Source organism: Triticum urartu, chromosome 7 (genome assembly GCF_003073215.2).
Source record: "Triticum urartu cultivar G1812 chromosome 7, Tu2.1, whole genome shotgun sequence".
Classification (NCBI taxonomy): domain Eukaryota; kingdom Viridiplantae; phylum Streptophyta; class Magnoliopsida; order Poales; family Poaceae; genus Triticum; species Triticum urartu.
The window spans coordinates 715,216,276-715,288,364 of NC_053028.1; the positions used below are offsets into that span (position 1 = coordinate 715,216,276).

The 72,089-nt window shown below is 45.2% G+C and overlaps 1 long non-coding RNA gene and 1 pseudogene across 1 annotated transcript; both read right to left on the reverse strand.

Annotated features, from left to right (window-relative positions):
• Window positions 1–26,700: 26,700 nt before the first annotated feature.
• On the reverse strand, window positions 26,701–30,236 carry LOC125525439 (annotated as a pseudogene).
• A 21,865-nt stretch (window positions 30,237–52,101) lies between these two features.
• LOC125524478 lies at window positions 52,102–52,595 on the reverse strand. The gene is made up of 3 exons (XR_007290766.1): window positions 52,583–52,595; window positions 52,469–52,500; window positions 52,102–52,377 (listed from the first exon to the last, which is right to left on the reverse strand). It is a non-coding gene; the product is annotated as an uncharacterized LOC125524478 (long non-coding RNA).
• Window positions 52,596–72,089: the final 19,494 nt, after the last annotated feature.

The following is a 72,089-nucleotide window of genomic DNA, read 5'->3' on the forward strand; positions in this document are numbered from 1 at the left end:
TTGCGTCAGTATTGACAATAACTACTCTGTTTCCTTCACAAAATATCTTTATCTCCATCAAGCTACGATATCCCTGCCTTATACTGTATCCACCCAAAATAAGAAGGAACTGGACAGTTGATGGACAGCAACAAATATAGCTTAAACAACCGACGCATTCAATAACGCCACGGACGCCACCCTACCAAGCTGCCATGTTCTCAACCTACATGTGATGAAATCTTCAGAGATTCCACCGCTGGAAGTACTCCCTACTTTATTCGACCAAAATGGTTTCTACTAAATGTATAGAAAGAAAAAGAGCAGTTATAAAAGGATTGACACGATACAGTGAATAGCTCGCGACAGCCCTTGGGCACTGAAAAACAACCAAAGTATCAGCAAACAAAGTAATAAACAAATACATGTTGCCTGAAACCTGGGTAGGACGAAAGCCTGGCTTCGAAACCGTTATGACAACCAAATTCATAATAGAAAGTCTTACCTCCAACATTTCAAAGCACCTGCCTATCATCAGTTCGATTTCAGCTGATGATGTGACACATCCTTTCTTGGTGCTGATTGCTGCGATTCTCTTTCCAAGGTTGACTAAACTACATATTGCTTGCAGCTATTAGACTCTGTTCTTACTTCCATTGAGATAATACTGGATTTCTGAAAGTGGAACGAGTACATATGTGGAAGTCAAAAAATAAAGCATGCAATCTACACCGTATGGTGCTAGGTGAACGAATATGTTTTTCATTAGAAAAAGGGTGAACAAATAAATTAACAATATTGTAAAAGGGAAATGAATGGAACCCATCACTTGTAGCTTATTTAATTCCACATATGTACAAAGCAGCCAATTCTAACTTATAGGTAGGGTAGTAGCATGTATTTCAGTCACGGAATCCTTTCCTGGAATCAGTTTGGTAACTAACCACACAACGTGCTCTCTAAATTCAGAAAGACACGCTGAGAACATTTAATAATCCCAGTAATGAATGACGGTAGCGCACAAACAAAAGGGCAGCAAGGAACGTGGTTCAGTAGCTACTCTGTCTGTTTTTTATACCGCATCTACAAAATAAGAGCTGTTAGAGTTGTGTCGAATATTATTGTACAAGGTAGGTTACAGTTGGACTTGGTTTTGGACTGTGTGTAGACAAGGTAGGAGTTGTGTCCTAATAGCACACCTGTATCCTAGGCCTCTCATATATATCGGGGATAGACACACGATGTAACCTATGACAACATAATAGCACGGGCACGCGGGGGAGCCGGCGGCGTGTGCCGGCGCCCGGCCTGCCGGCGTGCGGTATTGTGACGGTGTCACGGGGAGGAGCGCCCGTAGTCAGGCTCCGGGGATGTAGCCATGATGGTGAACCTCGTTAACAAATCTCGGTGTCGTGCTCGTGTGATTGCTTGGTCCTCGGTAAATCGACGGAACGCCTCGGATTTATTCTAACAAATGGTATCATGAGCAAGGTTACGATGAGGCTATGGATTGTTGATCTAGAGAAGGTCGTGGTTATGGAAAAGGTCAATGGCAGGCGGCGCGATTTGGCAGCAACGGATGTTGCGGGCAGTTTTCAAGTCGCGTAGAATTCTCGGCCAGTATAGCAACGGTGACAAGAATCGGAAGCAATCGGAAAGCAGGCGCAGTGCCAGATCGAATCAGCAAATCAGGGTCGGGCGGCAGCATCAATCGGCAACGTTCGGCCGCGTACAGCAGTAGATCGAAATCGAATCGATCTGGAGCTTGAGGCGGCGGCCGAGAGCGCACGTATCCGAACCAGGGTGCGAGTTGCAGCGGAAGCCACGCGGCATGGCACAGCCGATCTATTCGATCGATGGATGACAAGCAGTGCAAGGTGGCCAGCGGCCCATTGAGGGCAGGCAATCGACGAGCGCCGCGGAAGCCTAGTGGTCCAGGTCGGCATGGGCAGGCAAAACTCCAGGAGGATGGTGCGGTAGCAGGGCCAGATGCATGCGTAGCACGCAGCGATCGAGCGAGTCGATTGAATTGCTGGTTTAATCAGTGGTACAGCGTTGGATTTGTTGCTTGAAAAAAAGGTGACACAAGTTCCAAAGCAGGAAGCCACGATGGTGGTTTTGGCTTAGACTATTTTCAGCTTTATGCTAAGTGCACACGGATTGCTACCATGAGAATCGCTGGCAGGATGGAAGTGGAAGTGGATGTGCAGGCCAGCAGGTGTGCTGTTAAAATAGATGAGAAGCATGGAACATGCCGTGACAGGATCATGCAAACACAGGGCGTCAATCAATGCACAGATGTGCAGGGCGGAGACGACGCAGGATGGAGTATGGTTGCAGTCGAACATACACGGCTGGGTCGGACTGGACTGTCTGACGGATCGACGGGGATGTTGGTCAAAGTAGAAGATGGCGGTGATTTCAGCGACGACGACACAGGAGCGTGATGCTGATGGTGGCCGACTTCTGGGGCGTGTAAACACGTGGTGCAGGCCTGAGGGCTTGTGCGGCTTCGACAAGACTATGACGCAGGGTTGAATCAAGGTTGTGTACACATGAGAGCTTGAGGTCGACAGGGCGTGGAGGTCGCACGTACAACCACCATGGAGTCATGTTGAAGGTGGAGCTGGAGTCTGATGGACGACTTCACTCTGTGTTGATGGGGGGGGGGGGCTACGGCGTAAGAATTCGGAGAGTCGAAGCCTATTTCAGCGGGATAGCGAGAGACACATGGATCGGACTGGGTACCAATGGTCCGATGGAGGCGTGATACTCGGCATCGGTCGGTGATGATCGGTGATTCTCTGCAGTGGGGGTTGAGGCAGTGTGGGCTAGCTACCCGGGAGACTCGACCAGGACAGCAGAGGCTCGACGCAGTGATAGCGACGAGGCGTGCGGTAAGCACGGGACACAGCGGCAGGCCAAGGCACTGGTGGTCAGACATGTGGTCAGGCAAATTGTGCAGGGGGTGCTGAAGCAGTGTTGACGAGTACCGGGTTCAAGTTGGTGACTGGGTCTATCAGTGCCGGAAGATGGACAGGAGTTGCCCATGGAGAATCTGAGAAAGTGGCGGAAAGTCTGATATTGTCAAAAGCCGAGAGAGTACACAGCCGTATATTCTGTGGTGTTCGGTGCACATGGCAAAGTGCGGATGACAAGTACAGAAGGAGGTGGAGTGCTATAGCTGTGGGACATGTCAGAGACTATCCGGGAAAAAGGATGAGACAACTGTGAATTTGACTCAGGGTGACATAGGGCGACGGTGAAATTCCTTCAAGTTTCAGACAAACGGTTAAGAAAGAGCGATGATGTTCAGTTCAGGTAACTCTTATATGTAGCTTTCAATATGTGAGTTGTTCATTTTCACGCAGATAAGTTATCAGTGTGTGATGGTATTGAACGGATTCTCCGGAAATTGGGAGCACAAAGTAGAGTAATGAGGAACTTAGTTTTTGCTCGAGTGTTGACTGTGAAAGGGACGAGAAGGGACTACAGTTGCAGGTGGAGTCACGTGGAGTCTGGCAGTAGCAGCGATGCTCATGGCGTATCTCAAGTCCAATGTATATGGAGGTTCGATGCATGGATGAATTCAAGGTGGTGAAGAATATTCGCCAAGATGGAGTTTGTTAGAGTTGTGTCGAATATTATTGTACAAGGTAGGTTACAGTTAGACTTGGTTTTGGACTGTGTGTAGACAGGGTAGGAGTTGTGTCCTAATAGGACACCTGTATCCTAGGCCTGTCATATATATCGGAGGTAGACACACGATGTAACCTATGACAACATAATAGCACGGGCACGCGGGGGAGCCGGCGGCGTGTGCGCGTCCAGGCGGCCGGGGTGCGGTATTGTGACGGTGTCACGGGGAGGAGCGCCCGTAGTCAGGCCCCGGGGATGTAGCCATGATGGTGAACCTTATTAACAAATCTCGGTGTCGTGCTCGTGTGATTGCTTGGTCCTCGGCAGATCGACGGAACGTCTCGAATTTATTCTAACAAAAGCGAACTGAACAATTGATGGACGTCAACACCACCGCACAAAGTAAAAACAAAATTAGGTAAAAATATGGACGCCAAGAAATATAACTTGAACTCATCATGGCGATTCAGTAACTACTCTGTTTCCTTCAGAAAAATTATTTTGCTACCGACAAGATTCGATGCGCATTCTAGTTATATACTGTATATCTAACCAAAATAAGAAGGAACTGAACAATTGATGAACCGCAACAAACGTAGATTAATCAACGTAGACATTCAACACCCTGGAAGCATTCTTTGTTTTTTTATTACAGACGAAATTGTCTTGTACATGTAGAAAGAAAACAGATGAACTATAATGGCTCGACAGGGCACGATGTATAACCAACCAAACTGACAAAAAAATAAATAAATACATCGCCTGAAGCCTGGGTATGGCCAAAGTCATGGCCTCAAAATACTTATGAACACTAAATTCATAATTTTTTTTTAGAGGAAAAGGGCTCGAACGCCCCAGTTCCATTGCAACAATGAAACCACCGAATCTGTTATGTAAGGTTACAAGCACGCAGGGGAGAACAGCAAAGCCGCTGCCCCAGCAAAATGAAAAAGAAAAAGCCACATAGTCTACACTCCCAGTAGGAGCAGAATAAACATAACGCAGGGAAGATCCCCCTATTACAGGGCTACAAATGTTTCCAGGGAAGGCACGCCCACGTCTTCAGAGCGAAAAGCCACCTCCGCAGTAATGAGATCTTCTGCCGCACTGGTTCAGACCTAGCCAGGGTCTGGCCAGAGGAGAAGAGGTGGTGTTCGCGCCATATGCTCCATCTTTTTTACCAGGAGTCGACATCTCCTCTTGACTGCATCCGCACACCTGATCTCCCACAAAGTTAAAAAGGAAGCTGTTTTTTGCCACAAAACCTGCATACCAAGCCAGGGCACATCATTAAAACAAATATCGTTGCGATATCTCCAGAGAGCCCACAATATAGCCGTATGAAGCATAATGTCTGCAGCTTTGTTGTCATTACTCGCCCACCACTCCAGGAGCACGTCCGAGTTAAGCTCGACGTTGTTCCCCAGGGGACTAAATATCTCTCTCTAGAGTTCTCTCGCAACAACGCAATCAAAAAACAGATGATAAACCGATTCTGCTTCATTACAGAACAAGCAGGTAGGATCAGCTACATGCTGTCTCTTCAGAAGATTATCTCTGGTGAGTAATTTGTTTCTCACAATCAACCAGAGGAAGATCTGAATCCTCTGAGGAACATTAGCTATACAAATCGATATAATGTTATCTGGGGCCACACCTCTAAAATTCACAAAATTATAATAGGATTTAATAGTGTATATCCCCTTAGGCTCCAAATCCCAAATGATAGTTGTCGGTGTCAAAACTGGCGGATCTCGGGTAGGGGGTCCCGAACTGTGCGTCAAGGCCGGATGGTAACAGGAGGCAAGGGACACGATGTTTTTACCCAGGTTCGGGCCCTCTCGATGGAGGTAATACCCTACTCCTGCTTGATTAATATTGATGATATGGGTAGTACAAGAGTAGATCTACCACGAGATCAAGGAGGCTAAACCCTAGAAGCTAGCCTATGGTATGATTGTTGTGTATGGAGTTGATTGTCCTACGGACTACAACCCTCGGATTTATATAGACACCGGATAGGGTTAGGGTTACACAGAGTCGGTTACAATGGTAGGAGATCTTGAATATCCGCGTCGCCAAGCTTGCCTTCCACGCCAAGGAAAGTCCCATCCGGACACAGGACGAAGTTTTCAATCTTGTATCTTCATAGTCTAGGAGTCCGGCAGAAGGTATAGTCCGGCTACCCGAACACCCCCTAATCCAGGACTCCCTCAGTAGCCCCTGAACCAGGCTTCAATGACGACGAGTCCGGCGTGCAGATTGTCTTCGGCATTGCAAGGCGGGTTCTTCTCCAAATTCTGTGTACCTGTAGGAATAATGTACGATTTTTGTAATGTAGCGCTCCTCGGCTTCCATGCCCAATAATGGCTGTCCTCCACGTGTCAAACGAATGCGAAAAGCCGGGGCGTTTTTACATCCACACCCCTAGCCGTACAAACGAGCCGCCTATTTAACGGGATGGGGATTTAGATCCAAACCACATCTTCTCCTCTCCGCGAGTTATCATCAGAGCGCTCCCAGCAAAGGTCCATTCCAACATGGCCAGCCGTCGCAGCTCCTCCCCTCGCCCCTCCGGTCCTAAACCCGGGGACTGGGAGAGTTGCACCATCCCGCATAGCGAGTTAGTGTCGCTTCAGGCCAAGGGATTTCTCCCTCAGGCATACATGGTCCCGGTCCGAGCCGGTCTCGCCACCTACAATGGCGAAAAACAAGCGGAGAGCACCCCCAATCCTTCTAAAGGAGAGCGGGTGTGCCTCGTCCCCTATCTAATAAGGGGACTGGGATTTCCAATTCATCCATTTCTCCGCGGGCTCCTGGAGTTCTACGGCCTCCAGCTGCACAACCTCACGCCCGCTTCCGTATTGCATATTGCGGGTTTCGTTGCCCTTTGCGAGCTATTCTTAGGCGTTGAGACTCATCTCGCGCTGTGGAAGAGGTTATTCTGCCTGGTGCCCCGTTCCCAAGAGGGGTCTATATATCAAGTGGGCGGAGCCGAAGTATGGCGCATCGCCGGGACCGGATACCTATCCGGAACCCCAAAGAAGGCGTCCGAGGACTGGCCTTCGGAATGGTTTTACATAGATGACGTCCCGCTACCGGACCCTATCTGGGTCGGTCTCCCTGAGTTCAACAGTGCTCCATTGAAGAAACGCTTGAGCTGGCGTCCGCGGAGCTCTCAGAGAGAAAGCGACAGAGACGTCCTTTATCTGATGGGCCGGATAAGACTGTTGGCTCATTCCGGTGTTGGGGAACGTAGCAGAAATTCAAAATTTTCCTACGTGTCACCAAGATCTATCTATGGAGAGACCAGCAACGAGGGGAAGGAGAGTGCATCTACATACCCTTGTAGATCGCTAAGCGGAAGCGTTCAAGTGAACGGGGTTGATGGAGTCGTACTCGTCGTGATTCAAAAATCACCGATGATCAATTGCGCGCACGGCACCTCCGCGTTCAACACACGTTACGCCCGGAGACGTCTCCCATGCCTTGATCCAGCAAGGGGAGAGGAGAGGTTGATGGAGATCCAGCAGCACGACGGCGTGGTGGAAGTAGCGGGATTCCAACAGGGCTTCGCCAAGCGCTGCGGGAGGAGGGAGATGTGTCATGGGAGGGAGAGGGAGGCGCCAGGGCTTAGGTGTTGCTGCCCTCCCTTCCCCCCACTATATATAGGGCCAAGGGAGAGGGGGGGGGCGCAGCCTTGGCCCTTCCTCCAAGGAAGGGTGCGGCCAAGGGTGGGGAGGAGTCCATCCTCCCCAAGGCACCTCGGAGGTGCCTTCCCCCTTTAGGACTCTCCCCTTTTTTTCTCTCTTGGCGCATGGGCCTCTTGGGGCTGGTGCCCTTGGCCCATATAGGCCAAGGCACACCCCCTACAGCCCATGTGGCCCCCTCGGGGCAGGTGGCCCCACCCGGTGGACCCCCGGGACCCTTCCGGTGGTCCCGGTACAATACCGGTGACCCCGAAACTTGTCCCGATGGCCGAAATAGCACTTCCTATATATAATTCTTTACCTCCGCACCATTTCGGAACTCCTCGTGACGTCTAGGATCTCATCCGGGACTCCGAACAACTTTCAGGTTACCGCATACTAATATCTCTATAACCCTAGCGTCACCGAACCTTAAGTGTGTAGACCCTACGGGTTCGGGAGACATGCAGACATGACCGAGACGTTCTCCGGTCAATAACCAATAGCGGGATCTGGATACCCATGTTGGCTCCCACATGTTCCACGATGATCTCATCGGATGAACCACGATGTCAAGGACTTAATCAATCCCGTATACAATTCCCTTTGTCTAGCGGTATGTTACTTGCCCGAGATTCGATCGTCGGTATCCTTATACCTTGTTCAATCTCGTTACCGGCAAGTCTCTTTACTCGTTCCGTAACACATCATCCCGTGATCAACTCCTTGGTCACATTGCGCATATGATGATGTCCTACCGAGTGGGCCCAGAGATACCTCTCCGCTTACACGGAGTGACAAATCCCAGTCTCGATTCGTGCCAACCCAACAGACACTTTCGGAGATACCTGTAATGCACCTTTATAGTCACCCAGTTACGTTGTGACGTTTGATACACCCAAAGCACTCCTACGGTATCCGGGAGTTGCACAATCTCATGGTCTAAGGAAATGATACTTGACATTAGAAAAGCTATAGCATACGAACTACAATGATCTAGTGCTATGCTTAGGATTGGGTCTTGTCCATCACATCATTCTCCTAATGATGTGATCCCGTTATCAACGACATTCAATGTCCATGGTCAGGAAACCGTAACCATTTATTGATCAACGAGCTAGTCAACTAGAGGCTTACTAGGGACATGGTGTTGTCTATGTATCCACACATGTATCTGAGTTTCCTATCAATACAATTCTAGCATGGATAATAAACGATTATCATGAACAAGGAAATATAATAATAACCAATTTATTATTGCCTCTAGGGCATATTTCCAACAGTCTCCCACTTGCACTAGAGTCAATAATCTAGTTCACATCGCCATGTGATTAACACTCACAGGTCACATCGCCATGTGACTAACACCCAAGAGTTTACTAGAGTCAGTAGTCTAGTTCACATCACTATGTGATTAACACTCAATGAGTTTTAGGTTTGATCATGTTGCTTGTGAGAGAGGTTTTAGTCAACGGGTCTGAACCTTTCAGATCCGTGTGTGCTTTACAAATCTCTATGTCATCTCCTAGATGTAGCTACCACGTTCCATTTGGAGCTAATCCAAATAACTGTTCTGCTTGGAGCTATTCTAAATTGTTGCTCCATTATATGCATCCGGTATCTCTACTCAGAGCTATCCGGATAGGTGTTAAGCTTGCATCGACGTAACCCTTTACGACGAACTCTTTTACCACCTCCATAATCGAGAAAAATTCCTTAGTCCACTAGTTACTAAGGATAACTTTGACCGCTGTACTGTGATCCATTCTTGGATCACTCTTGTACCCCTTGACTGACTCATGGCAAGGCACACTTCAGGTGCGGTACACAACATAGCATACTGTAGAGCCTATGTCTTAAGCATAGGGGACGACCTTCGTCCTTTCTCTCTATTCTGCCGTGGTCAAGCTTTAAGTCTTAACTTCATACCTTACAACTCAGGCAAGAACTCCTTCTTTGACTGATCCATCTTGAACAACTTCAAGATCATGTCAAGGTATGTGCTCATTTGAAAGTACCATTAAGCGTTTTGATCTATCCTTATAGATCTTGATGCTCAATGTTCAAGTAGCTTAATCCAGGTTTTCCATTGAAAACACTTTCCAAATAACCCTATATGCTTTCCAGAAATTCTACATCATTTCTGATCAACAATATGTCAACAACATATACTCATCAGAAATTCTATAGTGCTCCCACTCACTTCTTTGGAAATACAAGTTTCTCATAAACTTTGTATAAACCCAAAATCTTTGATCATCTCATCAAAGCATACATTCCAACTCCGAGATGCTTACTCCAGTCCCTAGAAGGATTGCTGGAGCTTTGCATACTTATTAGCATCTTTCAGGATTGACAAAACCTTCCGGTTTGTATCACATACAACCTTTCCTCAAAAACCGTCGAGGAAACAATGTTTTGACATCCTATCTGCAAGATTTCATAAATAATGCAGTAATTGCTAATATAATTCCAACAGACTCTTAGCATCGCTACGAGTGAGAAAGTCTCATCGTAGTCAACTCTTTGAACTTGTCGGAAAACATCTTAACGACAAGTCGAGCTTTCTTAATGGTGACATTTACCATCATTGTCCGTCTTCCTTTTAAAATCCATATGTACCTAACAGCCTTACGACCATCAAGTAGTTCTTCCAAAGTCTACACTTTGTTTTCATATATGGATCCTCTCTCGGATTATATGGCCTCGAGCCATTTATCGGAATCCGGGCCCACCATCGCTTCTCCATAGCTCGTAGGTTCATTGTTGTCTAGCAACGTGACTTCCAAGACAGGATTACGTACCACTCTGAAGTAGTGCGCATCCTTGTCATCCCATGAGGTTTGGTAGTGACTTGATCTGAAGTTTCATGATCACCATCATAAGCTTCCACTTCAATTGGTGTAGGTGCCACAGGAACAACTTCATGTGCCCTGCCACACACTAGTTGAAGAGACGGTTCAATAACCTCATCAAGTCTCCACCATCCTCCCACTCAATTCTTTCGAGAGAAACCTTTCCTCGTGAAAGGACCCGATTCTAGAAACAATCCTTTATTGCTTTCGGATCTGAGACAGGAGGTATACCCAACTGTTTTTGGGTTGTCCTATGAAGATGCATTTATCCGCTTTGGGTTCGAGCTTATCGGCCTGAAACTTTTCCACATAAGCGTCGCAGCCCCAAACTTTTAAGAAATGACAGCTTAGGTTTCTCTAAACCATAGTTCATACGGTGTCACCTCATCGGAATTACGTGGTGCCCCTTTTTAAAGTGAATGTGGTTGTCTCTAATGCCTAACCCATAAACTATTGTGGTAATTCGATAAGAGACATCATGGTATGCATCATATCCAATAGGGTGCAGTTATGATGTTCGGACACACCATCACACTATGGTGCTCCAGGCTGTATTAGTTGTGGAACAATTTCCACAATGTCTTAATTTTGTGCCAAACTCGTAATTCAGATATTCATCTCTATGATCATATCATAGATATTTTATCCTCTTGTCACGACGATCTTTCAACTTCACCCTGAAATTACTTGGACCTTTCAATAATTCAGACTCGTGATTCATCAAGTAAATATACTCAACATCTACTCAAATCATCTGTGAAGTAAGAACATAACGACATCCACTACATGCCTCAGCACTCATTGGACTGCATACATCAAAATGTATTACTTCCAACAAGTTGCTTTCTAGTTCCATTTTACTGAAAACGAGGCTTTCAGTCATCTTGCCCATGTGGTATGATTTGCATGTCTCAAGTGATTCAAAATCAAGCGAGTACAAAATGGTCCATTTGCATGGAGTTTCTTCATGCATATATACCAATAGACATGGTTCGCATGTCCCAAACTTTTCAAAAATGAGTGAGCCCAAAGATCCATCAACATGGAGCTTCTTCATGCATTTTATACCGATATGACTTACGTGGCAGTGCCACAAGTAAGTGGTACTATCATTACTATCTTTTGGCATGAACATGTGTATCACTACGATCGAGATTCAATGACCATTCATTTTAGGTGCAAGACCATTGAAGATATTATTCAAATAAACAGAGTAACCATTATTCTCCTTAAATGAATAACCGTATTGTGATAGACATAATCCAATCATGTCTATGCTCAACGCAAACACCAAATAACAATTATTTAGGTTTTAATACCAATCTCGATGGTAGAGGGAGCTTGCGATGCTTGATCATATCAACATTGAGAACACTTCCAACATATATCGTCAGCTCACCTTTAGCTAGTCTCCGTTTATTCCGTAGCTTTTATTTCGAGTTACTAACACTTAGCAACCGAACCGGTATCTAATATCCTGGTGCTACTAGGAGTACTAGTAAAGTACACATCAACACAATGTATATCCAATATACTTCTATCGACCTTGCCAGCCTTCTCATCTACCAAGTATCTAGGGTAATTCTGCTCCAGTGGCTGTTCCCCTTATTACAGAAGCACTTAGTCTCGGGTTTGGGTTCAACCTTGGGTTTCTTCACTAGAGCAGCAGCTGAATTGCCGTTTTATGAAGTATCCCTTCGTGCCCTTGCCCTTCTTGAAACTAGTGGTTTCACCAACCATCAACAATTGATGCTCCTTCTTGATTTCTACTTTTGTGGTGTCAAACATCACGAACATCTCAAGGATTATCATATATGTCCCTGATATATTATAGTTCATCACGAAGCTCTAGCAGCTTGGTGGTAATGACTTCGGAGAAACATCACTATCTCATCTGGAAGATCAACTCCCACTTGATTCAAGCGATTGTTGTACTCAGACAATCTGAGCACAAGCTCAACAATTGAGCTTTTCTCCCTTAGTATGTAGGCTAGAAGAACCGTCGGAGGTCTTATACCTCTTGACGTGGGCACGAGCCTGAAATTCCAATTTCAGCCCTCAAAACATCTCATATGTTTCGTGACGTTTCAAAAACGTCTTTGGTGCCTCAACTCTAAACCGTTTAACTGAACTATCATGTAGTTATCAAAACGTGTATGTCAGATGTTCGCAACATCCACACACAACGTTCGAGGTTCAGCACACTGAGCGGTGCATTAAGGACATAAGCCTTCTAAGAAGCAATGAGGACAATCCTCAGTTTACGGACCTAGTCCGCATAATTGCTACTATCAACTTTCAACTAATTTTTCTCTAGGAACATATCTAAACAGTAGAACTGAAACGCGAGCTACGACATAATTTGCAAAATCCTTTTTGACTATGTTCAGGATAATTAAGTTCATCTTATGAACTCCCACTCAGATTAGACATCCCTCTAGTCATCTAAGTATTACACGATCCGAGTCGACTAGGCCATGTCCGATTAACACGTGAGACGGACTAGTCAACGTCGGTGAACATCTTCATGTTGATCGTATCTTCCATACGACTCGTGTTCGACCTTTCGGTCTCTGTGTTCCGAGGCCATGTCTTCACATGCTAGGCTCGTCAAGTTAACCCTAAGTGTTTTTGCATGTGTAAATCTTGCTTACACCCGTTGTATGTGAACGAAAGGATCTATCACACCCGATTAACACGTGATGCTTCGAAGCGACGAACTGTAGCAACGGTGCACAGTTAGGGGAGAACACTTCTTGAAATTTTAATGAGGGATCATCTTATTTACTACCGTCGTACTAAGTAAACAAGATGCATAACATGATAAACATCATATGCAATCAAATAGTGACATGATATGGCCAATATCATGTAGCTCCTTTGATCTCCATCTTGGGGCTCCATGATCATCTATTACAAGAACATGATCAATCTCATACATTACATATATCATTCATCACATCCTTTTGGCCATATCACATCACATAGCATACCCTGCAAAAACAAGTTAGACGTCCTCTAATTGTTGTTTGCATGTTTTACGTGGCTGCTATGGGTTTCTAGCAAGAACGTTTCTTACCTACGCAAAACCACAACGTGATATGCCAATTGCTATTTACCCTTCATAAGGACCCTTTTCATCGAATCCGATCCGACTAAAGTAGGAGAGACAGACACCCGCTAGCCACCTTATGCAACTAGTGCATGTCAGTCGGTGGAACCAGTCTCACGTAAGAATACGTGTAAGGTCGGTCCGGGCCGCTTCATCCCACGATGCCGCCGAATCAAGATAAGACTAGTAACGGCAAGCATATTGAACAAAATCAACGCCCACAACTACTTTGTGTTCTACTCGTGCATAGAATCTATGCAATAGACCTAGCTCATGATGCCACTGTTGGGGAACGTAGCAGAAATTCAAAATTTTCCTACGTGTCACCAAGATCTATCTATGGAGAGACCAGCAACGAGGGGAAGGAGAGTGCATCTACATACCCTTGTAGATCGCTAAGCGGAAGCGTTCAAGTGAACGGGGTTGATGGAGTCGTACTCGTCGTGATTCGAATCACCGATGATCAAGTGCCGAACGCACGGCACCTCCGCGTTCAACACACGTACAGCCCGGAGACGTCTCCCATGCCTTGATCCAGAAAGGGGAGAGGGAGAGGTTGATGGAGATCCAGCAGCACGACGGCATGGTGGAAGTAGCGGGATTCCAACAGGGCTTCGTTAAGCGCTGCGGGAGGAGGAAGATGTGTCACGGGAGGGAGAGGGAGGCGCCAGGCCTTAGATTGATTTGTTCCCCCTTTTCCCCACTATATATAGGGCCAAGGGAGAGGGGGAGGCGCAGCCCTTGCCCCTTCCTCCAAGGAAGGGTGCGGCCAAGGGTGGGGAGGAGTCCATCCTCCCCAAGGCACCTCGGAGGTGCCTTCCCCTTGTAGGACTCTCCCCTTTTTTTCTCTCTTGGCGCATGGGCCTCTTGGGGCTGGTGCCCTTGGCCCATATAGGCCAAGGCACACCCCCTACAGCCCATGTGGCCCCCGGGGCAGGTGGCCCCACCCGGTGGACCCCCGGGACCCTTCCGGTGGTCCCGGTACAATACCGGTGACCCTGAAACTTGTCCCGATGGCCGAAATAGCACTTCCTATATATAATTCTTTACCTCCGGACCATTCCGGAACTCCTCGTGACGTCCGGGATCTCATCCGGGACTCCGAACAACTTTCGGGTTACCGCATACTAATATCTCTACAACCCTAGCGTCACCGAACCTTAAGTGTGTAGACCCTACGGGTTCGGGAGACATGCAGACATGACCGAGACGTTCTCCGGTCAATAACCAACAGGGGGATCTGGATACCCATGATGGCTCCCACATGTTCCACGATGATCTCATCGGATGAACCACGATGTCAAGGACTTAATCAATCCCGTATACAATTCCCTTTGTCTAGCGGTATTGTACTTGCCCGAGATTCGATCGTCGGTATCTTTATACCTTGTTCAATCTCGTTACCGGCAAGTCTCTTTACTCGTTCCGTAACACATCATCCCGTGATCAACTCCTTGGTCACATTGCGCATATGATGATGTCCTACCGAGTGGGCCCAGAGATACCTCTCCGCTTCCACGGAGTGACAAATCCCAGTCTCGATTCGTGCCAACCCAACAGACACTTTCGAAGATACCTGTAATGCACCTTTATAGTCACCCAGTTACGTTGTGATGTTTGATACACCCAAAGCACTCCTACGGTATCCGGGAGTTGCACAATCTCATGGTCTAAGGAAATGATACTTGACATTAGAAAAGCTATAGCATATGAACTACACGATCTAGTGCTATGCTTAGGATTGGGTCTTGTCCATCACATCATTCTCCTAATGATGTGATCCCATTATCAACGACATTCAATGTCCATGGTCAGGAAACCGTAACCATCTATTGATCAACGAGCTAGTCAACTAGAGGCTTACTAGGGACATGGTGTTGTCTATGTATCCACACATGTATCTGAGTTTCCTATCAATACAATTATAGCATGGATAATAAACGATTATCATGAACAAGGAAATATAATAATAACCAATTTATTATTGCCTCTAGGGCATATTTCCAACATCCGGACTAACCATGATCGGAGTCATGGCCGTATGCATTATGCGGGGGGTGCAGTCGCTTTAGTATAGAGGCCACCCCATGTGGGATTTCAACGGGGAGGATGACGCCACGCGTTATGGTCGTAAGGGGCCGGCCTCAGCCGCCGCCCTAATAAAGATCTTGTCCTCTTTGTACAAGGGAGAAAAGGAGGAATTCCTCCGCGTCTACCCGCGGGCCGGATTTACTATGTACGATCCTCCGAGTTGGGTAAGTGAACAATTGCGCTTGCCCGTTTGTTGTATACTCCCACGGTTAGATATGTAGTCTGACGACTTCAATGCAGGAACTGCAAGAGGAGGTAAAGGATATAAGCAGCCCCCCCCCCCCCACAGCCCGAGGACCCAGAACGGTCCTTTGATCCGGACTCCGAAGAGGATCCGGATATATCGGTGGAGCTTATCGACGGCGTGTTCCATCAGCTAAGCAAGGACAATACCTTGGTAGCCATTACGGCTGATTACCCCGGGTTAATCCCGGCCTCCTAGGTGACGGAAACCGGAGCCTTATTCCCTTGAGAGAGATTCCATTCTCACGTATTCCGGCGTTTCTAATGACAACCGTGTTTTGCAGGGGAGATTTCCGAGGCGGGAGGCCGAACCTGCAGCGGCTGGTCAACAAGGGGCCGCAGGGCCCCGTGGGGCAAAAAGGAATGTAGTCCGGACTGAGTGCCGGCGCAAAGGTATAGCACACCCTCTGTTTCCCTGGTGTTATTCTGTCAGGGCATATTAACGTTCGTGCTATCTTCAGAACGAAGAGACCTCGCCGGACTATATCCGGAGAGGTTGCCAATTGCGCCTCCACCAGCCAGGCTCCAACGTCCGGCCAGGAAGCAGAGGCGAGCACAAGGCGCGCACCGGACGCTCCTCCGACAGAGGATGCGGACAGGCTGTCAGCCACAAATTCGGAAGTGGAGAGTGCCATGAACCATAGGCGTCGCCGGACAGTTCTACGCGACGCTTGTTTCTCCCAAGAGGCTTTAGATGCCTTTAATTCGGGAGATGCGTACCTCCGTGCCGCTCAAAATGGTTTAGCCAGAGCCACGGAGCAGTATGTAAAAGACATACGGGTAAGAAAATTTTGGTCAAATATATATGTACCAGTAGCCCCCGAGACTTGAAACAGTTAAAGTAACTGATTTAAGGATCATTTAATATGCAGGTTCTTACAGAGAAGAATACCGTACTGTCCCAGGAGCTGGAAAAGTGCAAGGCCCAACTAGAGGCCGCACTAGCCGCAGCAGGGGAGCCCAAAGAGACCCCCTCAGGTAAGATACACTTCGAAAGATTAGTATTGTGCGGTTTGGGTGCAAATCTGACAAATCATATTGCAGATGGCGCCGGACTCGATCCGGAAAAGCAACAACTCTTACGCCGGCTAAAGGCCGGTGAGAGTACGTTGACAAAGGTGAGGCGAGAGAAGAATGATCTTCAGGATGCCAACACCAAGCTGGACGTGGAACTTAAAGATGTTCGTGGCCAGCTGTCGGACTCCACGAAGGAGAATCAGCGGCTTCGACGCGGAATATTTAGTAAGTGCTTGAACGAACTTTGAAAAAAGAGTTCGGCGAGGAAGTCGACTAACAGAGTAATGTCTGTAGGTATGCTCACAGGTCGTCCTGCAGAGGAGATGCCCGGTTCTACGGGTGACCTTCTTCCCGAACTCCTGCGACTGCACGAGCGAATTCGGCAGGCGATGCGAGGCGTTGCCCAAGCCTTATGGCCTGCCCACTCCATGCCCGAAGGCCTTGGAGAGCTTGCGGAGAAGCTGAAGGGAGCTCGGCGGCGCTTCCGGTTGTGGAAGATATCGTCCTGTCGACAAGGCGCTAGGGAGGCCTGGGCCACGGTGAAGACCCGTTTTACGAAGTCTGACCCAAACCACATGGCCGAGGTCGGACCAGTGGGGCCTGATGGGAAGGAGATCCCTGTAAGCTTAGTATACGGCCAAGTGGAGTTGGCCGCGAAGTATTCCCAGCAGGACTGTAAATTAGACAGCCTGTTAGATGGTATAGAAGAGGAATACAATCAGTCAGAATGACTATGTAATTTTGAATTGACATGTGTAATGTCTTCTAGCCAGATTGTAGATCCTTTGTCGTTGCCGACCTTTTCGCTTCAACCTCGGGACCTGACGGTCCGGAGTGTGTCCGAATACCATAGCGGTTATATAAGAACCGGGGTATGCGTGGAGACCAGGCGTAGGGGTCATTAGTGCTTTATCAGACAAGTGCCCAACTAGTTATGTTATATTACATGGTTAGTAAGAAACATCTTCCAGAGAGAATAGTTCCGTTAGGGGTTCCTTTCGCTGGGGAGGCATGCCCTAAAGTGCATGTCCGGACTGCGTAAAAAGACGCAGAAAAAGCATCTGGGGGCGCATAAAATTAGTAAAAAGATCATCTTTTATTTCACCGACCGAATATTCCCTTAAGAACGCTAACTTTCGGCTTCACCCAGTCTGAGGTACACATCCGGCTGACCCGGCAGTAACAATCGCAGAGGTGCTCCCTTTACCGCCTAGCCGAACAATCGGGAACGTAGGGGTAAGCACAGGAGCCAGGCAACCCAGCTTGGCCAAAACTTATGTCATATCGATGCATATAATGATGAAGAAAAAGGTACATGCGGAAGTTTGACACATGTGTTGGGCGTGAAGCCCGTATAAATAAGCTTCTGTTAAAGAAGCCCCCAGGTTTAATGAGCGCGAGTGGCGGGTCACTTGATGAGCCTTTAAGGGCTATAAAAGAAAAAAAGGGGAAGGAGAGAAATATAAGACAAAAAAATGTAAAAAATGGACAGAGGAAGGAGACGAACACAGAGTCCGGCGCTAGGCATAGAATCTTTGAAGACGGGTGGCATTCCATGGGTTCGGTTCGAGTCGGTTATCCGACGCATCTCGCAGGCGGTACGCTCCACCAGTCAGGACTTGGTCGATTATGAATGGACCTTCCCACTTGGGCTTGAGTTTGTCCTTTTTCTTATCCGGCAGGCGTAGAACTAGTTCGCCAACATTGTAATTTTTGGCCCGTACTTCTCTGCTTTGATATCTTCGAGCCTGCTGTTGATAGAATGCGGAACGGGCTTTTGCCACGTCACGCTCCTCCTCCAAGGCGTCCAAGTTGTCCTGCCGATCGAGCTCGGCTTCTCTTTCTTCGTACATGCGCACTCGAGGTGAGTCATGAATTATGTCGCAGGGCAGAACTGCCTCTGCGCCGTACACCATAAAAAATGGTGTGTATCCGGTGGTGCGATTCGGCGTGGTCCGTAGCCCCCAGAGTACGGAGTCGAGCTCCTCTACCCAGTGCGTGTTAGATTCCTTGAGGGATCGCACTAATCTGGGTTTAATGCCGCTCATGATAAGACCATTTGCACGTTCGACCTGGCCGTTAGTTTGTGGGTGATAGACAGAAGCATAGTCGAGCTTGATGCCCATGTTTTTGCACCAGAGTTTTACCTCGTCGGTGGTGAAGTTTGTGCCGTTATCAGTAATGATGCTGTGGGGGACGCCGTAACGGTGTACAACCCCGGATATGAAGTCTATCACAGGTCCGGATTCGGCCGTTTTAACAGGCTTGGCTTCTATCCATTTGGTAAACTTGTCCACCATGACCAGTAAGTATTTTTTCTTATGGGTCCCCCCTCTAAGGGGTCCGACCATGTCAAGCCCCCAGACCGCAAAGGGTCAGGTGATGGGGATAGTTTGGAGTGCGGTGGGTGGCATATGGCTTTGGTTGGCAAAAAGTTGGCAACCAACGCATCGTTGGACTAGGTCCTGAGCGTCTGCCCGGGCCGTCGGCCAATAAAAGCCTGTACGGAAAGCCTTGCTAATAAGGGATCGAGCAGCAGCGTGATGACCACCGAGTCCGGCATGAATTTCAGCCAGAAGGTTCCGCCCTTCCTTTTCGGAGATGCACCTTTGAAGGACTCCGGTAGTGCTTTTCTTATAAAGCTCTCCCTCGTGGACTTTATAGGCTTTAGATCGCCGCACTATGCAGCGGGCCTCGTTTTGGTCCTCTGGGAGTTCCTGCCTAGTAAGGTAGGCTAGAAATGGTTCTGTCCACGGGGCGATAACCGCCATTATTACGTGGGCTGAAGGTGTAATTTCGTTGGCAGAACCTCCAATTATGTCAGGTTGTTCGGCGTCGAGTGGTGCGGTTGGGTTCGGACTGTTATCTGCGGGTTCCCCCTCCCATGCTACGGATGGCTTGAACAGTCTTTCCAAGAAGATGTTGGGGGGACCGCATCGCGTTTTGCGCCGATGCGTGCCAGGACATCCGCCGCCTGATTATTTTCCCGGGCAATGTGGTGAAATTCGAGCCCTTCGAACCGAGCTGACATTTTCAAGACGGCATTGCGGTAAGCTCCCATTTTTGGATCCTTGGCGTCGAAGTCGCCATTTATTTGGGATATCGCGAGGTTCGAGTCCCCGCGTACCTCTAGGCGTTGAATGCCCATGGATACTGCCATCCGGAGACCATGTAGAAGGGCCTCATATTCGGCTGCATTGTTGGAGTCCGTGTACATAATTTGAAGTACATATTGGACTGTGTCTCCTATGGGGGACGTCAAAACGACGCCAGCCCCCAGTCCGGCCAACATTTTGGAGCCGTCGAAATGCATGATCCAGTTTGAGTATGTGCCGTACTCTTTAGGGAGTTCGTCCTCCGTCCATTCTGCGACGAAGTCGGCCAAAACTTTTGATTTGATAGCTCGCCGTGGCTTGTAGGTTATATCGAACGGGAGGAGCTCAATGGCCCATTTTGCGATCCGGCCCGTTGCATCGCGGTTGTTGATAATGTCGTTGAGTGGTACTTCCGAGGATACTGTTATCGAACACTCTTGAAAGTAGTGTCGTAGCTTCCGGGATGCCATGAATACCGCGTATGCAATCTTTTGATAATGCGGGTACCATGATTTCCATGAAGTGAGGACAGTGGACACGTAGTAGACCGGCCTTTGAAGGGGGAATTTGTGTCCGTCCGTTTTCCGCTCGACGACGAGCACTGCGCTGACAACTTGATGTGTTGCCGCAATGTACAATAGCATTGGTTCGCCGGTGTTCGGCGCGGCCAGGACTGGGTTTGTTGACAATATGGCCTTTATTTCGTCGAGTCCGGCCGTGGCGGCATCCGTCCACTCGAAGTGTTCGGTGCGCCGAAGGAGGCGATAAAGGGGCAGTGCCTTTTCTCCCAAGCGAGAGATGAAGCGGCTTAGAGCCGCCACGCATCCGGTTAATTTTTGTATTTGTTTGAGGTCTTTTGGGATATCCAGTTGTGACAAAGCTCGAATTTTGGCCGGATTTTCTTCAATTCCTCTACCGGATACAATGAAGCCCAAGAGCTTTCCGGCTGGGACGCTGAAAACGCATTTTTCCGGGTTGAGCTTGATGTCGTATTTTCAGAGGTTATCGAATGTAAGCCTCAAGTCGTCTACTAGAGATTCGACATGTCTTGATTTGACGACCACATCATCCACGTACGCCTCCACTGTTTTGCCGATCTGGTTTGCCAGACATGTTTGAATCATGCGCTGATATGTTGCGCTGGCGTTTTTCAGCCCGAAGGGCATTGTGTTGAAGCAGAATGGGCCGTATGGTGTGATGAATGCCGTTGCGGCTTGGTCCGATTCTGCCATCTTGATTTGATGGTAATCGGAGTATGCATCGAGGAAACACAACGAATCGTGTCCTGCTGTGGCATCGATAATTTGATCGATACGGGGGAGGGGGAAGGGATCCTTAGGGCAAGCCTTGTTAAGGTCTTTAAAATTGACACACAGGCGCCAGGATTTGTCCTTCTTTGGTACCATCACCAGGTTTGCTAGCCAGTCCGGATGTTTTATGTCTCTGATGAATCCGGCCTCCAATAACTTGGCTAGCTCCTCTCCCATAGCGTGTCTCTTCGGTTCGGAAAAACGCCGAAGGGCTTGTTTGACAGGTTTGAATCCTTTTAGGATATTTAAGCTGTGTTCGGCCAGCCTGCGTGGGATTCCTGGCATGTCTGAAGGGTGCCAGGCGAAAATATCCCAGTTCTCTCGTAGGAACTCTCGCAGTGCGGCGTCTACATCAGGGTTCAGTCGTGCCCCGATGGAAGCTGTTTTATTGGGGTCCGTTGGATGGACCTGAAATTTGACTATTTCGTCCGCTGGCTTGAAGGATGTGGACTTGGATCTCTTATCGAGTATCACATCGTCCCTATTAACCGTGGAGCGCAGCGCAGTCAGTTCCTCAGCCGCTAAGGCTTCGGATAGTGCCTCAAGGGCCAATGCGGCCGTCTTGTTTTCGGCGCGGAGTGCTATGTCCGGATCACTAGCGAGAGTGATAATTCCGTTCGGCCCAGGCATCTTGAGCTTCATGTACCCGTAATGGGGTATTGCTTGGAAGATTGTAAATGCCTCCCGCCCTAGTATGGCGTGGTATCCGCTATTGAACGGGGCCACCTTGAACGTGACCTCTTCGGACCTGTAATTATCCGGCGTGCCGAACACCACATCTAGTGTGATTTTTCCTGTGCAGCGCGCTTCCCGACTGGGGATTATTCCTCTAAAGGTTGTGCTGCTTCGCTCGATGCGGTTCCAGTCTATTTCCATTTTTTGGGGGGTTTCCTCGTAAATGAGGTTTAATCCGCTCCCTCCATCCATGAGTACCTTGGTGAGGCGAAAGCCGTCCACTATTGGGCTGAGGACCAGTGCGGCTGGTGCTCGGGCTGTTCGGAATGTAGGTACATCGCTTGCATTGAAGGTAATAGCTTTGTCGCTCCATGGGTTTATCGTTGCTACTTGATAGACTTCGGCAAGGCTGCGGAGTGTTCTTTTTCGCATATTGTTTGATGCAAAAGTCTCAAAGAATGTGAGAACGGTACTGGTGTCCTCGGGGTGGCTTTCTGCGGCCTCCGAAATTAAGAGGTCCTCGCCAATTTTGGCCACCTGCCGGAGTATCCAACATGCTCTAAGGTTGTGAGTTGGTGTGGCGTCTTCTGTACTGTGGATTTTACAGGGTCCATCAAGCCACCTTTCCAGTACGGTTCCATGCCCTGTAGAGGGTTTTGGCTTTTTGATATTTAACCCGGGTGTCTTACTATGATGCACCCTCTTAGTTCAGACGGGATTGCTATTCAAGGCCGGATTATCCCAAAATTTTATTTCGGTTTTCCACGCGCTTTCCATCGCACAGTACTTTTGTAGTATGGACGCCAAGTCAGCGAAGCGTTTAATATCACGACGACTTATGGCGTTAAGTATTCCCTTGTCCGTGCAATTACTACAAAAGATTGAAATTGCGTCTCCCTCGCGGCAGTCCTTTATCCTGTTCATAACCAGGAGGAATCTGGCCCAGTAATGATGTACTGTTTCCTCGGGCTTTTGCCTGATTTGGGAAAGATCGCTTATGTTCAGGCGGGCGGGTGGCGTTGAATCTGAAACCTCACCCAATCTAAGATTCGGAGGCCGAAGAGCGTCCGAACTCTGAAGTTCGGACTCTTGGATGTTGTCCAATGAATCTAGCCCGTTGCCTGATTCTAAGATCAGGTCTTGAGTTACATCCTCCCCTCCGCGGGTATCCGACTTGGAGGGGTCGGGAATTCAGACGTAGCTAGTCCTTAAAATAGATGAAGGGTCGCCGCACCGCGCCTCTACCACGGCAACGTGGTGGGTGACTTGGGGAGAGTCAATTTCTCTTAGATCGGGTTTAAGCCCAACCTGGTCGTAATCCGTAGCGACCCCCAGGGCGGCGATCTGATCCAAGAGCTCATTTACAGACGAGAGCTCCATTGGATCTAGCTGCTCGACGAGCTCCGAGCTGACGTGTAGGTTGCTTTTGATGACCCGAGAGGTCACCGTTGGCGCAACAGCCGAACAGGCGGTCATGAGGAAACCACCTAGCCGGAGAGTTTAGCCGATAGCCAAGGCTCCCTTAGTAACGGCGCCGTATTTAAAGACGGGAGGAGGCGTCCTTCCTGATTGCGACGGCACAGAGGAACTCTCAATGAAAGCACCAATGTCGGTGTCAAAACCGGCGGATCTCGGGTAGGGGGTCCCGAACTGTGCGTCAAGGCCGGATGGTAACAGGAGGCAAGGGACACGATGTTTTTACCCATGTTCAGGCCCTCTCGATGGAGGTAATACCCTACTCCTGCTTGATTAATATTGATGATATGGGTAGTACAAGAGTAGATCTACCACGAGATCAAGGAGGCTAAACCCTAGAAGCTAGCCTATGGTATGATTGTTGTGTATGGAGTTGATTGTCCTACGGACTACAACCCTCCGGTTTATATAGACACCGGATAGGGTTAGGGTTACACAGAGTCGGTTACAATGGTAGGAGATCTTGAATATCCGCATCGCCAAGCTTGCCTTCCACGCCAAGGAAAGTCCCATCCGGACACGGGACGAAGTCTTCAATCTTGTATCTTCATAGTCCAGGAGTCCGGCTACCCGAACACCCCCTAATCCAGGACTCCCTCAATAGTGTCATCACAATCATTTAAGTTCAGATCCTTCACAACACAGAAAATCTCATTCCAAGCAGCAAGCATGTTTGGCGAAAAACATCTTCTGAAATTGATTTTCAGAGACACGCCATCCCACACCTCACTGATGGAAACATTAGTGGTATTGGCAATATTATACAACTCCCAATAACTAGTAGCAAGAGTAGCATTACCAGTCCACCTGTCCTCCCAAAACCTAACACCATTGCCATTACCCACCTTCCAGGAAAAGCAAACCTTTGCAGCTTTTATAGCCCAAAGAATGCCCTTCCAGAGGGGGGAAGCACCACTATCAGGGCAAGCAAAAATGTTAGGATTGCAAGTATTATATTTAGCGTCAATAATTTGCTTCCAGATTTTACCATCATCGTTGAAATATCTCTTAGCCCACGAAGCTAGCAGGCTGAGGTTCATATCAGCTATATTAGGGATGCCCAAACCACCAAACTGTTTTTTCAAGGCAATGTTACCCCAAGCAGCTAGGTGGTATTTATGATGGCCCTCATAATCATCCCAAAAGCAGTGAGCAAGTTGAGAGTTGATCATGCTAATAGCCCACTTGGGGAATTTAATAATCCCCATAAGATAGCAGGGAATACTAGAAAGACAAGACTGAACAAGGGTAAGACGTTTACCAGAGGAAAGTAATCTCCCTCTCCAGCCGGCTCCCTTCTTAATAATTTTATCCACAATGGGTTGTAAATCCTCTTTTCTAAGCTTTTTATAGTGAATAGGGGCTCCTAAATATTTAATAGGAACATTTCCAAGCTTACAGCCTAGGACCTGAGCAAATAAATTTGCTTCATCATGGTCAATGTTAATGGGGACTAAATCACACTTGTGAAAGTTGATCCTCATCCCAGACAACTATTCAAAACAAGACAGTAACCACTTATGATTTTTAGGAGAAGAAACATTATTACCAAAGAAGAGCAGAGTGTCATCTGCATACTGCATGCTAATGATGCCAGCAGGGTTTGTGACAGGAAAAAGCCCTTCAACTTTGTTATTAATAGAGGCTTTAATTAAAATCCTAGTAAAAACATCTGCAACTAGGTTGAATAGAAGAGGGGAGAATGGATCTCCTTGTCTGGCACCTTTGCCAGGGACAAAGAACTCACTGTTGTTGTCATTAACCCTGACACCAACAGAGCCTTTGAAGATGAGAGATCCTACTTTAGCCATCCACTTATGACTAAAACCCCTTCTATTCATCATATCCATAAGAAATTCCCTATTAACCATGTCATAAGCTTTCTCATAATCTAGCTTGAACACAAAGCCAGACTTCTTGCTAGAATGCACAGAATGGATAATTTCATGTGCAGCAATAATGCTTTCAACAATGAAACACCCTTTAATAAAGGCTGTCTGGTTAGGAGCTATTAGATCATTGCAAATGGGGCCAGACTTAGTTGTGGCACATTTTGCAAAGATTTTAAAACTACAGTTAATCATGGCAAGGGGTCTGAATTTCTCCATTCTAACTGCCTCAGCCTCTTTAGGAACCAAGGTTAGAAGGGAGAAATTTAGCCTATATAGGTCTAATTCCCCCTTCTCCCAATCCTGGAATAAAGCAAATAGGTTACCTTTAATAAGGTCCCAGAATTGCTGATAGAATAAAAAAGGAAACCCATCTGGGCCAGGTGCTCCTTCAGCATATGAGCTGAAAACAGCAACCTTAATTTCTTCCTCAGTAAAAGCAGCATCTAAGATATTGTTATGAGCTTCTGAAACTAATTCTTCCTCACTCCAAAAGTCATCTTTCAGAGTGATATCTATTTTATCTACAAAGCCAAATAAATTCTTATAGTAATTAACAGCAGTATTCATAATGCCTTCTGGGTCAGTGAAAATACCTTCATCATTTTCTAGCACCAGGATCTGTTTCTTGCTCCTTTTTCGACTTGCCACAGCTTTGAAATACCCAGTGTTAAGATCACCTTCCAAGACCTCCCTCTCCCTGGACCTCTGTCTGGCTTTGATCTCTTCTTTTTTCCAGATATCATTCAGTTCACCTGCAATTTTTTTCATCCTCAGCTTAGAGTTAGGTGAGAGAGGTTGAGACTCAGCCAAAATATCAAGGCAGTTATATTCTGCCACCAGGGCCTGTTTCTGCCTTTTTTGCTCTGCCTCAAAATTAGCACACCAGCCTTTAATGGCTTTCCTGGTATTTCTAATGTTAAACTGCCAAATATCAATGGCTTTGGTAAAATAGCATTTAGTGTTCCAAGCTTTATGGACTATCTCCCTAAAGCCATCAACTTCTAGGAACCATTTCTCATATCTAAAAGCTTTCTCTTTAGGGGAAGGAAAAGCACAAGTGTTCAACACCAGAGGGGTGTGATCACTACCAACCCTAGGAAGAGCTCTGAGCTGAACATCAGGGAAAGAAGTGGCCCAATTAGTGGACATGAAAACCTTATCTATAGTGGTCATAAGCAAAGAGTCTTGGTTATTTGCCCAGGTATATTTCCTTCCATTAATCTTCAGCTCAAGAAGACCAAATCTATTAATCCAGTCATTAAACAAGTCTGCCCAATGCTGGTTAATCAGACCAGTATTTTTCTCACTGGCCTTTCTAATCAGATTAAAATTCCCACCTACCAGAGTTGGACCAGTCCATCCAGTAAGAAGGTTGTGCAGTTCATTAATAAAATCCAGTTTAAACTGGTCATATGCAGTACCATAAACGAAGATCAGTCTCCAGGAGGACCCATCTTGTTTGTTTTGAAGCAAGCAAGAAACACTGTAAGTGTGTCTATCACAGCAAACAATGTCAAAGAGATCCCCCCTAATTCCTACCAGAATGCCTCCAGCAGTGTTATTAGCAGGGAGCCATTTCCAAGTATAACAGGATCTAGCATCAAAAGCTTCTAATTGAAGAGGGGTAAAATCTTCTTTCTTAGACTCAGAAATACTAATAAAATCAAGCATATGAGCTATAATGAGCTCTTTCAGTTTATTGCATTTGATGGGCCCATTTAGGCCTCTAATATTCCAAAATAGCCCAATCATTTAACTATAAAATCAAGTTTTTTCCTACTACTAGTGTTGGGTTTTTTGACCGCAATCCAGGGGGAATCTAGTTCTGAGTCCACATTCATATGTGGGCCATAATAAAAGTGGTTCCCTCGTAACACTCAGTAAGTACCACCTATCGTCGGCCGATGTTGGATTTCAACTGCTGATGTGTATCATCATTCTTCCTGTGTCTTGCTCTTGCAGCCCTAGAGCTGATGCTGGGTTCTGAAACTGAACAGTTGCAGCTTCTGACAATCACATGGCCTGCCAATACAGTCAGGGAAGGAAGAAACAAAGCATTCAATGTGCAGTTTACGTCTCTAGGTGAACAAATACGATGTAATTTTGATAAAGGGTAAACACATACATGAAAATGTAAAAAGAAACTGAATCCAATACATCACTTACAGCTTATTTAGTTGTATAGAACAGCCAACCCTTACCTGTAGCTATAGTAGGGGCAGTAGCAAGTCTTCTAGTCACCGACAGTAACTCTTTTGATGTGTCTAATCTTTGTAAGGTCATTGCTGCAATCATTTGGTGCCCTCTTTTGCCGTAGTTTCTCTATGAGCACTTCTGATGTATCATACAGCTGTAAGTCTTCAAGGATTGTAAGATGCTCAACACCATGAGGAAGAAACTTCAGTTCAGGACATGCCTGCAATAGGAATTCAGCAAGGCTTGCCATTGCACCCTCTTCTATTTCAACTTGGTTCAGCTGCGGTGCATCCCATATATTTAAAAACCGAAGTTTTGGAAAAGACCCTGTAGTGAAGTGCAGCTTCTTCCCTTCAAAAGCCTTCATAAGCGAAAGATGACATAAACCTCGTAGGCTCGTAGCACCAAAAGACTGGAAAACGATTCCTCATCAATTTTGGAGAATGCTAGCCGCAGCCGAGTGAGGCTATTAAGACGGGACCAAGATGCGATAACTTGAGGTATCAATCTCTTTTCGAGCTGCCCTTGTAAACCAACTATGTAAACATTTGGAGGTAAACAAAGTCCCTCCAGCTGCAGCACCTCCTTCTCACTAATAGCCGTGATTTCTAGATGCACAAGGTGTCTCATTTCTTTGATAGCATTTCTCAGGTCGGCAGAGTGTTTAGTTTCCACGTTGCAGACAGCAAATGTTTTTAGTTGTGTTAAAGCAGCCACACCTCCAAGAATTTTTGAGCTTGCTTCCACACATTGCAAAGCATGCAGGGAAGTCAAGTGCCTTATACTACTAGGCACCTTTACACCACTAAAAAGCATAACTTCTCCTTGTGGGCTAGCATAACTTGCAAACAGGTATCTCAACCTCTGAAGTTTTGCAATGTTGTTTGGTAAATATGACAGTGCACTGTTCACAGCATCCAGGACTTCTAAGTTTTGCAACCTTCCTATGTCTTCAGGTAGACTTTCAATATCAGTATATCTAAGGCCCAAATACCGTAGATTGAACAAGTTGAATACCTCAGTCGGCAACATCTTGATACGGGTACCTTGTAGATCCAGTGTTGAGAGCAGGTTCGAAGATTCTAGGATAGGCCTCAGCAATTCAATATTGATATATCTGTTAAAACCATGGATTGCACGGACATGTGTGGCATCAGATTCAATCAGTCGTTGAAGGTTTCCACTCTGGATTGATATGCGACGTGTGCGCTCTACAGATAGTGCTCGAGAGCCATCATACACTTCACCAAAGCATTCTTCACCTGCTTTATTGAGGGCAACAAGGCGTATGACATCATGCATTTGGCAACATTTCAACCGCCCAGTATAATTCCTCTCGACCACCTGTAGTAGGCTTCGGTTCACAAGTTCAGTCAAGTACCACTCTGCCACTTCCTCCAGAGTTTTGTTCTGCTTTTCCTTGATGAATCCAGCAGCAATCCAATGCCTCATTATTGTCCTCCTCTTGATGGAATAATCTTCTGGGAATAATGCACAATGTAAGAAACAATTCTTCAAATCATATGGAAGGTCCTCCAAGCTGATTTTTAGAATTGTCTCAACACGAGGCATCACATTTTTTACCAATTGGAGCTCCAGCTCATCATATACCTTTTTCCATTCTGCCCAAGTTTGACCTTTTCCAGATAGCAGGCTGCCTATGCATACTATAGCAATAGGCAACCCTTCACACCTTTTTACAAATTTCCAAGCCGAGCTCTGTAACTCCAGAGGACACTTTCTACCAGATCCCAAGAGTTAACTTCTTCAAGTGGTTCCAAATGAATTGAATGCTTATTGGTTGACAATGATGATACTTCATGCTTTATTGATGTAATAACAAGTCAGCCACTAGACGGAAAGACATTACTTATCTCTGACCAAACATCAGTAGTCCAAACATCATCTAGAATTAAGATGTATCTTTTACCTTGAAGGTACTCATAGATGCTCTCAGCTAGGCTTCTGATCTCGTTAGACACATCAACTGGTACGCCAAATTCTTTAGCTTCTTCAGCATGTCCTCAACATGATAACTCTCCGACACAGTTATCCATGCAGCGGCATCGAAGGATACTTTTACAGTTTTGTACACATGAGCAACCAAAGTTGTTTTCCCCACACCAGGCATGCCACACACAGTGGTAATCTTGCTTCTTTCCTCTTGTACATCACCTGTCAGCTATTGTATCAACTGCTGCTTGTGCTCAGCAATGCCTACAAGGTCCTCATCCCTTGTGAAATTGAGAACTTGGTTGGCATTAAGAGCATCATTTCTGCCGATATCTGGCACGGAGTAGTGCTCCTTCCTCTGTTTAGCTGCTTGAAGCCTGCCATTGATATCTTTCAGCTTGTGCACAAGTCGGCGCCAGGTCTTGACATGCTTGATCCTCTTCTTCATCCTGGCAGCAAACCCTCCATGCTTGTCCTACAACTTATAGGTGAACTGATCAACAACATCTTCGATCTCGAAAGCAAAGCCCCTGATCCTCTCGACAAAGAGGCCGGTTGTCTCATCGGTGTCCTTGAACCGCTATGCCCCTTTCAGATAAGCCTGCATACTCTCAAGCTCATCCCTGGCTTCATGGATCTCACCAAAGAGACCCTTGAGAGCAGAGGCTTCACTGCAAAGCAGCGATACGCCAGACGTTGCTGCCTCGCTCGCCAAGGCTGCGCCCAGCTTGCCAATCAACAAACCTACAACTGCTTCAGCCATGGCGCGATGGTGGGCTCTGAGTTACAATATGAATGTTGTTGCGCGTGTGTCTTGGGGGGTGGGGGTTGGGTGAGAGAGGGAGGTGCTGTAATGGCGGCCATGTGGTGAAGGTCGAATCTCATGCCACCCACCAACGCACGCTATGATGGAATAGATTCCACCCACTGGAGCAGTGCAAGATCAAGGAACAAATCCTCCAAATCCTCCAAGATAAGCCTGTAAAGATGGAGATAGCCCAGCTGTAAGGAGGAGAAAACATGGACCCAGAGTAGAGGATGGAAAGATGGAGCCATGGAGAAAAGAAGGGCCGAGAGACAACAAAAGCAGTGATGGTGCTGGGTGGAAAGAAGAAGAGATAAAGTTGGAAAGAGGAATAGGCATGAATTACTGTTACAGCAATGCTTTTGTCAGGAGACCATCATCAGTCATACATGTGTGTACCCCTTTAGCAGCCCATAGAGGATTCTCTTTTCTAAAACGTTGAAATGAAAAGAAGCAAGAAGCATGCAGAGTGCAAGTAGTATTCAAAAGCAGGGCAGACCAGAATACACAGTATAGGAGTACAAGGCATCCATTGGCTGTTGAACTTCCTGCTCATGAAGAAGGTTAAAGAAACACGCATCAGTCTAAGACAGGATGGAGTGGAGATGCCTCGCTCGCCTTTGTCTGAATGATGCCCGGTGTGGGATGTAAGTGGACAAGTCTCCAATTTCGGTGAGAGTTGAAACAATCATCAATTAGCAATTCCGTCAGGGTGAGTAATTGAGTAGGACAATTTTTTCTTTAAAAAAAAGACCACGCATATATTACCAGTAAAGTAACGCTAAAAGGAATCAGATTTACTGTAATTTACAGGTTGTTGATTGCTGCCAGAGGCGAGGAATGCATGCAGATGTGGTGGCCAGTAGCGAGGGAGAAGATAATGGGCTTTTTGGTTTGGGACCGTATGAAGTGTAAGTGACACACCTGAATCTTCTTTTCCACATTAGCTGCAATCCAAGACAAAATCTTATTCAAAGCTTGAATCTGAATGTGTGCACACAGAGGAGGCTGAGCAACTCAAAGTCCGCAAGACCATCGTCTCTTCTCTGACTGAAAAGAAAAGGACATCAGAGGAAGGCTATTAACTTTCTATTTGTAACGAATAAAGTATTATACATATAATTAAGCTATGCACGGTAATTCTGAAGCAAGAAAAGCTAAGCTGATTACTGAAGTAGTGTGAGAGGCAACAGAGCACTAATGGATTTGTAAAATGGTTGTGATTCGAGACTCCTGGACTAATCGCCAGCTTGAACAAATCGATCAATTTTCTTCCCCACAGGAAAAATTCCCCAGAAAGAGAAGGAGTATCACCGCACCAACCCTTGCAAACACCTGGGAGGCGCTGCCACTAAATTCCCCACCAGCCGATCAAGAAAATCCCACGTGTGCAGCGGATCTATCGGGGAGGATACCTGCGGCGACGGCAAGGGGGAGCGACGGGGAAGAGGGGGTCGCCGGGGGTGGCCGCGAGCAGGGGAACCGCCGCAGCGCGGCTCTCAGAATGGCGGCGGGGTGGGTTGCTTCGGCCTCCACTGAGCACGGTAAACTTTTTTTTTTTGAGGATAGAGAGAGCACGGTAAACCCTAGAAGGTTAGTTTCTTCTTCTTTTCTTACAGTTTCTTCAGAATTCTTCTTTTTTACAGTTACAAATCATACCATTACTGCTCCCTCCCTATTATGAAAAGCCGAAATTAGTTTTTCAACTTCCAAAAAATTGGAAAAATTGGGCATCTAAATACAATGAATTCTACTCCCTCCCTCCGTTTCTAAATATAAGACCTTTTAGATATTTCAATATGAACTACTCCCTCTGTAAAGAAAATATAAGAACGTTTCTATCACTACTTTAGTGATGTAAACACTCTTATAAAAGTTTACGAAGAGTGTACATACAGAGCAAAATAAGTGAAATTACACTGTAAAATATGCCTATAGGCATCCATATGTAGTCCATATTGAAATCTCTAAAAGGGCTTGTATTTAGAAACAAAGGGAGTACATTTGTATAAGCGTTTTGTTGACCTCACACATTGTTAGTAAAATTCAATAATATTTGTTGTGCCATAGCTGACATGATTATTCATTTCATCATGAAACATGTATAATGCATCCATGTGTAAGTTTGGATTTTGATCCTAAAATATGCATACTTTGAAATTTAATTTTCAAATTTTAAAAAGGATTTTTTCTGTGCACTCGTTATTAGGCAAAAGATTGGCAGCTAGTTCTCGATTAGAAATCAATGTTTCAATCACCTCGACATAATATCACTCGAATAAAAGTTTGTCGGTTCGAGCATAAAGGCCAAATCATTTTCGTGGAAAGGAGGACACATTTCTGCTAATCCCTCCGTTCCTAAATATAAGGCCTTTTAGAGATTCTAATATGAACTACATACGGAGCACAATGAGTGAATCTACACTCTAAAATATGTCATTCGTATGAAGTTTGTATTGAAATCTCTAAAAAGTCCTATATTTAAAAATGGAGTGAGTATATATATGCTAGTTCCATTGGAGTACCATCTGTGCACCAAAGAAGGTCGGGGGCCTCGGTATTTTTTTTAGAGAAGGAGAATGATCCCCGGCCTCTGCATCTGGGAGCGGGGGCCTTGATATTTTTTTTAAAAAAGGAGGATGAGCCCCGGCCTCTGCATCTGGGAGCGGGGGCCTTGGTATAGTGAATACCAAACATATGAACTGGTGCTTCATGACTAAGTGGGCTTGGAAAATGCTTACGGGTCAAAGGGATTGTGTTGGATATTATCCAACACAAATACCTACGTCACGCTCCCGTCTCAACGGCTTCTTGTTGGAACGGCTCCCAGTTTTAGACACCTTCTGTGCGTGGGGGTCGTACACTCTATTGGTAATGGCATGTCAACTGTCTTCTGGTTATACGTTTGGCTAGGTCAAGCCCCGCTTGCCACAACTTTTCCCATGTGGTGGTTTCTGAGAATTGGAGGAATGGACAGTGCTGTCTGCAATTCCACGTTCTATTGGACCACTAGAGGTTGCGGAATGGGATCAGTTATCAAATTTATTATGAACATCTGCACCCATAGAGGAGCCCGACACTTTCCGCTGGAAGCTTGAGCAGCCTAGTCAGTTTACAACTAGCTCCTTATACCGCGCCTTGCATAACGGCGCAACTCCTTTTCAAGCAATGGATATTTGAAAGGCGTGAATTCCAACAAAAATTGAAATTTTCTTTTGGTAGCTAGTGAGAGACAGGTTGCTGACCGGTGTACAAGTCCAAACGCGTCACGGCCCAAGGGATGGCCGATGTCCCCTCTGTGGAACACTAGAGGATACTGATCACATAATCTTCAAGTGTATCCTTGCACAATTTTTCTGGGGATGTATCTGCGATGTCACCAGGTGCAGCTCGGCACCGGCATCGCTTGGAGCGTTCCACACTTTAACCTCTAGATTGTCTGGACATTCCCGTCGTATCACGTAGTAGATCTTCGCAGTTATGACCTGGGCTCTTTGGCATATTAGAAACAAAGCATCAATTGAAGAGAAATTCATCAAACAACCTGCTGACGCCATGTACAAAATTAAAATTTTCTTGCAGCTATAGAAGCTCTTGAGCAAGCCGACGGATGCGTCCATCACTGAGGAGCTTCTGAACAAATTGAACTCTTGCTTCGTGGCTTCGGCGTCACAGGGAGGCCAATGATCTTCACGGAGGCTGAACTTGCGTCTAGTGTGATGCTATTTATCTTCACTACTTTATCAGTTGACTTTGATCTTATTCAGCCTTGTGCCTTGGCCCATCATGTGTTGTATCGAACCTTTTATTTTTATTTCTTTTGTGATACTCCTACTTTGGTTGTAAACGTTGTAAGGGTTTCAGTTCGTTAAAGCCTGGAAAGCGCCTCCTTTCTAAAAGTATTGTATCGATGCTTAAGGAATTTCTCCATGCACCAATGAAATCGCCTATCTGCTCAACACTCACATGGCCCTCAACATTGTATTTGCATGGAGAAGGGGCCCATGGGTAGGATCAGCACGGACGTCTCATCCCGGGTATTTTTTTCCAGTTTATAAGGTATCTCACACCTCAACGGGCTATTGCGGGACAAATTCACTATTTTCACATTTTTTTCCTAACTAAAGCACGATCTGGCCTCACTTTGCAAACATTTAATTATCTAACCCTTTTCCTGCCGCAATTGTCCTTGGCGGTAGGGTAGCACATCCTACCGTCGAGGCCTTTAGCTGTAGAACTTACCTCCACCAACACGCTAGTTTGTTGCGAAAAATACCCTACCCTCAAGGTCCTTGACGGTAGGGACATGCATGCAATTATTATAGGGGCATGCATGCAATAAACAAAGGTGAAGACCCTAGCGTCATGGTCCTCAGCGGTAGGGTAACACATCCTGCCGCTAAGGACCATGGTGGTAGAGTATTTTCCACATAAAATTGGCTTGACAGTGCAGGTAAGTCCTACCACCAAAGGCCTTGGCATTAGTGTGTGCTACCCTACCGCCACCAAAGATAGTGGCGGTAGAAAAAATGGTCAGATCTCAAAGTTTACACAAATTAGATTCAGACCTTGCTTAAGTTTTACAGAAGGGTTAAAACAGTGATGTTGGCCGCCATTTGGAGGACGACGAAAAAATGGTCAGATCTCAAAGTTTACACAAATTAGGTTCAGATCTTGCTTAAGTTTTACAGAAGGGTCAAAACAGTGATGTTGGCCGCCATTTGGAGGACGACGAAAAAATGATCAGATCTCAAAGTTTACACAAATTAGGTTCAGATCTTGCTTAAGTTTTACAGAAGGGGCAAAACAGTGATGTTGGCCGCCATTTGGAGGACGACGTGTCCGCCGCTGGATGGTTGGAAGTTTCTGAAGACATGTTGCATGTGTACGTATAGGTTGTAGATTTGTTGGGCGCATTGTGAGGTGTGAGGTGTGGTATGCCGGTGTGGGGTGTGTGTTCTTAGTGGACTGAATTTTACAGCTTGTATCCACATAGTTGAGGCTAAAAAATAATAATTGCATTTGCATCAAGAGGATTATTGCGCCATAGTTGACCTGTACCTAGTGGATAGGTGGACACATCCATCTGGGACGCTTCTCTGATGATTTGCTAGTATAAAGTTTAACATTAAGTATACAATTAGAAAAATAAATACAACAAAGTTATCTTGTCTTCACGTGAAACCAACTATTAATGTTCAAAGAACCTCTGCAAAAACTTGATTGTCTTAAAAAATGAATACAACAAAAGTATCTTGTCTTCACGTGACACGAAAAAAGGTATCTTGTCTTCAAAGAAACTTATAGAAATGATTCATAAACTTGATTTTTTTTAAGTTGTCACGAATCTACTAATGTTCCTGTAAAAAAGTTAAACCATTTTTTTTGCAGGTCTGACTGATCGAGTTAAGTTCGAAATTGATGTACTAAGTTGGCATGATGTTTTCTCGCAAAAGAAAAAAGAGTTGGCATGAAGTTTTTTTCAAAAAAAGTTTGCATGATGAAAACTTTTGACTACATGTGTGGGTCCTCGCAAGTCATGTCTACATGTGTGGAACAGACAAATCCGGTCGCGCAAGCACACAGGCCAGTTTCCTATCGTAAGAGGCCACAACTCACCTCTAACTTCCCTTCAAAAAAAAAACTTCCCCTCAAAAAAAAAACTCACCTCTAACTAATCTGTTGCTTATTCCCTCCAGAAAAAAAAGTAATCTGTTGCTTAAATTGTGGATCGAGGGACGCCGATCGAACCTTCGCCGGAGACCCGAATTGGTCGCCAAACACGCAGACACGAAAGATGGCGCCCCAGAAACGCCGACGGAAGAATCCGGCTCCGCCCATCGTTATCGAGTGGACGCTGCCGTCCGACCTCCTCCTCGAGATAGCTGCGCGCTCGGATCCCTCCACCTTCGTGCGCTGCGCCGCCACGTGCAAGCTCCTCCGCCGTGACATCCTCGACCCCTCCTTCATCCGCCGCGTCACCCAACCAAGAGGCATCATGCCTTCTTGCATCCTTGCCTACCTCCACGCTCGCCCCAAGCGCAACCGGAGCAACCACCCAGGACCCCTACTCTCTTTGGTCCACCCCGCCACAACATCGGCCTCACGCTTCATCCAAAACAACCTCGCGCCCTACATGTTGCGTCGCGACGTAGATCTCCTTCGCCACTACCGCCCAGTGACTGCGCGGGGTGGCCTCATTGCCCTCCGTCGCCATAACATCAACAAAAGCAACGTCTTTCAGCGCAACTCTAGCTTGTGCGTGTACAACCCCATGACCGACGACCGCACCTAGCTACCTCTCCCATTCATCGGCCTTCTACCCAAGCCGGCATTACACGTTTGTTTTGCTCATCGCAGCGGATGGCATCGGCTGCTCCTTCATGTTGTTGGTCGTCGATGTGGGTCCTTACCAAAACGGCGGACGCTGTATCACGGTGGAGGCGGCCAAATCGTCGAAAGTCGATGGCGCCATCTGGGGGCCTATGAATTCTATTGGTCACCGCCACCTTCCATTCCAGGCATTCCAAGACCACCGTGAGGCTGTTGTCCTCTATGGCGGCGTCATTCACTGGCTATTCTCCGATAACAACAAAATCCTCATCTATGACATCCGCACAGAGAGACTAGGCACAATGAAGCTCCCACCCACTAACAGCCAAGAAAGAAGTCGACACCTGGGGACGTCATCGGATGGGAGGCTGCGGTTACTCACCGCTAAAAGGTTCATGATATCTTTGTCGCTGCACCAGTCAGATGGTTGGGCAAAGGAGGCTGTGATCAATGTGGAGGAGAAACTGCTGTCACTACATCCCCATATCTCTCCCGCCCGTATAATGATTGACTTCCAGTTTGTGGGTGAGAAGAGCGGTGTGGTGTTGCTGTGGGCATATCGCACTAACCAACGGCAGCGTCAAGGGCCACTCACTATCCTTGACTTGGAGACAAAGGAGATGCGCAAGCAAGATTAGTATCCTTTCTTGTTGTTCGAAGTCGACTTGTCCTCCCGGCTACAAGCCATCAAGATCTTTTCCTAACCAGCTACCTGCCTGCAGCTTGAAACTGCCGCACATGAATCGTGACACATCTGGCATGCTAACCAGTGCAATAAGCAGGGCAGAACACAAAAGCATATTACAGCCCTTTTTCTGGGCTTAAAGACATTACCACTTTTGAGTGTTGCATGTCTATCGGATACTCGAGGGTTTATTTCTATTTGGAACTGCACAAGTCATGTAATTTTTGTTAATTCTTACGGATGCGAATCATTGTCTTTGGTGTACTTTCGGAATATCATACGAGTACTTAGATAGTATATTTTGATGCAAAATATCATCATATTTATCGTGTGAAAGTGAAAAGGAATTGGTGCCTCCCGAAATTAATATATATACTCATTCATGCGGACGGCCTTGATATCTTTACTAGCACATATGTCCGTGCGTTGCTACGGGGGAAAATTGATGTGTCCACTAACACGCCCATGAACGCGGCATGACAACATCCACCGGAAGTAAAAATACCTCACCCACCTGTTTTACTCACTAATAATTGCACAATCATGTTAATCATGTTCAGACTCATCGAGATCAACATGTTGTAGTCTAGTTCAAATTATTCAACCTGACATTAGTTTGAAATAATCAAAATTGACTTTATATCACAACAATCTGCAATAACAACCAATAAACAATAAGCTTTAATAATAAACAATTACAACACAAATACAGTAGCTAGTAATTTATATCCATCTCTCTAACTGTCTCTTCCCTTTGTACAATATAATGGCATCATCGCACAAATAATGGCAACATCAGTACAAAGGAAAACGAACAAAATTGCTCCGAATCTCAATTCCAGTCTATGTATTGCCATGTACGAAGTTTCCCCAAGCAGAGCGTAGGTGCCAAAGAAGAATGAGAAGAAACCCCCCAAAAAGCAAAAAGAATACAGCAGGCATAGAACACCACACAGCAGCAGCATACGATCTCGGTCTGAAAAAAGTGTGAGAAAGGAACTATTTACCTGATACAAAAAAGACAATTCCCTATTGCATTAAAAGAAGCTATTGTGGCAATACAGGAGTTTATGGTAACCTCATATAGTCGTGAAAATTTCAAAGCATCTTTGCTTGATATACTCTTCAGGTGATTTGCCAAAATTAGGTGTGTCATTATGCTTGGCAAACTCAACAATCCGCTTTCTGTAGTTCATTACCTACTACAGTATTTGGCAAACTGAAAATAATGTGTAGTGGAGGGCACAAGTGTACGTCAAAGGGGATCGTAAGCCAAAGTATGTTTAATAAATCACCATAGAAAAGCACAAACCTGAGTGTGCAAACAGAATTGTTGGCGATTGGAATGGACTTCGATGAAGAAAATTTCCGATCGACAATTTTAGATCACGAGAAATCACAAATTACTAACAGCTTCCTCCAGGAATCTGACATAAATACAACCCCAAAAGCAGTGATAAATGCTTCCCCCTTGAAGCAGTAAGGACAACTTACCATATCTATATACTTTCTTCTCTTAAGCTCATCTCCAACATAAATTCTCTGAAAATAAATACACCAAAGATGGATTTTTACCTTTCTTGGAACTTTGGCACTCCAAAGCTTCAGCCAACCATTGTGTAATTCTACTGAAGAAGACGTTCCACCTTTTTTATCCATGTTAATAATGAGATCTTCTTGCCTTTTCAGCTTGAACACGCCCTGTATGCTTGTAGCAGCTTGGTAGTGACGCAGCTTGGGTGCAGATGTGGAAGGCCTCGACGCCACGTTTGGGCATCATGCACACCTCCTTCTAGCGCTCGTCCTCGTCGAGCCCCACCAGCGGCTCCATGGCGTAGATTGTATCTACTGCTGTATCTTTTCGCATGAACAATTCAGTGTACAACGTGTACACACAACACACATCAGCTTGCTTCAGGAGCACATGAGGTCGTGATAGGTAACATAATTACGGTTAGGCAATATGTGTGTCGTTCAGTTCAACAAAATACCAATTTCATTTGGTCAAGTCTTAGATTTTGTTCTAAATAACCAAATTCACTCACGGATGTTCACGACTGTGAGAATGTAGCCATGAGAATCCAAAGCACTTGGGTTTGATCTATCATCCATGCCACGTATGCTAACTCAGTGCAGCAACATGGAATGACTCCATCTGCAGTTGCTTGATTTGCCACCATACCAAACTCTCCACCGCTTAAATCGACATAAAGGTGGTGACTGGAGTTTAGAGATTTTTCTTCATGGGAGTTATGTGGATGGACATAGGAGAGTCTTGTTGTTAATTACGGGACCATATCCGGCGCTGCTACAGATCGGGGTCTCCTTCCACGGCGAGAAGGCACTAGTAGAAAACAGGGCTATGGTCCAGGCCGGCTCAGCCCATTAGTCCCGGTTCAGTGTAGAACCGGGACCAATGTGGGCATTGGTCCCGGTTCGTGAGCCCAGGGGGCCGGCCGGGCCACGTGGGCCATTGGTCCCGGTTCGTCTGGACCTTTTGGTCCCGGTTGGTGGGACGAACCGGGACCAATGGGCCTCGCTCCTGGCCCACCACCATTGGTCCCGGTTGGTGGCTTGAACCGGGACCAAAGGCTCCCCTTTAGTCCCGGTTCATGCCACCAACCGGGACCAATGAGGTGCCTATATATACCCCCTCGCGCAAGAGCAGAGCACAGTGCTCTGTTTTTTCTGGCCGAGGGGGAGAGGGCTTTGTGGTGCTCTAGCTCACCTCCTATGCACATGAGGTGTTCGATGGAATGCCCGAGCCACACTACTTAAGCTTTCTCCTCTCGAAGCTCGACCTCCAAGCTCCATTTTCCTCGAGATTTGTACACTTCTACTAATTTGGACACTTAATTATATATAATGCACGCAGATGAACCGGCAATGGATGTACGGTGACAGACACACCCGCGAGTACATTAAGGGCGTGCATGAGTTTCTCGATGCGGCTGAGGCAAACAAGGAGAATGGTTTTATGTGTTGTCCATGCACTGAATGTGGGAATACGAGGTCTTACTCTAACCGGAAAATCCTTCACTCCCACCTGCTTTACAAGGGTTTCATGCCACACTATAATGTTTGGACGAGGCACGGAGAAATAGGGGTTATGATGGAAGACGGCGAAGAAGAAGAGTACGATGACAACTATGTGCCCCCTGAATACGGTGATGCTGCAACGGGGGGAGCTGGTGAAGATCAAGAGGAACCAGACGATGTGCCCAATGATGCTGCCACGGGTGAAGCTGCTGAAGATCAAGAGGAACCAGACGATGTGCCCGATGATGATGATCTCCGCCGGGTCATTGTCGATGCAAGGACGCAATGCATTAGTCAAAAGGAGAAGCTGAAGTTCGATCGCATGTTAGAGGATCACAAAAAAGGGTTATACCCCAATTGCGAAGATGGCAACACAAAGCTCGGTACCGTACTGGAATTGCTGCAGTGGAAGGCAGAGAATGCGGTGGCTGACAAAGGATTTGAGAAGCTACTGAAAATATTGAAGAAGAAGCTTCCAAAGGATAACGAATTGCCCGACAGTACATACGCAGCAAAGAAGGTCGTATGCCCTCTAGGATTGGAGGTGGAGAAGATACATGCATGCCCTAATGACTGCATCCTCTACCGCGGTGCATACAAGGATCTGAACGCATGCTGGGTATGCGGTGCGTTGCGGTATAAGATCAGACGAGATGACCCTGGTGATGTTGACGGCGAGCCCCTCAGGAAGAGGGTTCCTGCGAAGGTGATGTGGTATGCTCCTATAATACCACGGTTGAAACGTCTGTTCAGAAACGAAGAGCATGCCAAGTTGATGCGATGGCACAGTGAGAACCGAAAGAAAGATGGGAAGTTGAGAGCACCCGCTGACGGGTCGCAGTGGAGAAAAATCGAGAGAAAGTACTGGGATGAGTTTGCAAAGGACCCAAGGAATGTATGGTTTGCTTTAAGCGCGGATGGCATTAATCCTTTCGGGGAGCAGAGCAGCAATCACAGCACCTGGACCGTGACTCTATGTATGTATAACCTTCCTCCTTGGATGTGCATGAAGCGGAAGTTCATTATGATGCCAGTTCTCATCCAAGGCCCTAAGCAACCCGGCAACGAAATTGATGTGTACCTAAGGCCATTAGTTGAAGAACTTTTACAGCTGTGGAATGGAAACGGTGTACGTACGTGGGATGAGCACAGACAGGAGGAATTTAACCTTAAGGCGTTGCTGTTCGTGACCATCAACGATTGGCCCGCTCTCAGTAACCTTTCAGGACAGACAAACAAAGGATACCACGCATGCACACACTGTTTAGATGACACTGAAAGTATATACCTGGACAAATGCAGGAAGAATGTGTACCTGGTCCATCGTCGATTTCTTCCGACCAACCATCAATGTCGAAAGAAAGGCAAGCATTTCAAAGGCGAGGCAGATCACCGGAAGAAGCCCGCCATGCGCACCGGTGATCACGTGCTTGCTATGGTCAATGATTTACACTACGTAATCTTTGGAAAGGGTCCCGGTGGACTAGCTGTTCCGAATGACGCTGAGGGACACGCACCCATGTGGAAGAAGAAATCTATATTTTGGGACCTACCCTACTGGAAAGACCTAGAGGTCCGCTCCTCAATCGATGTGATGCACGTGACGAAGAACCTTTGCGTGAACCTGCTAGGCTTCTTGGGCGTGTATGGGAAGACAAAAGATACACCTGAGGCACGAGAGGACCTGCAACATTTGCACGAAAAAGACGGCATGCCTCCGAAGCAGTATAAAGGTCCTGCCAGCTACGCTCTTACAAAAGAAGAGAATGAAATCTTCTTTGAATGCCTGCTCAGTATGAAGGTCACGACTGGCTTCTCGTCGAATATAAAGGGAATAATAAATATGCCAGAGAAAAAGTTTCAGAACCTAAAGTCTCATGACTGCCACGTGATTATGACGCAACTGCTTCCGGTTGCATTGAGGGGGCTTCTACCGGAAAACGTCCGATTAGCCATTGTGAAGCTATGTGCATTCCTCAATGCAATCTCTCAGAAGGTGATCGATCCAGAAATTGTACCAAGGCTAAGGAGTGATGTGGCGCAATGTCTTGTTAGTTTCGAGCTGGTGTTCCCACCATCCTTCTTCAATATCATGACGCACGTCCTAGTTCATCTAGTCGACGAGATAGTCATCCTGGGCCCGTATTTCTACACAATATGTTCCCCTTTGAGAGGTTCATGGGAGTCCTCAAGAAATATGTCCGTAACCGTGCTAGGCCAGAAGGAAGCATCTCCATGGGCCATCAAACAGAGGATGTTATCGGGTTTTGTGTTGACTTCATTCCTGGCCTTAACAAGATAGGTCTCCCTAAATCGCGGTATGAGGGAAGACTGACTGGAAAAGGCACTCTTGGAAGAGACTCAATAATATGCAGGGACGGATATTCTTGGTCTCAAGCACACTACACAGTTCTAGAGAACTCTACCTTGGTGACCCCGTATGTCGATGAACACAAGAACAGTCTGCGCTCCAAACACCCGGAGCAGTGCGACGACTGGATTACATGTGAACACATCAGGACTTTCAGCAGTTGGTTGGAAACATGTCTCAGAGGTGACAACACTGTTTGTGATGAGTTGTACTTGTTGTCCAGGGGACCATCTTTGACTGTATTGACTTACAAAGGATACGAGATAAATGGGAATACATTTTACACGATCGCCCAAGATCAAAAGAGCACCAACCAAAACAGCGGTGTCCGCTTTGATGCAGCAACCGAGAGCGGAAAGGACACATATTATGGTTACATAGTGGACATATGGGAACTTGACTACGGACCTGATTTTAAGGTCCCTTTGTTTAAGTGCAAATGGGTCAATCTGTTAGGCGGCGGGGTACAGGTAGACCCACAGTATGGAATGACAACAGTGGATCTGAAAAATCTTGGGCACACTGACGAACCGTTCGTCCTAGCCAATGATGTGGCACAGGTTATCTATGTGAAGGACATGTCTACCAAACCGAGAAAAAGAAAAGATAAGGAAGCGAATACATCATACGATGAGCCAAAGCGCCACATAGCTCTTTCAGGAAAAAGGGACATCCTGGGAGTGGACGGCAAGACAGACATGTCTGAAGATTATGAAAAGTTTCATGAAATTCCTCCCTTCAATGTCAAGGCTGACCCAAGCATCCTGATAAACAATGAAGATTATCCATGGTTACGGCGCAATAAGCAAATGACACAAGCGAAGAAAAAGTGAAGACTTTCTCCCGCAATAAGCAAATGCTATGTGGGTGAAATTATGATACCATCCCAACTTTCAACTTTTTCAGAGTTCATTTGAAATGCTTTCATGTCTTATGGTTCGAAACTTTGATACTTCGAAAGTGATTGTCCATTTTGTACACGAAGTGCATCAAGTTTTTGTCGTAACCCTCTCTACTTTTTGGAACATGCTATGTGGGTGAAATGATGATACCATGCCAACTTTCAACCTTTTCAGAGTTCATTTTGAAATGCTTTCCAATTTCAGAGTCATTTAGCTCAAAGAATAAATTAATAGCAAACAGAATGAACTACAAAACTTTTATGAAAATAAAAACAATCAATTAAAATATTATGTTATGATTAACTAAAATAAAACTATAATATTCTTCAATAGCAAAAAGAATATAATTTTTGTGACCTAAAATCAAACTATAAGTATTTAATTGTAAGTATAAATAAAAAATAAATAGCAAAGAAGAAAAAAAAATTCTATTTTTATAGTAAAGTTATTCATAAACTAGTGATTCACACAAATTTTATAAAATTCCAATTTAAACTATTCAAAATTTTAAAACTAATGGCACTAACAGAAAGTTTATAATTTTTGTGACCTAAAATCAAAAAGAAATCACTAAAAAACTATAAGTATTTAGTTGTAAGTATAAATAAAAAATAAATAGAAAAATATTTCTATTTTTATAGTAAAGTTATTCAAAAACTAGTGATTCACACAAATTTTATAAAATTCCAATTTAAACTATACTTTACTATAAAACTAATGGCACTAACAGAAAGTTTATAATTTTTGTGACCTAAAATCAAAAAGAAATCACTAAAAAACTATAAGTATTTAGTTGTAAGTATAAATAAAAAATAAATAGAAAAAAATTCTATTTTTATAGTAAAGTTATTCATAAACTAGTGATTCACACAAATTTTTTAAAAATTCAAATTTAAACTATTCAAAATTTAAAACTAATGGCACTAACAGAAAGTTTATAATTTTTGTGACCTAAAAGCAAAAAGAAATCACTAAAAAACTGTAAGTATTTAGTTTTAAGTAGAAATAAAAAAATAAAAAACCAAAAAAATGTAGAAATAAAAAAGAAAAAACCAAAAAAATGCCACCTACTGGGCCTCCACGGCCTGAATACGACTAGAAACCCTACATGGGCCAGGATTCAGGCCCGCAGAGGCCCAATAGGCCCACAGGCAGTAGCAAGTTTAGGCCCGAAAGCCTGCATTAGAGAGGAGCTCGAATGGAGAGGCACAGCAGGGCTTATAAACCAGTGCCGGCGCCCTTCCGCTAGCGATGTGGGACTAAACTTTTGGGCGCGGGCAGCACAAGGGCATTGGTCCCGGTTGGTGGCACCAACCGGGACTAAAGGGTGCATTGGTCACGGTTCGTGCCACCAACCGTGACCATTGCACCCCTTTAGTCCCGGTTGGTGCCACCAACCGGGACCAAAGGCCGCCGCTTCCCGCCCTTTGGGTTGCCGAAAATTGGCCTTTGGTCCCGGTTGGTGGCACCAACCGGGACTAATGCCCACCTTTAGTCCCGGGTTGTGCCACGAACCGGGACTAAAGGCTTTGCTATATAAGTTCAGACTTTGGAAATTTTCACTCCCGTCTCTCGCAGTTGCCGCCCCGACGCCGACGCCGCCAGGCTGCCCCGCCGTCGCCGTCGCCTCGCCCGTGCCCGTCGTCGCCCACGCCCTCGCCGTCGCCCGCCGTCGCCCGCGCCCTCGCCGTTGCCCGGGCCCCTGCCCCGGCCCGCCCCTGCCCCGACGCGGCCGCCCCGGCCCGCCCCCGTCGCCGTCGCCCGCGCGCCGCCCCGGCCCGCCCTCGTCGTCGCCCGCGCCCCTGCCCCGACGCCATCCTCGCCGCCGACCTCTCCTTAGCTTGGTCCGGCCGCCGGCGCCATCCCTTTGCAAATTTTTGTTCATAGATGATAGAGATCAAATGATGATTTTTTTGTTCATAGATGCATGATAGATGATCAAATGATGTTTTTTTTGTTCATAGATGATCATATGATTTTTTTAGGTTATTTTCATTTGTAGAATTTTTTTATGTATCTAGGAATATTTTTGTTTATAGATGATAGATGATCAAATGATGAATATTTTTGTTCATAGATGATAGATGATCAAATGATGATTTTTTTGTTCATAGATGATAGATGATCAAATGATGTTTTTTTTGTTCATAGATGATCATATGATTTTTTTAGGTTATTTTCATTTGTAGAAATTTTTTATGTATCTAGGAATACTTTTGTTCATAGATGATAGATGATATATATGATGGTGTTTTTTTTTTCATATATGCATTTTTTCATATATATGATGATGTTAGTGGAGAGGAAAAAGTAAAATAAGGAAAAGGAAAATAAGTAGAGAAAGAAGGAGAAGAAGAAGGAGAAGATGACGAAGAAAAGAAAAGGAAGAGGAGAAGAAGAGAAAATTAGAATATATATTCTATTTTCTCTTTTCTCCTCTATTCCTTTCTTCTTCTCTTCTTTTTTTTCTTCTTTTTTTTCTTCGACACATGGGGGGGGGGGGTCGAGAACGTCGGACATTCATGAGACAGGCGAGGAAGAAGGGGAAGAAGAGGGAGAAGAAGAGGAGAGGAAGAAGAGGAAGTCTTCTCCTCTATTCTTTCTTTTCTTCTTTTTTCTTCTTCTTCCTCTTTATTTTATCGGGAATGAGGGTCGTCGAGAGGTCGAGGAGCGTTAGAGGAGAAACCCTAAATAGAAAGTATCATCGGTGTGAGATACATGTACCGTTGGTGTCGGACACTACACCCACATCCCACAAGTGGAGGGGGCTTCGACGCCCACGTCACTTGTGGGACGTGGATGTAGTGTCCGACACCGAAGGCCACATGTATCTCACACCCACGATACTTGCTAGCTATTTAGGGTTTCCTCTACCGAAAAGAAGAGGAGAAATAAATAAGAAGAAGAAAAAAGAAGAAAAAGAAGAGGAGAAGAAGAAAGGAATAGTGGAGAAGAATTCTATTTTCTCTTTTCTCCACTATTCCTTTCTTCTTCTCCTCTTTTTTTCTTCTTTTATTCTTCTTCTTCTTCTTCTTCTTCTTCTTCTTCTTCTTCTTCTTCTTCTTCTTAGCCGGAAGTAGAGAGAGGTTTCCTAGTGTCAAAGTATTGAAGAAATCCATGCCTTCATCATTAGCCGGAAGTAACCAGGACATGTTGGTACGAAGTTCTGCAAAGTTATTCTGGAATGGAGTCCCGGATAGAATAATCCGCTTTTTGGTACGAATTCAGCAAAGGCCTTCCAAATAGCGATATACGGAAGGCTCTTGCTGAACTTTGTACCAAAAAGCGAATTATCCTATCTGGGACTCCGTTCCAGAACAACTTTGAAGAGCTTCGTACCATCATGCACATGTTACTTTCGCCTAATGATGAAGACATGGTTTTGTTGAATCCTTTGACACTAGGCAACCTCCCGACCCCTCGGCGATCCTCTCGAACATGAGAGGAAGAAGAGGGTCGTCTAGGGGTCGAGGGTTCCAGGGTCGTCGAGGGTTCGAGGGGTCGAGGATCGCCGAGGGGTCGAGAGAGGTTTCCTACTGTCAAAGTATTGAAGAAATCCATGCCTTCATCATTAGCCGGAAGTAACCAGGGCATGTTGGTACGAAGTTCTGCAAAGTTGTTCTGGAATGGAGTCCCGGATAGAATAATCCGCCTTTTGGTACGAATTCAGCAAAGGCCTTCCAAATAGCGATATTCGGAAGGCTCTTTCTGAACTTTGTACCAAAAAGCGAATTATCCTATCTGGGACTCCGTTCCAGAACAACTTTGAAGAGCTTCGTACCATCATGCACATGTTACTTTCGCCTAATGATGAAGACATGGTTTTGTTGAATTCTTTGACACTAGGCAACCTCCCGACCCCTCGGCGATCCTCTCGAACATGAGAGGAAGAAGAGGGTCGTCTAGGGGTCGAGGGTTCTTCTCCTCTATTCTTTCTTCTGCTCTTATTTTTCTTCTTCTTCCTCTTTTTTTATCGGGAACGAGGGTCGTCGAGGGACATAGATGTAGTGTCGTCGTTGTCGATATATACCCCCTCCCGATAGCTTACTATGATTAGGTAGCTAGTTCTACGTTTGGCACTAATATATCCATCTGTCATGTTTGAATAATAATTGCCATGTTGTAAATATTTGTAGAAACTATGGACACCGCCCTAGACGAAGCAACAAAAGAAGCGTTGTTGAGGGACATAATCGCAGAAGGAAGTGATGCCATCTCGTTGTTTCTCAACGAAACCGATGGTCTGGAAGGAGAGGGTGAACAAGCTGGCTACGGTGACCTAATGCCGGTGCAAGAAGAAGAACATGAGGACGGCTCCGGTGACCCAATGCCGGTGCAAGAAGGAGACCGTGATGACGGCTCCGGTGACCGAACCGAGTCCGGCCAGGTATATATATTAGTTAAGCCTATGCTGACTAGCTGATTGATGCATTCATTGTTTTGGTATGTACACATATTAATTAAGTCTTTGTTCTTTTTTCTAGCCCTCTGAATCGAGCACAACTTCGGTAAAGAGACGAGGCCCGAAGAAAAAGTTGAGCTCAGATGAAAAGTTTGAGATCATAGCAATCGCGCCCGACGGCCAACCTATTGAACCCCTCCGGACAAAGAGCGCATTTGTTGCTTAGTGCGGGGTTCTGGTTAGGGACAAGATCCTGATAAGCATCCAGCAATGGTTTAAGCTGGCTACAGAAGACCCTGAGGTGTCTTATGTCAATGATATGCAGAAAAATGATCTTTGGACTGAGCTGAAGTCAAATTTCACCCTACCGCCTGAGGATAATCCAGAGAACCCAGTTAAAGAGAAATTAATCAAGTCTTTTGCTCTGAAGAGGATGGAAGAACTATTCAGGAGGTGGAAGAAAGAGCTGAATAAGTTTGTCGAAAATAATGAGACACCAGAATTCAAGGGCAGATATGAGAAGATCAGAGATCACTGGCCCGCATTTGTGGCCCACAAGACATCAGAAAAGAGTAAGAAGATGTCGGCGACAAACAAGCAAAATGCTGCGAAGAAGAAACTTCACCATCGCACGGGGTCAGGTGGCTACCTCGTAGCCCGGCCTAAGTGGTCCAAGACTGAGAATGATCTGGTTCATAAAGGGATCGAACCAGAGACAATTAACTGGCCATACTGTTGCCGGACTTGGTTCTTCGGGGCTGGCGTAACACTGGACCCTGTAACAGGGAAGTGCATTTGGACGAACGATCAAATGGACATACCAGTCAGTAAGCTTAAGCAGTATATCGAAGCAGCGCAGGAAGGGACGTTCTTTCCAGACAGAGAGAACGACGAGCTCACAATGGCCCTCGGGAATCCTGAGCACCCTGGACGGACACGAGGCACGCCAGGCTCCATTCCATGGAAGGTTGGGTTTCCGGACGCACGCGGTTACAAATCCCATGAGAGGAGGAAAAAAGTGCAGCAGACCCAAATACAGGCGCTGCAAGCAAGGGTAGACGCGATAGAGGAACGAGAAGCAAATCGCAGCAAACGTACTGCCGAAGCCTCCCCCGAAGCTACCCCGCCATCTCAGCGCAGAAGCAGCGTGGCTTTCACCGAGCTGCTTCAGCTGGAGCATGCCTTGACGGCTCCTGCCAGCTATCCCGTGGATGCTATAACGGAGTCTCAAAACTGCCACCTTATGACGCAATGGATGAATTTGAAGGTCATGGCGGCTGTTGGCTCTGTTTATCCTACTGAACCTGGCGCAACTTTTCACTGCCGGCCGATTCCAGAAGGATATGCTAGGGTGATGGTGGATGAGATAACGGAGGGATTTGAGGACCTCCAGCTTGACCACCCTACCGGTGAAGGGGAGACTCGGCTGGGGTCTGCTCTGAAGACTCCATGCCTATGGCGGAAGGAGCTCATCAACCTTCCGAACTGGACGCCACCGCCTCCTCCTCCTCCTCCGGCGAGTCAGGGCACTCCGCCTCCACCGCCTCCTCCTCCGGCGAGTGACGATCAGGGCCCTCGGCCGGCTCCTTCTCCGGCGCGTGGCGACACTCTGCCTCCTTCTCCGCCTGCGCCGACGCGCCCGAGCAGCCAGCCTCCTCCTTCTCCGCCTCGTCAGCAAGGGCGGAAGAGACCTGCCGCCGCTCCAGCTGCTCCGGCGCGTCGTAGTCCTTCTCCTTCGCCGCTTAAGCAAGTAAAGAATACAACCGCTCCGTCTGCTCGGTCAGCTTCTAGCAGTACAACCAGAGGCGGGAGGACATACATATTCGGTCCTTCTCTAAAGACTCCAGAGAAGTTACCATATGAGAGGACCCTGGAGGAGAACGCCGAGATCGCGCGAGAAGAAGTGAGGAACTTCTTTGAAGGGGTGAAAGCAAAGAAACATCCACCTCCGGAGGAGAAGGTAGATCGGGTGAAAGTGAAGCGCACTCTGGCTGCCCTGACAAAACCACCGAAGTCTGATCCGCCGAAAGGAAACTATGACCGCATTATTGGAAAGGAATTTGCCGAAGCGGAGCGGTCGGGAAGTACTGTCAGTGATCAAAGGCTGAAAGAACGACGAGCTGGGAAACAAATTGCCCAGCTCGGCGAACAAGCGAAGCAATCGTGCCCCCTGCTCAAGGTGCCTAGCCACAATGTCGATAATGATCCGAGGATGGTGCCCGGTTATAGCAATCTTGCAGATTACCTGCCCGACGATGTACATTATGAACCCATGGAGGTGCAGATACAAAGATACGAGTACGGAAAGCCTCTCGTCAAAGATGAAAGATCTCTATCAACGATGATGCGAAGATTGCATGATTGGTACTTGAAAATCTGCAGAGACTCTGGGGGGAGGAGTACTTTGTATGCGAGAGTTAAACCGGAGCATGACCTCGTTGGAATTGATCTGTTGCCTGTTCCATTTGAGGAGTTCTATCAGTTTTTCAATCAATTGGCCCTCGATAAAACAACGGTCGCCTGCTACTGTCTGTAAGTAGTACTACTTCTGTCATTAAGTTTCTCTATATAGCTTAGCTCTTTCATTGCATGTATTTATAATCATCCTCACTATATTATGCAGATTGAAGATCGCCGAATTGAAGAAAAGACAAGTCGGTGATATTGGGTTCATTAACACATATCTCATAGATGCAACTCAGGTTAAACTTCATGCCGCAGCTACCGAGGCCAGCTTGCTACGATCATTCGTAATAAATCAAAACAAAGATATAATACTCTTTCCTTACAACTTCAGGTGAGTGTTACTGTCTTGTGCGTATTCGGTTTCCCTTATATATTAGTCAAGGTTATAGTAATGTAATTGATGAGTTATGCATGTGTGTGCAGTTACCACTATATTCTCCTAGAGATTAATCTTGAGCAGGGAGTAGTAACCGTCTTGGACTCTAAACGAAAAGATCCCAAGGAGTATGCGGACATGACTGAAATCCTCAAGAAGTAAGTTAAATCGATCATTATCCACCATATCAGCAACTTTGTTCATTTCCTGATATCAAGTAATTGTTTTCTTTGTCCGGCAGGGTTTGGAGAAAATTCACCAAAACAGTTCCGGGACTGCCGAAGGAGCTGGAATTTAGACACCCGAAAGTAAGTACTATAGTAGCATGTTCCGCGCATCTCCTAGTGATTCAAGCGCTAGTTTCATCAATACCATTTAGCACTCTTGCTTATCGGTTTGATTGACCTCTATTTCTTGTAAAGTGGTTGTGGCAGGAACAAGGGAATGATTTCTGTGGATACTACATCTGCGAGTCCATCCGCCACACGACCTGTGAGCGGGGCGGGTACTCTAACGAACAATATGAAGTACGTAAATAACAACATTCACAATTTTATTTTATTACCATCATTTTAGTTGAGTTTCATTCATTTATATATATATATATATGTATTGACCCCCTTCTTCAAATTAGATGTTTCGGAAGCGGGATGAACTCCTAGCACCAGCTCGCATGCGAGCAATTCAAGAGGAATTGGCGGCATTCTTTCTTGACCACGTGATCCCTGAAGACGGAGAATTCTATGTGGACCCTGAGTCCGTATGATTATATTTGTAAGAGATAATTGTTGTATATATGTAGCCGGTAGTGTCAGATAGATATACGAGAACTTGTTGTTCGACCAATCTCTCGGAGAGGGAGAGGTGGTCGATATCACTTCTCTCTGTATATATGCATAGATGTTCATGCCGATCTTCTGTTTCCTTCGTTTGCTTACTAGCTAGCTAGCGTGTCTAGTCCTCTCTATATACGTATGTATAGTACGTAGCGTCGACCAAGCACGGACATAAGAGAGGACACTTCTCTTTATTAATTATAACTAGCTAACACAATATATGAAACACCTAAATTAACCCCGCAAAACCCCCCACCCCCCCCCCCCCCCCCCCCCCCTTAAAAAAACAAAAACCCCAGCCACAGAAGTGCTGACGCGTGGATGCCTATTGGTCCCGGTTGGTGCCACCAACCGGGACCAAAGGGTCTCCTGACTGGGCTCTGCGCACTGCCCACGTGGAGGGCCTTTAGTCCCGGTTCTGGATTGAATCGGGACTAAAGGGGGGAGGTATTAGTACCGACACTTTAGTCCCGGTTCCGGAACCGGGACTAAAGGCCCTTACGAACCGGGACTATAGGCCCTTTTTCTACCAGTGAGGGCTGCCTCGAGGGCCTGGATTTGTTAGAATAGGCCAGCGACTTGGTGCTCCAGCGGCCTAGATCGTACATGATGAGGATGATGGACACAACCCTTCTTGGTGCTACTGTAAATTCAGTTGGGAAAATGCAATGCATCCCACTTCAGATGGTTCGTTTAGCTCTATAACAGATGGCCCAATATGATTGAATTAATTTATTAGCACTCAGCAGTCACTAAATCATGAAAAATAACACTGTTCTTAATAGAGAAGAATAGAATAGAATTACTAACCTTCAGATTCTCAGTGCCATAGCATCACTATATGACCTCGGAAGAAGCAGTAAATTGGCTTGCAGGAAGCAGGCCACGGCCATGAGGTGCAGCACGTACATACACCACCTCATAGCAAACATCCGCCACCCTATGGATTCCTCATCAAATCAAATTATGAACTAACTGTGAGCATCTTTTATCTTAGCCTCATCTCTGAACATAGATGTAACCTGTACTACCTCAGCGTTGTCTTCCTGGTTAGGACAGATCACTGCATGAAATGTCACACATGATTAATCAGTCAAAAAGGACTGTCCGAAAAATAAACCAAAACTTGTAGGATTGGCTAATACCTTTCTTTCACCATGCGTGCTTTCCATGAGATAAATCCATATTGTAGCGCAAGAAACAATCACAGGTTTCCAGCTTCTAAGGGCAACATTACCAATGTTTAAGGGATGTAAACCATTAACCATCAACATCCTTGTCTAGGCTAATGTCGCTAAGAATATTTTCCACATCCATATGCTGATTTACACAATATCATCATACAAAAAGAAAGCTTGATGATGCATTATACCAGCAAAACATGGACATAAACAAAGTTGAATCCTGACCAACATATACTGAAAACAAAAACTGAAACCAAATACAACTAAAGTTGCTTGTCTATTACCATCAGAACTAAAATACTTCATATTATTCAGTTAGATCAAAACCGTTCTCTAGCACATTCATGCGGACGGCCTTGATATCTTTATTGGGATATCTGGAATTAACCATCAATTTGTTATCAGTGCTTCTCTTGGGGTCCTTTGAACGTGCTCAGAAATGATAGTTCCTCCTATTTTTTGGAATTAATTTCAATTTTTTGCATCAGAATTTTTTTTGCAGGTAGCATGGAAATTAATCTGTACCAGTAGTAGTCGTCCTTGCTGGAAGCACGCACAGCCGACTGTGTCGGCCGACGAAGAATGTCCAGCACGATGTAGTGCATTGTATCATGTCTGGGCCGGGTTCCCATCCTTTCTTTTTCAAGAATAAAAAGTAAATAGATTGACGTCATGACTGTTGGAATTCTGTCACAGGATTGATCACATTAAATTACGATGAACACGCGTACACAAAACTAATAGCCAAGGGCCCTTGTCGTGCCCTTTGTTTTCCTCTTTATTTTCTGCTTTTCTCGACACCGTATTACAAAGTTGCAGCCCTGTGCACGTGTATATATATACGCAGAGCCATCACCGACCCAACATAATCCTAGACTTACACGGCTAACCAATCCTACCAGGACTCTCCTAGCCAAACTAACCTATAACCTGACACGTACTAAACTGTTCCTGTACAAGGACTAGCACCCGTACATGAACTAGTACTCGAATCGGACACAAAGACTCCTACTTGCTAATTACTAATCAAGATTACTCTAACATTCGCTCCCTAATCTTGACACACTTTGTCTTCTGTGCTTCTTCGGTCTTGGCTCGTTGATGATTCACCTCTTGTTGATTCATCCGCTCGCACTACGACAAGTTAAATTGGTAGGCTTCATTGATCGCAACAATGACCAGTGTATAGTGTGTATCTAAACTATCTATACATACGTACATATGTAATCCATCGTACCATCTATATCTACAGCGACCACCATGGTGAGAGAAGCTCCCGATCGGCGACCAGCGGCTGAGGTACGGTGCTCGATGCTGCCAATCAACTTCTCGGTCGAGTCCAGGATTCCCTAGGTGCGGATGACGCCGGTCAGAGATGTGCATGTCATTAGCGCCGGGTAGTACATACTCCCTCCGTTCCATATAAACTTTGTACTAAATCAGCGAGGGAGTATTTCATATGGCATTTCCGATTCAGTTTAGATTGATTGTGGCAGGTACAAGTTGGGGCTATTTCTTTTTACCTTGGATAGCAGCACATGTTGAGGTACTGTCGGTTCAGTGCTCTACCATCGAATTTGTCTCTGGTCTGGAAATATTATAGAACCTCAAGGTAGTGTTGGTCAAGGGTTCCTACAGCAACGAAGTCAAGCAATATTTGCAGCAGAAACTTGACGAGTTATACAGCAGAAACTTGCCGCAGGCAGTTAAGTATGGAAGGGAGTCGACGACACAAGAGTTGTGTTGAAGTTGGAGGACCAAGCTCCTCCATCCTGATTTCGTTTCCATTTCTTTCCCTCTACTGATGTCTACTACATTTTAGTAATAAGCACCCAGACAACAGTTTTCCAAATCAGAAGGCCTTATTGGGTGGCATTGGACATTGACTTCGCCCTGCTTCTACTCACGTTGGGTTCTTCTTCTTGCAACAAACATAGTATCTCTGTACACATACGTATGGGTATGCAGAAATTATTTGCAGCCTGGTCGAGAACATCACCTCGACTGACTGATTTGAAGTACTCCCATGTACTGGTCACCGTGCTCATATCCTGCCTTTTCTGTGAGTAGTACTGCTGCCACCTGCCAGAAGAAAAAGACGTACGGTAATGAGCTATAAGTGGCTGTGTGCATCTTAGGATTTAGGAGGCCCGGAGTTCAGTCCAGGTAGAATACATGATATGGAAAATGTTATGAATCTGTTGAAATCAATCCCAAGACTTGGTTTTTTTTTTCCTCAATAAATATGAATCGATTGATCCCTGCTGATTTGCTCGTTGAGTTCAGGATGTTAATGTGCGCTGGAAAGTGCTTTCATTTAGTATATTATGCTTTTATTTTTGTTCAAAAACAAATGACTGGCAACTGTGTGACATGAGCAAGAAGAAGATAATACAGTGAGCAACGATATTGATATTGAACATCCAATGCTCACTGAAATTATGGACATCCAGCTTGGCTGAAAATAGGATCACTCCTCTGCTTGTTTATTCTGCTGCTAAATTATAAATTTACTACGAAATTGCCCGTGCGTTGCTACGTGGGGCATAAATATTTCAATGGTTCAACGTCAATGATGTCATATATATGTACCTTTATGATCTTCATGCACATCTCACATCTATTGTTCCCTATCCCATTGCCTCTTTCGCTATTGGGACATGTAGGTTCTCTGATATTTGTTGTGGGTCCATTTTTACTGCAAGGAAAAATAGTGATCTCTTATAAACTAACAAAAGGAATTACAGATGCAAGAAACCATGCAACATGGTATCGTTGTTTATCGATAAAACAACATCCAACTGAAGCTTAATCTATAATCTTCATATTTAGGCCTGTAGCTTCAATCCAACGGCCCAACCTAGGAGTCACACGATGTGTCTGTCCTCAGGTAAAAACCTCGAATTGATGTCGGATTGGATCCTAGGAAAACTACCATAGGGTCCGATGTCAGATCTGGTGGGAGCCAAAATTTTGCTCCCACCTACCACCCATTTCGTGGCAACAGTCGAAGGATCAACCAAAAATGCGTGCGCCAATGAGAACATTGGACAACATTGGACATGCGACCACATATGGTGAAAACCATGCTTCCAGGTTACTACCTAGCCTGGGAAAGTGGGTACAGAACATAGCCCGCTCATGGTACAACCCCGAGATAACCATGCGATCGCCACGTCGGATCTGAAGTCAACACAAGTCTTGCTTCCCATGTTGTCTATTGCCCCAGGAACAAAGGGCAAACCGACATATACTATCTGTCACTTGTCATGCAAGAGACCGGTAAAACCATCCGATAATTCTGGTGACATTTCTTGTCAAAGTACAATGATGTCCCAGGTTGTTGCAACATAGAAGATTAATTGCATCCCCCATAAACATGCGTTAAAATTGGCTCATCATAGACCTCGCTTGCCAACACCTAAAGACGTTTGCCGCCTTATTCAATCTAATGCCAAACTACTGCTCCATGGAAGACACCAGGCTGGATAAGAAGTGGCCCCAGTGCTCCAGCTCGGGATCACCCGACGCGCCCATGGGAGGCAAGCGCACCCACCGTAACAGGAAGGATAAACACGGCGGAACCGGCGAACACAACGTGCATCTGCCATGTAAAAAGAGCCGGATGGACGACAAAGAGGGAAAATCATAACTGGATACAATACTAGATGAGCCATAAATCCACTCTGCCACATTGGATACACCGGCTACCCACAGAAACAGACACTGTTGGTTACTCGGACAGGTGGCAAAAAGAGGCCCACATTGCTTCGAGAAGATGGATAATCGGCATGTCTGGGCTGAAATGGTTTCTCATGACCAAGGACAATACTCATCCGAGGCCAAATACATGTGCATGACTTACGAGAAGCACCCTTTGCAAAATCAGTGGAAGCGAGCTCTTCGAGTATGCTGCTAAAACCACCGCAACACCGTATACACAGTAGACGTCCCGATCACCTTCAATCAACTAGATAGTTGGCGCAGCTAAATTCGGCAGATCTCCGATAGGGGTCCCGAACAAGTAGCCTTTGCAAGTTGGGTAACACGACACGAGGTTTTTACCTCACGGGAGGTTAGTAGTGTTCAGATATGTAGTGGAATTCAAGCACTAGAGTGAGCCAAAGGTAATACCGCCATTATCGTCTTTCCCTCATATATGTAGTGGAATTTAAGCACTAGAGTCGGGCAAAACTTATTGTAGTAGATAGTCAGGAAATCGTTGTGCTAAGGCCTCATAAAACCATAGCGTAGATCGGAAGGATCCATTCTATAGACACACGAACAAAGTTGGGACCCAAGGAGATCAAATCCACCAAAAACCAATACCGACCAAATCTACAAGCCCACCGATGAAAACTCAGGGATTTCCATAAAAACTCATGCCACGCTGGCTTACTGGGTCAACACCTGGTTCGTATAAAACTGAGGAAAGCACCATACGCGCTCCACATGGGACATTGCATATCCGCTCTGTGCTGGCAACGCTTGATACTGTAGTGTTGCGGTCGGTTCCTCTGTTTTCCCGTGTTCCTCTTTGCTGGACTACACTCCGCTTCAACCGCACTTCCGAGTTGCAACGCCTGCTGCTCTTGTGTAGCGGCCTGTTCCTCTGTTTCGCTGTGCTCTGTGCGGTGCTGCATTGCAGCTGCCTCCTCTGTTTTGACATGCTCTGCTTTGGCTCAAGTAAGCACCTCTGTTTCTCCGTGCTCCGCGTGGGCTTGAGTGAGCTCCATTCCAGCGTGCTTTGCCAGTGCACGGGCGCGCCGCCTTTCTCGGCGTTGCTGCCTCCGGGGGTTGCCCACATGTGTCGCAACCCACTGCATTAACATTCAGGGTCTCATCATGAGTAAGCTTCCTCATTTTCTGGGAGAAAATTGCTGAACCGAATGGACCATCGTCAACATCTACCTCATCGTCATCATCTTGCTCATCCTCGTCATTCTGGCTGTCATCATCATCCGATCTGTCCTAATCTTCATGGCTGCCATTGTCATCTTGGTTGTGTCCATCATCCTGTTGATACCGGCTATCATCATGATGCTGGTCATCATCAACGCTGCAGAAATACATTGGCCTTTACCTATTGACCTCTTCATTCACGGAAAATGATATGTACTCTCCTCCGATGAAATTATTCTGTGCAATGTACTACTCCCATCCATCGTCATATATGATGGTTCTATCCTTCCGTTTATGCACATCCCGTTCGAATGCGCGCCCCATATCATCTGCAAAGTACATAACATTACCGCATAAATTGTTGAAGTAAACCCTTATGTTGCATGGGATACACTATGCAGCAGGTCATCATTTTTGCTTGTTTTTTACATCGTAGGAAATCAATATCAAACGGAGTCCAAACACCGCGAAACTTTTTGTGGATTTTTTATGGACCAGAAGACATCAGTGGGCCAGAGAAGCACCTGGGGGGTGCCCCGAGGGGGGCACAACCCACCAGGGCGCGCCTGGGGGCCCAGGCGCGCCCAAGTGGGTTGTGCCAACCCCGGTGGCCTCCCGCACCCCCTCTTTGCCCTATAAATCGTCAAATATTCCAAAAATCCCCGGGCAAGCCTCTGTATCCACTAAAACCAATCTACACCCCGTTCCGGCACCCTGCCAGAGGGGGAAATCATCACCGGTGGCCATCTTCATCATCCCGGCGGCCACCATGATGAGGAGGGAGTAGCCCACCCTCGGGGCTGAGGGTTTGTACCAGTAGCTATGTGTTTAATCTCTCTCTCTCTCTCTCGTGTTCTTGAGATGTGACGATCTTGATGTATCGCGGGCTTTGTTAATATAGTCGGATCATGTTGGATTTTCCCCTCTCTATCTTGTGATGAATTGAGTTTTCCCTTTGAGATTTCATTTTATTGGATTGAATACTTTTATGGATTTGAGAACACTTGATATATGTCTTGCATATGAGTACTCGTGGTGACAATGGGGTATCATATTGATTCACTTGATGTATGTTTTGGCACTCAACTCACGGATTCCCGAGTCGACATTGGGGTAATCTATGCATAGGGGTTGATGCACGTTCTTGTCTTTCACTACTGCAGGATGCTGCTAACGCGACACTACGATCAGAGACCCTTCGATGAAACTGTGTGTGATGCCATAGTCATAAATGGTTGCGTAAAAAAACGTCAAAAAAGGTGCAAAACATTTGTGATGGAGGATGCATCAAACACGGTTCAGATTTTAGTTGCGTGTGCGATGGGGCGCATACGGTTGAGCTCAATTAACTGTTTGTGATGAGGAGGAACAAAAGAAACGGGCAGCCAGATGAAGGTGTGGGCGATATACAGCCACTCGGATGAACTGTTTGTGATTAGGCAACACAAAAGAAACGGCAGCCAGATGAAGGTGTGTGCGATCTACAACATATGGTTCACTCGGATGGACTGTTTGTGATTAGGCAACACAAAAAAAGGTCAACCAGATCAAAGTGTGTGCGATATATGGCATGCGGTTCACTCGGCCTTGTCGTCAATGTGACCTCTATGGCAACCGTTCGCTCCCCAGTAGCCTCTTCTTGTACCGTGGCAATCATCCACCGCCTCTTCGCCTTTCCCTCTCGATTTGGAACTATTGTCGCATGCTCTTCTTCCCTCCATTTGCCTTCACACTTCCTTCTGCCATTGTTCGATCATCTTCTCCATGGAGGGAACATGCCAGAAACGACCCCATTATTCTTGCCCCGATCTGAAAGATGACGTGGTGGACGAACTCATTGATCGGCGCGACGTCATCACCTCGGCTAGCATGGCAGGTTCGTTCAAGACCATTCTCGACTCAACTAATAACATCATTACAAGGAACCCAAGGGTCCAGGAGCGGTTTGATCTCCCCTATCTTGTTCGCCGTGACCCTGCTGACTGGCGCGGGGACGACAGAAGCCTCGCCTTGTGCAAGTTGATGCCGCTTGATAATGATACGTGTGATGTTAAGATGTCATCGCTTGAGTGTAATGCTTGGGCAGGCGCAAATGGAGATTAGGTTGTTTATATTGGGTACAACTGCGAGTGGGAACTTGTGAATGTGTACACTCGTCACCGGGTTCCACATCTCGAGAGCCAGTAGGTTGGTGTCCGGAGCGGCTCAGGCAACTCACCACTACAACGAGGTTACCCACGAAGCGGAGGCCTCGCCCTCTTCCATGTCCAAGGAGCCAATCATCATCGATATCTTCAACAACGAGGAGTAGCTTGTCTTATTAGCTCACTATAAGGACCCATGTTCAGTTTGCTAGCTACTGCATTTCCTTAACAAATTCTAGTAAATTGTGCTATCTACTTTTACCATGCAATCTTCTGCTCTAGAGTATATGTTCTATATGTCATGCAATGTGGTGTTTAGTTAACTTTTTGGTTCAGTTCTGCAAATGTGATGTTCAATTCTTCAGGCTGCAATTTTGTATTGTCTTCCATGTGAGAAATAAATCGAATTTATCTTTACAAAATACATGAGAAACGAATACAATTGCTATATTTCCAAGTTGTCAAGCATGCTTGGTTTGGTTATACATTGTGCAATGTGGTGCTCAGTTAACGTTTGGTTCATTTGTGTTGTGGTGTTTAGTTAACTGTTTGGTTCAATTCTGCAATGCGATGTCCAATTGTTGTGGCTGAATTCTGTTATTGTATACCATGTCCATGTGAGAAATAAATCGAATTTTGTTGTACTAAATACATGAGAAACAAATACAATTGCAACATTTCCAAGTTGTTAAGCACGCTTGTTTTGGTTAACTGTCTGATCTTCTATTAGGAGTATGTTATATTGTGCAATGTGGTGCTCAGTTAATATTTGATTCATTTGTTGTGCTATTTACTTAACTGGATGGTTCAATTCTGCAATGTGATGTCCAATTGTTGGGGCTGCATTCTGTTATTGTATACCATGTGAGAAATAAATTGAATTTGGCTGCACTTAATACATGAGAAACATATACAAGTGCTATATTTCCTAGTTCTTAATCATGCTTGGTTTGGATAAATGGGGTTTCCATGTGGCTTGAATTAATCTGATGAATCTGCAATGTGCTTATTTTTCATCAACATATTTTACTGATAGCATGCGAACCCTTACTTAACCTGATGACTAACTACCTTATATGTGTTGCAGGGAAACAATGGGAAGCACTGAGGTTTATAAATGAGGTTAGCACGTGGATGGTCCGTTGTCTAATAGCACATTATTGTGCAGTTGCAGGAACCATTCTATATTTAGGTATTTAACAATTTGGTCTTGCACATGTAGGTCCTGCTATCAGAGGTTTTGACCCACTGTTCGACCCTTTTTGCATATGGGAAAATGAGTTGTCCATGAATATTAGTCAAGTCAAGAAACTCCGAAAGATTGTTAGGATAAAGAAATTAGTGACGAAAAACAACAAGATCTTTGTCTGCACAATGAAGAAGACATCAGCTCACTACAAGATGGTACTAACTATTATACCTTGCGTTTTTTATTCCTTTGCCCCATTTTCAATATACAGGAGATATTTATGCACATCCTTGTTTTCAGGCCTTTCCAAAGCAGTTCACTGATGATTACCTCTCAAACCACCTCTATGGTCAGGAGGTGAGGAAGGTTTTCATACAACACCCACAGTTCAATATTGAAGTGTTTCTGAAGAGGACGAAGGACGGACGGTCAATCATCCACAGGCACTGGCCTAAAGTTGCAAAGACCTTCAACATGAATGAAGGATCAATATTCGCCTTCCGCTTCAGCAGTTTTCCAGATGAGATGCATCTGTCTATATACCGTCTATGATGCTAATTTCGAAAGGTTCTACATGTTGCATGTGAAACTTGGTTCTGGTGCAGTTGTGTAATGGGGTAGCTGAGTGCTGAAGCTATATCATATTGTACTCTGATGTATTTCAATTATGAAATTATGCTTCCTTAATATGGTAAAGAAATATATTATGTGCTTAATATGAATGTCAATTAGATTGATAAATGGATTATTAATTATAGAGAAATTAGCCTGCTAATTGGGTTTTGCTATTGCAAACGGTTATTGAAAAAATACCGTGGGCGATGACCTCATGCAACACACACAGTTTTTAGGAATAAACCGTGTTGGATCAATGAACAATCACACACGACTTTCTCTTTAAAACTGTTTGCGTTAGGCCACCTTGCGCAAGCGTTTATCACATAGAAATAGTGTGTGATGGACAGCCTTTGCCACAAAGTTTCTTCTACGGACCGTGTGTGATGCATTCAATAACGCAAATGATAAAATTGTTAATATCGTCTGCAATGGCAATGCTATCACAAACGATTTAACGGGAAAATTTGTGTGTGATGTACCTACGAACGGAAACGTTTCCCTTGGGGCGACTGTATGGGATGTACATGTGAACGGAAACGTTTAGTAGGGACTGACTGTGTGGGGTGTAATTGCGAACGGAAACAATTTCGCCTGTATAATTGTATTTTAGCTCTACTTTACATATTTCCGTATTTGAGCACTCGCCGGTCGCACAAGACCTCATTTTGCCGAGTGTGTGTGCCAGGAGGGCATATCCCCGACGGTTTCTGGGTCGTGTGGGAAGGACCCCCCTATCGCCCACACTCACTAGGCGACGGTTCCAAATGCCGTCGCGGAAAGGGGTTAAAAACCGTTTGTATAGCACCGACGCGTACAAGTGTTTGTTTCTCCTGTAGAAATCTTGGGGCACACTTTGAGGTTCTTTGTGTTGGATTGAGTATTATGAATCGGAAATTATTTGGTGTTATTTTAGTATGAACTGTTGAATAGATCGATCGGAAAGAATAGCTTCGGGGTGGTTTCCTACCCTACAAACAATTTCTTCTTATGTTCTCCGCTAGATAGGAACTTGAGTGATTCTTCATCGCACTTTGAGGGATGGTTATATGATCCAATTATATTAGCATTGTTGAGAGGTTGCACTAGTGAAAGGATGGACCCTAGGCCTCCTTTTGAAGCATTGCAATACCGTTTTGCTATGTTTTATCAATTGCTACCTTGTTGTTTTTATTTATTCTAATTATAAAAATATATTTCTACCATCCATATTACACTTTTATCACCATCTCTTCGCCGAACTAGTGCACCTATACAATTTTTCATTGTATTGGGTGTGTTGGGGACACAAGAGATTTCCTATATTTGGTTGAAGAGTTGTTTGAGAGAGACCATCTTCATCCTACGCCTCCCACGGATTTATAAACCTTAGGTCATCCACTTGAGGGAAAATTTCTATTGTCCTACAAAACTCCGCGCTTGGAGGCCCAACACGAGTCTACAAGAATAAAGTTGCGTAGTAGACATCAAGCTCTTTTCTGGCGTCATTGCCGGGAAGGTGAGTGCTTGAAGGTATATCTTTAGATCTTGCAATCGAATCTTTTAGTTTCTTGTTTTATCACTAGTTGGTTCATGAAAGAAAACTACAAAAAATGGAATTGAGGTTGCATCATATTATTCATCTTTATAATGTCTTTCGGGAAAATGATGGAAAGGAAAACTGTGCTCAATTGATAGAAGAAGAATTTTATAAAAAATTTGACAAAAAATCTTTGAATGATGAGCATGATAGCAATGTTGTTGGTATGAACTCTTTGAATATCCATGATGCTAATGATATGCAAAGCCATAAGCTTGGGGATGCTATATTTGATGACGATGATATTTTTGTCCCCCAAGATTCGATGTGCAAATTTGTTATAATGATTTCATGCCTCCTATTTATGATGATTATATTGATGAAAGTGGATTTGGAGAGGTCATGACTTTATTTAGTGATGAATCCACCCTTTTGGATGAGGCTTCAATTGACTATGATAACAAAGTTGCTATCTATGATGACTATGGTGATAACATGTATGCTATAAAGAATAATGATAACCATGAAACTTGTCATCATGATTTCAATTTTCAATCCCATGATAATTATTTTGTTGAGTTTGCTCCCACTACTATTGATGAGAAGAAATTTTCTTATGTGGGGAGTAATAAAATTTCTATGCTTGTGAATCGTGAAAATATTGCTTTATTTGATAGTTATATTGTTGAATTCATTCATGATGCCACTGAAAATTATTATGAGAGAGGAACATATATTTGTAGGAATTGCAATAATATCCGATTTCCTCTCTATGTGTTGAAAATCTTGAAGTTATGTTTGTTTTGCCTTCCTATGCTAGTTGATTCTTGCTCCAAAAGTTATTTGCTCACAAAATCCCTATGCATAGGAAGTGGGTTAGGCTTAAATGTGCTTGCCATGTGTTTCATGATGATCTTTTTATGTTGCACTTCTTATCTTTTATGCGAGCATCATTGAAATCATCATGCCTAGCTTAAAGGCATGAAAGAAAAGCGCTTGTTGGGAGACAACCCAACACTTTTACCAATTGTTTTTGTGTGTTCACATGATTAAGCTACTGTAGTAATCATGTTTTTTTTGCTTTTGTTTAAATAAAGTGCCAAGTAAAGCCTTTGGGATAGTGTGGATGATAGTTGACTAGGGGTATATGTAATTCCGTATGAAAGCGGAGTATGTAGATGCACTACATTCTGGTAGTCTTCTTATAATATATGTATATGGAATTCGGTATTAAAGCGAAGTATGGAGCATACAGCCATACAGAGTATCTTGATTTAGTAAAGCGTCAAGGCAGTTAGGAAGCTTTATTAAAGCAATTTTATTTAATGGGATCATAGTTTCTTATTTTGTTTTTGATTTGTATGCTTCTAAAAGCTACTTGAAATATCTTGCCACTGCCATATTTGCTGACTTAATGAAAACCTATGGTCTATTAGTTATTGTGTTTTCATCTATATATAGCTTCCGCACTAAATTTATGTGTATGTGGTTTTTTTCATCGTCGACAGATTCAGAGCTTGAAGGACCAATACTTTTCAGAACTTATTGAACTGTTCAATAAGATATCTATGAAGCTACATCATGTTGACAACATTATACCACCTCAAAAGCCATCTGAACAGTATGATAGAATGAAGAGCTTTAAAATAATGTTGGACCGTATATTACAAATGCTACAAATGAGCAAGAGTACTATCCAACCTGCTATGAGGGACAAAATTCCTCAATACGAGAAACAGATTATCACTATCTTGAATTCACAAAGGAAGCCATTGCAGCCACAAATACAACAACAGCTCCAGCCACCTCCAGGTAAAGCTCCTAATTCCAACATTTCACAGCAGCAACAGCCTTCCCAAAATTTGCAGCAGCATGATAGTCATACTAATACTCAATCAAGTTCCCCATCCCCATGTGTCGCCCCCTCTCCTATGCCAGTGGATTCAGACAAACCACACTCTTACTAATACTGGGCAGACTGCCGGACTGGACATCAGTAAACGTCCCTAGCGCCCCAGACACAATTGCTGTGACCACACCAGGGATATCATCATCGCCCTTACTAGCAGAATTTACAAGTGTGGATGAAAGTCAGGCTAACATGCCAACTCAAGCTCCAAGCAAATTAAGTGCAGCAGAAAGGCCTGTGGATCGCTTACTTAAAGCAGTAGGTATGTTGCGAACTTTATGTTTACTGACTTGTGTTTTTTTTTTTGCTTTGTCAGTGTTGTTTTGGATGTATTGTAGAACTTGATTATTTTCAAATTAGCTAGGCTGTTCTGAAGCATACTGGCATAAAAAAATTGGGGTCGAGAATGGGAATTTGATTATAGCAGTTAGATATAGTATGCCTTTTTCTGATCCACTTCAATTAACTAGTTGTTCAAATGATAAGAATGGTGCATAATCATTTTTTTTTCTTACCATATGAAAATCTAAGAGCATGTCTAAGATGAAAATATATTACTCCACTTGGGTCAACTAGTATTTCAGATGATAGCAATGGGGCATATCCATGTCAATTCTTGCTATCCTAATATTTGGAAAGCACATGTACCATGAAAAAATATAAAATATTTGACCATTATTTTATCCAGTAGTTATATACTTGAAGCAGTGGCTATTTATTTATATACTTAGTTTTTCTGTGGAACGGAATGCAGTTCCTTTGACTCGGATGTTGGCAACTATTGGTGGCTACCTTGCATTTTCACTGGCATTTTGTTCATCTTTGTGCAGGTAAATAAATCATGGTCTTTTGGAGGAGACCCAGGAGATAAGCTAATAGTATGTATGCTCAGGAGAGTGGTGGAAGAAGCTTCAGTTGAAGCTTCAATCAGAAGCATGGTTGCTCGGAAAGTTTCATTTTTTTATGAGGCCAAGTTCGATGGTGGTTATACTTGTGTGTTGTATTTATAGAAGAAGCTCATAGTTAGCTTGATATGTTAGAGGCCCTTTTGTGCTATACTATTATTCATATTGTTATAAGTAGTTGTGAGTAAATATATTATTAATAAAGAGAAAATCTAAGGGCTCACTTGATTCACAGGAATCACATACACTAGTAGAAAACATGGCTTTGGTTCGTGCTAGGCCAGCCCATTAGTCCCCAGTCACGAACCGGGATCCATGGGGGGCATACGTCCCGGTTTGTGCGCCCAGGGGGCCGGCCAGGCTTCGTGGGGCATTTGTCCCGGTTCATCTGGACACATTTGTCCCTGTTCCAGGCACGAACCGGGACCAATGGTCCTCGTCCTGGCCCACAACCATTGGTCTCGGTTCGTGGCTGGAACCAGGACAGAAGGGGGGCTTTAGTCCCAGTTCCGGCCACGAACCGGGACCAATGAGGTGCCTATATATATCCCATCGCCGGCGAGCAGAGCACTCCACATTGCTTTGTTTTTTCTACCCGGCGAGCGGAGAGCTTCGTGGTGCTCTAGCTCACCTCCTATGCACATGAGGTGTTCGATGAAATGCTCGAGCCACACTAGTTAAGCTTCCTCCTCTGGAAGCTCGACCTCCAAGCTCCATTTTCCTCGAGATTTGTCTAGGTTTAGCGGTCCGTCACGTCCCGTCCCCGTCTTCACCGCCGTCGATCGCCCACGCCGATCTCGTCGCCGGCACCACTATGGTGAGCCTCTTGTTCTTATCTTCTTTCTGAAAGAAAAAAAATTCTTACTTTAGATAGATACTTGTCTATTTTTCTTACTTTCATTATTGCTTGTTATTATATAGTGCGATGGTTTTGGTATCCGCCCCCGTCGGCCCTCATCCTGTCTATGATTCGGATGTGGTATATATTATATTTTATAACTATTTGGTTCATTTATTGTTTATGACAATTATGCCGACCAACGTGTCATAGATTATATTTATCGAGGAGGTATGTGAACGGGAAATTCCAACGGACCCTATTGTCGAGAGATTAAATTTAGTTGAAGAAGAAAACAATTACTTGAAGGAAAAAATAAAAAAATTGAGGAGGAGAAGATGATATTGGAGTTGCATGTTGCGGATGTCGTCGATGATCACAAGATCAAGATGGATGCTATGCGCTTGAAGATTAGAAAGATTAGAAAATATGTCATCCATACCGAGGCTTGGTATCATTATGCCGTTGCATCAATTGTTACCTTGGTTGCGATTATGATCGCATTTGTTGTTGCATTGAAATGTTTTACATAGTTTCAATGCATGGTTTAATTAGATGCTCTGGAGAGCTATATGTTGTTCAATGAGAACTATGCATGTACTTTAGTTTTAATGTGATGATGAACTTCTATTAATTTGTTCACTTATCTATCCATGATTTTCTGTAATGGTTTTTTGACACACTAAATTATATATAATGCATGCAGATGAACCGGCAATGGATGTACGGTGACGGACACACCTTCGAGTACGTTAAGGGCGTGCATAATTTTCTCGAAGTGGCTGAGGCAAACAAGAAGAATGGTTTTATGTGTTGTCCATGCCCTATATGTGGGAATACTGAGTCTTACTCTGACCGGAAAATCCTTCACACCCACCTGCTTTATAAGGGTTTCATGCCACACTATAATGTTTGGACCAAGCACGGAGAAATAGGGGTTATGATGGAAGACAGCGAAGAAGAAGAGAACGATGACAACTATCTGTCCCCTGAATACCGTGATGCTGCAACGGGGGAAGCTGCTGAAGATCAAGAGGAACCAGACGATGTGCCCGATGATGATCTCCGCCGGGTCATTGTTGATGCAAGGAGATAGTGCGAAAGTCAGAAGGAGAAGCTGAAGTTCGATCGCATGTTAGAGGATCACAAAAAAGGGCTGTACCCCAATTGCGAAGATGGCAACACAAAGCTCGGTGCTATACTGGAATTGCTATAGTGGAAGGCAGAGAATGCTGTGCCTGACAAAGGATTTGAGAAGCTACTGACAATATTGAAGAAGAAGCTTCCAAAGGATAACGAATTGCCCGACAGTACGTACGCAACAAAGAAGGTCGTATGCCCTCTAGGATTGGAGGTGCAGAAGATACATGCATGCCCTAATGACTGCATCCTCTACCGCGGTGCGTACGAGGATTTGAACGCATGCCTGGTATGCGATGCATTGCGGTATAAGATCAGACGAGATGACCCTGGTGATATTGACGGCGAGCTCCCCAGGAAGAGGGTTCCTGCCAAGGTGATGTGGTATGCTCCTATAATATCACGGTTGAAATGTCTGTTCAGAAACGAAGAGCATGACAAGTTGATGCGATGGCACAGAGAGGACCGTAAGAAAGACGGAAAGTTGAGAGAACTCACTGACGGGTCAAAGTGGAGAAAAATTGAGAGAAAGTACCAGGCTGAGTTTGCAGGTGACCCAGGGAACGTATGGTTTGGTTTAAGCGCGGATGGCATTAATCCTTTCGCAGAGCAGAGCAGCAATCACAACACCTGGCCCATGACTATGTATGTATAACCTTCCTCCTTGGATGTGCATGAAGCGGAAGTTCATTATGATGCCAGTTTTCATCCAAGGCCCTAAGCAACCCGACAACTTCATTAATGTGTACCTAAGGCCATTAGTTGAAAAACTTTTACAGCTGTGGAATGGAAACGGTGTACGTGTGTGGGATGGGCACAGACAGGAGGAATTCAACTTGCATGTGTTGCTGTTTGTAACCATCAACAATTGGCCTGCTCTTAGTAACCTTTTAGGACAGACAAACAAGGGATACCACGCATGCACGCACTATTTAGCTGACACCGAAAGTATATACCTGGACAAATGCAAGAAGAATGTGTACCTGGGGCATCATCGATTTCTTCCGACCAACCATATCAATGTCGAAAGAAAGGCAAGCATTTCAAAGGAGAGGCAGATCACCGGAAGAAGCCCACCATGCGTACCGGTGATCACGTACTTGCTATGGTCAATGATTTACACGTAATCTTTGGAAAGGGTCCCGGCAGACTATCTGTTCCGAATGACGCTGAGGGACGCGCACCCATGTGGAAGAAGAAATCTATATTTTGGGACCTACCCTACAGGAAAGACCTAGAGGTCCGCTCTTCAATCGACGTGAGGCACGTGACGAATAACCTTTGCATGAACCTGCTAGGCTTCTTGGGCGTGTATGGGAAGACAAAAGATACACCGGAGGCACGGGAGGACCTGCAACGTTTGCACGAAAAAGACGGCATGCCTCCAAAGCAGTATGAAGGTCCTGCCAGCTATGCTCTTACCAAAGAAGAGAAGGAAATCTTCTTTGAATGCCTGCTCAGTATGAAGGTCCCTTTTGGCTTCTCCTCAAATATAAAGGGAATATAAATATGCCAGAGAAAAAGTTCCAGAACCTAAAATCTCATGACTGCCATGTGATTATGACGCAACTGCTTCCGATTGCATTGAGGGGGCTTCTACCGGAAAACGTTCGATTATCCATTGTGAAGCTATGTGCATTCCTCAATGCAATCTCTCAGAAGGTGATCGATCTAGAAATCATACCACGGCTAAGGAGTGATGCGGCGCAATGTCTTGTCAGTTTCGAGCTCGTGTTTTCACCATCCTTCTTCAATATCATGACGCACATCCTATTTCATCTAGTCGACGAGATTGTCGTTCTGGGTCCTGTATTTCTACACAATCTGTTCCCCTTTGAGAGGTTCATGAGAGTCCTAAAGAAATATGTCTATAACCGTGCTAGGCCAGAAGGAAGCATCTCAATGGGCCATCAAATAGAGGATGTCATTGGCTTTTGTGTTCACTTCATTTCTGGCCTTAAGAAGATTGGTCTCCCTCATTCGCAGTATGAGGGGAGACTGACTGGAAAAGGCACGCTAGGAGGGGACTCAATAATATGCAGGGACGGGCATTCTTGGTCTCAAGCACACTACACAGTTCTGCGGAACTCTACTTTGGTGACCCCGTATGTCGATGAACGCAAGAACAGTCTGCGCTTCAAACACCCGGAGCAGTGTGATGACTGGATTACATGTGAACACCTCAGGACTTTCGGCAGTTGGTTGGCAACACGTCTCTGAGGTGACAACAATGTTTGTGATGAGCTATACTCGTCGTCCAGGGGACCATCCTTTGACTCTATTGACTTACAAAGGGTACGAGATAAATGGAAATGCATTTTACACGATCACCAAAGATCAAAAGAGCACCAACCAAAACAGCAGTGTCCGCTTTGATGTAGCAACGTATAAGGGAAATGACACATATTATGATTACATAGTGGACATATGGGAACTTAACTACGGACATGATTTTAAGATCCCTTTGTTTAAGTGCAAATGGGTCAACCTGTCAGGAGGCAGGTGCAGGTAGACCCACAGTACGGAATGACAACAGTGGATCTTAACAATCTTGAGTACAAAGACGAACCATTCGTCCTAACCAATGATGTGGCGCAGGTTTTCTATGTAAAGGACTTTGGTCAAATTTCAGCCGTGCCGCCACCGTTGGGTTCTCTGACCGCCGGCAAATCTCGCTTCCCTGCAGCCATCCTAGCCATCAATGCAGGTATCCTTCCTCCTAACACTCACCCTAGTAGCAGTCATGTCATGTCACACGATTGGTTCAACAGCACAGTTCTGACAGTGGAATTTTGTGAAAAAAGCACCATGGTATTCTAGGATTAGAGCCATGTCGAATTACCAACTGAAACACAATGATGCATCAGCATAATAGATAAGCTACATCACAGCTCACTATTTCGATGTAGATACCTTGAACGGCCTGTTTAAAAACAGCTAGCTAGTATTGTTACAGTTATTAAGTACTCCCTCCGTCCGAAAATACTTGTCACCAAAATGGATAAGAAGAAGTTTATCTAGAACTAAAATACGTCTAGATACACCCCCTTTTATCCATTTTGATGACAAGTATTTCTGGACGGAGGAAGTAGTAATCATAGTAAAAAAAACTGTAGAATAGATTAAAACGGCCACAATCCCATTAAAGGCGCCCCTGGTCATTCCTTTTCTCCATTGTTGAGCTTCCTGTTGTCTTCCCCATCTTCACCAACCATTTGCCTTTTTTGTTCTTCCCCATCTTCACCAACCAACCACGAGAAAAGAGAGGGTGAAACAGTAAAATAAGCAGCCCAGGGAGACTTGAAAAGCTGGGAGACTTTAAATTTGCAGTGATACTGACATTCATCCACACTGTGCACCAAATATTAGACTTGAAACGCATGCGGCTTGAAGAATGCGGCACCGCTGGCGAGATATAAAGCTGAGTATTGTTTTTATAGTGTTGCTCCATAGGATGCTGCACCATCGATCTTATCTCGTCATGTATAATCTGCACTTGAACGTTAGCAGACAACAACGTTGGACGGAGCTAATGAACCAAGTACACAACGTAATAACGATTAGGACACAGCTGTATTGGATGGAGTTAATTAGCTCGCTGCCAGGTTGAATTACTTAATTCAGCTCCCATGCCTATTGGTAGTCGATCCATCCACATGCATTCCCCCACCACACCTGCAAGTTTGAACAGATGAAGCAAGAGCTAATTGATCACTACAGCCTACAGTGTATGCACACAAAAGATAAAACGAACAGCGATTGCTAGCTAAGCAAATACTAAGAGTCTGTGTGATCCAACGACTGCTCCGCTAACTAGCTAGAGGTATGTCTCTCTCTGTTTCATTGGCTCTACTAGCTTTCCAGCAGAGATGAATATAGAGTTTTAACACACAACTTGACAGAAATCAAGATCGTGCATTACTACATTCAAATAAGCAATGTGATTATGCATATGTTGAGTGCCTAGCTTGTTAGGATCACTCTGATGTACGGGTAAATGTTCGAATACAGATTACTATATAACAATCTCTCTGCCTTGCCAAACCTGCAGTACTGATGCTGCTTGTCTTGGTCCGGCTGATCAGGACAACGTTGCCTGGGAACACCGAACCTTGAAGACCGTGATGCCACTGGTCATCCACCGGCCAGCGGGACATCTGAAGCCACTGGTACGTATTTTTATGGTGGTGCTGCATGGGGCAGCGATTAGTTTAGCGCGCAAGACCTGAGGCTTTTGTTTTGTTTCGCTCGACTGGATGCTTTGGCGATGTCACGTGATGTCTACCACGCACAGGTTGATGCGCGTG